The sequence below is a fragment of the Mya arenaria genome, chromosome 7, assembly GCF_026914265.1.
Source record: "Mya arenaria isolate MELC-2E11 chromosome 7, ASM2691426v1".
NCBI classification, from domain to species: domain Eukaryota; kingdom Metazoa; phylum Mollusca; class Bivalvia; order Myida; family Myidae; genus Mya; species Mya arenaria.
In genome coordinates, this window is record NC_069128.1 from 15,435,386 (window position 1) to 15,507,474 (window position 72,089).

The window sequence follows — 72,089 nt, forward strand, 5'->3', positions numbered from 1 at the left end:
TTGTGTCAGGTTAGAGTTTTAGGGCAAGTTGGGATTCTTATTAATAACTTCTATACCCTTCATTCAATTGACTAAATACTTAACACAATTATTGACGACCATCTTACAATAAGGTCAATAACAAACGATGGCCCTTTATTGACTTTAAGCATGCGTGCGTGCTTGTGTTTCTCTTATTCAGTGTTGTTTGGGCCCTTGCTTATACACCCGTAAAGAGGGTTTATATTTGTAATCTGGACCACTGGGCTTGCCAAGGTAGTTTTCATTGTATTACCACCTTTACTGAGTTGTCTGTTTTATTAAAGAAAAAGTTGGAGGAGGAGACGTAGTAACCCACAAACCAAATTCACTTGCGCACAGGCTGGGAGTCAAACCCAGGATGCCTTGCTGTTATTAAAAGGAACAAAAAACAAAGCAGAAGTAAATGGCTAGGGCTATGTTCTTTTTATTATTATTCTTTTAAATCATTTTTTATTCAAACATAACATTTTTTTTACAAAATTTGTAGACATACTTGTGAAATGTTTTCATGGTTATATGTTCAGTAATAATTACTGCCATTGCTCTGCTAGACAGAAAGTTTAAATACATTAAAGCTGTGCCCTTTTTAGTCTCAAGTATTGAGATTGTACATATACTTCGGCCCAGATTTTATAGTCTAAGAATACATAACAAGAAAACACATGCAAATAAGTAAACTGCACCTAAATCTGACTTAAGTTCACGATTTAAATTGTTACAGTAGGAGCGTATTTTAGGATTTGAGTTAGGATTATCAGGGAACCAATATGAGTTAGGATAGGCAGGGGACCAATATGAGTTAGACTAGACAGGGAACCAATATGAGTTAGGGTTATCAGGGAACCAATATGAGTTAGGATAGGCAGGGGACCAATATGAGTAAGGATAGGCAGGGGACCAATATGAGTTAGGATAATCAGGGAACCAATATGAGTTAGGATAGGCAGAGGACCAATATGAGTTAGGATTATCAGGGAACCAATATGAGACGGATTATCAGGGAACCAATATGAGTTAGGATAGGCAGGGGACCAATATGAGTTAGGATAGGCAGGGGACCAATATGAGTTAGGATAATCAGGGAATCAATATGAGACGGATTATCAGGGAACCAATATGAGTTAGGATAGGCAGGGGACCAATATTATTTAGGATTATCAGGGAACCAATATGAGTTAGGATAGGCAGGGGACCAATATGAGTTAGGATAGGCAGGGGACCAATATGAGTAAGGATAATCAGGGAACCAATATGAGACAGATTATCAGGGAACCAATATGAGTTAGGATATGCAGGGGACCAATATGAGTTAGGATTATCAGGGAACCAATATGAGACGGATTATCAGGGAACCAATATGAGTTAGGATATGCAGGGGACCAATATGAGTTAGGATTATCAGGGAACCAATATGAGTTAGGATAGGCAGGGGACCAATATGAGTTAGGATTATCAGGGAACCAATATCAGTTAGGATTATCAGGGAACCAATATGAGTTAGGATAAGCAGGGGACCAATATGAGTTAGGATAATCAGGGAACCAATATGAGTTAGGATAGGCAGGGGACCAATATGAGTTAGGGTTATCAGGGAACCAATATGAGTTAGGATAGGCAGGGGACCAATATGAGTTAGGATTATCAGGGATCCAATATGAGTCAGGATTATCAGGGAACCAATATGAGTTAGTGTTATCAGGGAACCAATATGAGTCAGGATTATCAGGGAACCAATATGAGTTAGCATAGGCAGGGAACCAATATGAGTAAGGAAAATCAGGGAACCAATATGAGTTAGGATATGCAGGGGACCAATATGAGTTAGGGTTATCAGGGAACCAATATGAGTTAGGATAGGAAGGGGACCAATATGAGTTAGGGTTATCAGGGAACCAATATGAGTTAGGATAGGAAGGGAACCAATATGAGTTAGGGTTATCAGGGAACCAATATGAGTTAGGATAGGCAGAGGACCAATATGAGTTAGGGTAATCAGGAACCCAATATGAGTTAGGATAGGCAGGGGACCAATATAGTAAGGATAGGCAGGGGACCAATATGAGTAAGGATAGGCAGGGGACCAATATGAGTTAGGGTAATCAGGAACCCAATATGAGTTAGGATAGGCAGGGGACCAATATGAGTAAGGATAGGAAGGGGACCAATATGAGCTAGGGTAATCAGGAACCCAATATGAGTTAGGATAATCAGGGAACCAATATGAGTTAGGATAGGCAGAGGACCAATATGAGTTAGGATTATCAGGGAACCGATATGAGTTAGGATAGGCAGGGGACCAATATGAGTTAGGGTTATCAGGAACCCAATATGAGTTAGGATTATCAGGAACCCAATATGAGTTAGGATAGGAAGGGGACCAATATGAGTTAGGGTTATCAGGAACCCAATATGAGTTAGGATAATCAGGGAACCAATATGAGTTAGGATAGGCAGGGGACCAATATGAGTAAGGATAGGCAGAGGACCAATATGAGTTAGGGTAATCAGGAACCCAATATGAGTTAGGATAGGCAGGGGACCAATATGAGTAAGGATAGGCAGGGGACTAATATGAGTTAGGATAGGCAGGGGACCAATATGAGTTAGGGTTATCAGGGAACCAATATGAGTTAGGATAGGCAGGGTACCAATATGAGTTAGGATAGGCAGGGGACCAATATGAGTAAGGATAGGCAGAGGACCAATATGAGTTAGGATTATCAGGGAACCAATATGAGTTAGGATAGGCAGGGAACCAATATGAGTTAGGATAGGCAGGGGACCAATATGAGTTAGGATTATCAGGGAACCGATATGAGTTAGGATAGGCAAGGGACCAATATGAGTAAGGATTATCAGGGAACCAATATGAGTTAGGATAGGCAGAGGACCAATATGAGTTCGGATTATCAGGGAACCAATATGTGTTAGGATAGGCAGGGGACCAATATGAGTTAGGATAGGCAGGGGACCAATATGAGTAAGGATAGGCAGGGGACCAATATGAGTTAGGATAGGCAGGGGACCAATATGAGTAAGGATAGGCAGGGAAACATTTTGAGTAAGGATAGACAGGGAACCAAAATATACTTAGGGGCCATGTTATCAACACATTTATCGATGTTATTGTACAAATTCTCTTTTCGAAGTAATATTTCTGAGTAGTCATAATATCTATTTTCATTTCGCCAGTTAAACTTTCAACTTTTTTTGTGCAACTCGCTAGATATATAATTAAATTGTTTGATTTGTGATATTCTATTGTAGATTATGGCCTCTCTATACATAACATGTACATTAAGTTACTCTATGGCCTCTGTATACATAATATGTTAATGTAGTTACTCTACGGACCCTCTAAACATAACATGTTCATGTAGTTACTCTATGGCCCCTCTAAACATAACATGTTCATGTAGTTACTCTATGGCCTCTGTATACATAACAGGTTAATGTAGTTACTCTATGGTCCCTCTATACATAACATGTTCAGGTAGTTACTCTATGGTCCCTCCATACATAACAGGTTAATGTAGTTACTCTATGGTCCCTCTATATATAACATGTTAATGTAGTTACTCTGTGATCCCTCTATACATAACATGTTAATGTAGTTACTCTATGGTCCCTCTAAACATAACATGTTCATGTAGTTAATCTATGGTCCCTCTATTATAATAAATACAAATTGCAGATACTATGAAGGAATCCGAAATCCAAGCATCCAAAGCAGTATCCACATCAAAAGCAAAGGATGATGAGCATGAATTAAGAAAAGTGACTTTTAAGCAAAGGTAATAAGCACATCTATGGATTTTGTTTTTTTAATATCATTTGATAAGATTTATGCTTGCAAGTACCCTAAATAATGTTACCAGACTGTCAAACTTAATCAAATATTGCATGCGCACGATTCATTTGTAAATATGATTTTGTACTTGTTGGTTCTTGGGAATGGTGTGAAAAAAACAACAACAACAAAAAACGCATAATACTTCAATGATAATAGAAATAATTAAATGTGTAAAACATGTTTGCTGTAGATGACAGGGATGTTTCACATGCTAAATTAGACGAACCAAAGTCAGACAAAACTTCTGAAAAGCATCGGGACATTCCAAAAATCAAACACCTTAATCATAAAGATGAAACGGAGAAACACCAACTAGATTCAAACTAAAAATACCAACTGAAATAACCATACAGAATGAGGATATGATACCAACTTCACAAGTAAAAGGAGAAAGCAATGAAGAGAAAAAAGGAAGAATAATCTGATAAAGTTAGTAGTAGAAAATAGTATAATATTCAAATGAGGATCCTGAACACAAGTCGCAATAAGAAGAAGCAATTAAAACAATGGAAGAGGTAAATTTTTATTACATGGGTGAACACTTTATTTCGCAAGATTCCGTACATAATTATAGTACAAGACTTAGTCAAAAGGGTGGGTATTGTCTACCTGAAGTTAAAAGTCATGGTTCTAAGTCCTTTGCTCTCTCTGGAATTAAACTATGGAATGATTTACCTGTAGAGTTAACGGAGATCAACAGGTTACAAAGTTTTAAGGTGACCATCAAAAGTCATCTGATGAACAGTATTTAAAATTGTTTTTACCTATTTCAGGTCAGGATTTGAAATTGTTTGCTAATATCTTTTTACAATTTTAGTAATGTGTTTTAAATCCTAGCTGCAAACAGGAGTGTCGCTAATCAAGATTTGACTGTGATATACATTTTATGACTCAATAGTACTTTTAAACATGATTATATTTAGGTCCGCCTCTCTATGTCATGCCGCCAATACAAAGGACCACAATGGAAATAAGGGCTTGCCCTTTTTTGTGTTATCCTTGGTGTTGGTGTGTATGTCATAGTTTTCTCGTATGTGATATAGTATTTAATAATGCTCATTATTTTATCCTATGTTATGTTGTTAACTATGTATATGCTTCCTATGCCGAAATAAATCTATCTAAATGAGCAGATGAGTCCCTCCAAACTAAAGAAGAAGTTAACAGTATTATCAAGATGACAGTACCATAGACATCAGATCTAAACTTAAAGCTAAACCACCTACAACTGAAGAAAAGAAAGATGAAGTCAAGAAGATGTTACTTCACTCTGACAACAAGGCCATAAGCCAAGCTCTAAAGTAGTCATACAAGAACTCCAGCAAGTAAAACTATGCCATTCAAGCTACAGATACAAAACACCCATTCCAAAAAGTGCAGTCAGGTTGTTTTGGAATTACTTAAAGAAAGGATGCAATATCAAGCATTTATAATTAGCGACCCTCCATATGAATGCCACATTTCAGAAAGCTCTTCCAAAAAATGAGTTGTTCTGGTTTACACTCCTAAATGTTCTTCACCAAATTTAGAAAGCTCTCTAATTATAACAACAGTTTCCAACAAAGAATCATTATCCTACAGAATAGTACAACTTCAGTTGATGAACGCCATGTAGCAAATTAAAGAACAAAAAAGGAAAAACAAAGGGAAAAGGACAGCCTAAGAAAATAATAGTCAAGCCAAATGGAAATTCAGATGGGAACAAACCAGAAGTGCCCTCTCTCGGTACAAGGGGCTCATCCTTGAGAATAAAAAGGGACGATAGGCAGATAAGCAGACAAAGAATCCGACAGATTCCAAAAAGTCAGCCAGGTATGTGCTATTCAGTCATTGTGCTCATTGATCAGGCATATACATAACAGCAGCCAATTGATTAAAAATGGTTAATTCTTTGGTTTGGTTAAACTTAGCCAAATTGTATATTGATTGGTCAGTATTTATTTAAAAGTATATTTAAATGATTTCAATGGTTAATAGTTATAACTATTAACCAATGAAATGTGGCAATCTAGCAAAAAGATAACCTCTGGACAACAAATATTAAAGTTTAACACAATTGGCTGCTGATATTTGGACCTTTCTGGGGAATACATTCGTGGAAATGCACAAATGACTTGAAAAAAAAATAAAGGAAAAAATGCAGCCACCCAGTTACATTGTGTATGTGTTGCTTGGGGAAGAAGTGTTAAGTTCTTGACCTGGTGCATCACCCTTGCATCAAAAAACTCTATAGATATGATTAAAAGCTTCTTTTTAAAATTGTACTCTTTTCTTAAATTCAACTTACTGGTAGAAAGTGTTATGCTTAATGTATGCAATATATAAAACCCCTAAAGTTTTCATATTTAATTGAATTAAAATATGAAAACTTTAGATATTTTTTAAATAAAGACACTGTTTAATTTTATTTTTAAGAAATATCACAATTCTGAACTGTACACTTAAGCTAAAACTTATGTTAGAGATATGTGCAACATATTGAGATTACTCTAAGCTGGTTCTGTTCAGGTGGAATACTGGAAACAAACATTTCTTTTTGTTACGCCTGATATTACTTTTTGTTACGCCTGATATTATACATGAATTTCAGATATTAAAAAATATTTTTGACAGTGTTCTCTATTGTTATTACATAGTATATTTTGTATTTTATATGTATTTTAATGTGTTTGTATTTAAATTTTTGAAATGTATTTTTCAACACTTTTAGTGAAGTTTTCATACATCTATTTATGTACCCTAGAATTCTTATTTAACAATCAACTATATTTTTAGTTAGTAAAAGTTTGTCTTCAGATTCTGCATAATAAATGACTTCCACACTGTAGTTAAACTTTCATAGGCTATTGTAATTATTATTTAACAATACTCTAAATGTTGATGAATAAACAGTATTCAGTTTAATCCATTTCAAACTACAGGGGCAGGCCTAGTAGACAATCCTTTATTCATTACCGTGTTTAGCTGCACAAGACTACAGTGGACACTAGAGGGACAAGCTCAGTAGCCAATCGTTTTAAGCAAACCATTTTTAGACGCACAAGGCTACAGTGGACACTACAGGGAAGGGACAAGCCCAGTAGCCAATACTTCATCCAATACCATGTTAAGATGCACAAGGCAAAAGTGTAAACTACAGGGACAACCCCAGTAGCAAATATTTGAATACCATGTTAAGATGCATGAGGTTACAGTGAAAACTACTGGGACAAGCCCAAATAGCCAATCCTATATATAATACAATGTTAAGATGCACGAGGTTACAGTGAAAACTACAGGGACAAGCCCAATAGCCAATACTTCATCCAATACCATGTTAAGATGCACAAAGTTACAGTGGAAACCACAGGGGCAAGCCCAATTGCCAAAACTTTATTGAATTCCATGTTAAGATGCATAAGGTTACAGTGAAAACTACTGGGACAAGCCCTAATAGCCAATTCTATATATAATACAATAATAAGATGCACGAGGTTACAGTGAAAACTACAGGGACAAGCCCAATAGCCAATACTTCATCCAATACCATGTTAAGATGCACGAGGTTACAGTGGAAACCACAGGTGCAAGCCCAATTGCCAAAACTTTATTGAATTCCATGTTAAGATGCACGAGGATACAGTGGAAACTACAGGGGCAAGCCCAAATTGCCAAAAAAATATTGAATACCATGTTAAAATGCATGAGATTACAGTGGAAACTACAGGGACAAGCCCAATAGCCAATACTTCATCCAATACCATGTTAAGATGCACGAGATTACAGGGGACACTACAGGGGAAAGCCCAATAGCTAAACCTTTATTGAATATCATGTTACAATGCACGAAGATACAGTGGAAACTACAGGGTCTAGCCCAATAGCCAAACCTTTATTGAATACCACGTTAGGATGCACGAGGTTACAGGGGAAAGCCCAATAGCTAAACCTTTATTGAATATCATGTTACAGTGCACGAGGATACAGTGGACACTACAGGGGAAAGCCCAAAACTGGATTGAATACCATGTTAAGATGCACGAGGTTACAGTGGAAACTATAGGGGCGAGCCTAAATAGCCAAAACCTAATTGAATACCATGTTAAGATGCATGAGGTTACAGGGGACACTACAAGGACAAGCCCAATAGATAAACCTTTACTGAATACCATGTAAGGATGCACGAGGTTACAGTGGAAACTACAGGGGCAAGCCAAAAAGCCTAAACTTTACTGAATACCATGTTAAGATGCACGAGGTTACAGGGGACACTACAGGGGCAAGCCCAAAACTTGATTGAATACCATGTTAAGATGCACGAGGTTACAGAAGACACTACAGGGGTAAGCCCAAAACTTGATTGAATACCATGTTAACATGCACGAGGTTACAGGGGACACTTCAGGGGCGAGCCCAGTAGCCAAACCTTTATCCAATACTATGTTTAGATGCACGCGGCTACAATGGAAACTACAGAGGCAAGCCCATTAGCTAAAACTTTATCCAATACATTGTCAAGATGTACACGACAACAGGGGACACTACAGGGACAAGCCCAGTTGCCAAAACTCTACCGAATATAATGTTTTGATGCACAAGGTTACAATGTAAACTACAGGGACAAGCCCAAAAGCAAAAACCTTATCGAATACCATGCTGAGAGGTACAACCCTACAATGGAAACTTAAACTCCTTAGAACGTTTTGAGATGCTCATCCAATATAACAGTCGTGAGGGTCAAACTTAGTTTTACTTACTTAACAATCGGTTTAAAAAGCATCCTGAGACATGAGTTAGCTATAAATTGTTTGGTTATATTCTGCTTTTTAGCTTATTGGCGTCAATATCATTAAAGGCTATTTACGTTTTTAATAGTTTGCCAAATATCTATTTTCTAACTGACATGCATCTATGCCATGACATACATGTTATGTATATATGGCATGTTATCATGTTACCCAAAATATGTGTCCTCATGTATATTGGGATGAAAAGTTAATGATATTGTTGAATTTAAACATGAAGTAGGATATTTTGTCATTTTTGGTATTGAAATAAGACTATATATTTCAAAACATGAATTCAGTTCAGGTGTTGTTCTCCCTAATTGTTTCTGAACTTTACGGGCGTGGGTTCCCACCACACCCTCTTTAAAGTATTGTAAGTTCTTGAATACAGATATCTACCTATTTAATGTAAAATTACAGATAGGTAGAGTGACAAGGTCAATATTGCAAATCACACTAATACACATTGAGCCGAAAGTCATAAATAAACAAGCAATCAAGAGTAAAGGTCAAAATCACATAACCAAGCAAATGAATGTTTATTCAATCTGACGACCACTAAACTTTTGTTAAAAAACGAAACAACTAGAACCTGAGCCTGCAACCGTTGGAAACACGTAATTTTCAGAAATCAAGTGCATTACAGAGCATTCATTGATTAAACTGATGATCGTGGTATTTAAATGATAATACTCAATCGCAACAACATCAACAATCAGCACCATCTGATGTTGCTGGTAATTAAAACTGATTAAAGTTTTAAAATATACGGCATTTCGTCACACTCGAGCGGAATTATATCATTATAGCTTCAGAGATGTTATAAATTACACACTTAACGAAGGGACATAACTCTTGACACTTGTTTACAGTTCCTCATTGTGTTTATTCGTACTGATTGAGTGCCGAATATATCTATGACTCAATCATGATAATTGGATTTGATAAATTGCTTAATAGAATTAAGGTGACTCAACATTTAGATTTAGGGCCATTCAACAGAAAGAATGGGGCGAGATTATAAGTATCTTCCATGGCCGAAAGTGTAAGATAGGTTCATTCCGACCCGAGTGTAGGTTGTTTTGCGGAAACGAGGTTTACCGAGTTTCCGCAAAACACACTGCGCGAGGGTCGGGATGAACTTATCTTACACGAGCGGCTATGGTAGATGCTTTTTCTCCCACCTCAGTTTAACAAAATAAAGTAAAAATGTATTTTTTACTGGAACTCATTTGTGATTAGTGAAAATAATTGCGTATGGATATGCGGTAGCACGTGGTTGTCATGGATATGCGCACAGCGATCCAGTTAATGTTAATAGTCAAATCGGTCTTTTTAAATAGTTCTAAGCATTATTTCTTGAATAGTGCGTGAAAACTGTTTTATGGTGACATTTGAAGCGAGAAATAATTAATTATTGTTCTAAATATTACCATAAGACAAGATTTCCTTGCTGCTACTGACGACAGTCTTCAACAAGGGAGGTAATTACAATGAGGTGACCATTAAAAGGAGTTCCATACGGGCATTTTATCTTCGCCCGTGGGCAAGATAAGAATATCTAGCATGGTTAAATTATTGGATCTACTTATCTGAGGTGGGAGAAATATTCAGCTCCTTTTAGTCATCGCTCTTTCGTTTCAACATTATTTTATCAAGGGTAGGATTATTTTTTAGAATCGACCAATATTTGTTTTTGTTCAAGGAATTGATTAAATTCGCTCTCATGCACTTTTGCTCATTTATTGCGTATTTGTAATGAAAAAGCACCAACATGATTGCAATTTCATATAGTTGTAAAAGTGGACTGTCCACATATATAATTTATTTCAATATCCAAAACAAATTAAATCGTAGAAACATTTAACAAAATCATGGAGAATGAATACAGTGTAGCTGAAACATTAGAATGAGGCAGTATATCTAAAGAATGTTCAATGATTAATCCTGGACAGAATCAGGAATTTTTGGTTGGTTTGGCATCCACCTACACCAGACACCCGTTGCATGATACAGCGATACAGTTGAGGGGTGTGAGGAGCCAAGTAGTTATACGAGGGCAATTCAAAAACACTTGGACGTTCTTTATACCTTTTCAAGATGTTGACGTCTTCTCATACTTTTTGTTGAGGCTATTAAACTAAGGTATTCTTTAAAAGAAAATTAACCATAAATATCAAAGCTTAATCTTGGTAGATTTGCACGTTTGAAAACGTCATTTGACGTCACCGGGTTAAGTAGTCTTGCTGTACTTCACCTGTTTAAAAAAAAAAGAGATATTAAGCAAAGATTAACATACCTTAATGAACATTTACGCTTTGAGAGTACAAGAATCTTCCATGGCCGAGAGTGTAAAGTAGGTTCATTCCGACCCGAGCGTAGGGTGTTTTGCGGAAACTCTGTAAACCGACATAACATTTTTTACATTTGACAGATTAATGCGCTTTCGGGTGTAGACAGAGACATTAAGCATAAATTGTATTAGTTTGTCCCATGCATTTTGTTGGATGCATTTGGTTTAGTCATGTTTGAGGTTTAGAGTAGATTGTACTAAAGTGCCTTTATGCTTTATCCGTGGCAGTGCATTGTTTATGACACCGACGTTCCAGATAAGGTTTCGTAGGCAATTGAGTATTACTCCATACTTTTGTAATTATTTGGGTATTCCACATATGTAATGACTATTTCGAGTGACTTATACTTCGTTTTGATTTAAGTCAGTATCAGCAAAAAAAGTATTTGCGAAGGAATTCATGAGCATGCATATCCTATCTTTAGATGTTTATGTTGATTTGTTTTACAAGCACATGCCTAAACTCAAAAAACGAAGCAGGCCGAAAGACTTTCAACGCTTTAAGCGCTTTGATTCTTTTATTAATCAGTAAAGTTCTTGGTTGAACAGAATTAACCAACGCTCGAACAAAGAGAATCAGATCAATAGAATGTATCATCTTTTGCAGAAGTTTCATGGTCGAAAGCACTGCATTTGGTTTGTATTCCCTGCAGAAGATCTGGTCATGTGCACTATGCAGTAGCCTTGTGTTTTGTGCATTTGCAGATAACTACATCATGCACAATTACAGAGCTGTGACCGGGGAGCAAAATAGTCTATTCGATGATTTTGCTCGATGACCAGAATTTTGAATTTATTTATTTCAAGGGTTTTGGGCAATCATGCCAGTTCTGTTTAAATACATGTTTGGAGAAGTGTTCATTTATATTCTTCATGCATTTGGTTAGCATTCTGTTTTTTTTTAAATTTAAATCAAACGAATATTATTTTTTAAATAAAATGACTTTGCAATCTAATTTAAAACAAAAAATAACATTATTTAATTTAATTAATTATTGTTCTTTTTAAAGATCTTTCCTAGCGATTTTTTTTCTCGGAAACTTGAACATTGGCATCAATATTTTGTGCAGACTTTACTTTATTTACGTAAAAAGAGTTGCACTGCATGATTTGCATCTTGAATACATCTGACAAACACTTAAAGCATTTACGAAGTAATCTGCATTCAATTGTTACCATTCATAATATAAGAGCACAAAATAACCTATTCTTAAAACAAGTAATTCACTTACTATGATATTCGTGAGTAGATGCTTCAATTCAAGTACGTGTGTGGAGGAAATACTTAATTTTATGTTATCATACATACTATCTTAATCTTAATCATTAAATATATGCTCGTGACAATAATGGAAATACACGCATTAGGATGTTTGTTTTTATTTCTATTTGACTCAAATTTACATTTATTACAAGGTAAGGATTCAGTTTCATATAAAGTCACAATGCAATAATAAGCCGTTTGAATGTTAATTCGATCTCATTTTATAAAAGAAATCTGCACCCTAGTTTTGGAACACTGACAGACTAAAAGTGTTTCATGTTCATATGGTCGTAATATTCTCTCCTCGTGTTTGTACATTACATAACTTTTTATTAGTTTATAAAAGGTGCAGAAAATGAGAAACCATCACATGAATTGATGAGTTCATTTGTTTGTCGTAATGACGCTGCAACATTTCGTTGCCTTATTTTTTTGTTGTTGATCTCTGTCTTTCAGTCGTTTTGGATATATTAAAAATTATATTACTTATGACCCTGTTTGTTGCAGTGTCTGCTAACTGTGCTTCAAAAAACGCCACCCTCTCAGATTTCCTCCAGAGAAAGTATTCCATGTCTACTCGTGATGAATGTGGCATGGAATATAACTGGTACAGAGCGGGTATGTAGTACAGACATTTTATTAAACATATATTTGACCTTACATTTGAGAAAAGTAGATTTCATGAGTGTGCATTGAATTGTTTATTCATATATTCTCCTGAACAAGAAAAAACCTGTAAACGTTTAATATGTTGCCGTGGAAATATTTGTTTAGAGCGCCTTGAAAATAATCGTGTATTAAATTAAACATTGGTTTTACTCTTCTTTTTTTAAATAACTCTTTACTGTACCAACTGGACGAACACCTGCAGTACTTAAGGTGTTGATTTAATTGGTGTGTGGATTGTTCGGTCCCGAAGCAGTTCAGGCATTTTGACAATATTGAATTTAGTTCAATCTGTTCAGCTTTCTGTTATTATTTTCATTAATTTTACCCGAAGAACTCTTAGCTCATAAATGCTACATCAATAGAACCAAGAGTTTGCTTAGAACGCAGTTTTAAGCTAAATAATAACGAAGATGGCAAAACAACTTCTTTTCGGAAACAGATACAGAAAAAGATAGTCGTAAATAATTAAAAAATAATCATAAATATGTAGTATCATTGTTTTCTCATCATTGTGTTTAAATTAATTACTGGATAAACTTTTTTTAAATAAATGGGAAAATAACGAAATATGATAATAATGTTTTTTTCAGACTCAGAAATGTGATCCTGGCGATTAAATTTTGTTTGTAAGGCTGCAATTGGCACAATTACTGATATTGAAAATTTAAATGGTTCACTACGCTTAACGACAACGCGAAACGCGACTTTTATGTTGCTGCTGGTGTAGTTGTAGTTGTAGATGTTGTTTTTGTTGCTGCTGCGAAACCTTGTCTTCCTATATAAGTCCCTAAGTTAATATTTGGCTTAATTTTTTGTGTTTATAACGATCTAATGACAACCTGTTATATGCAGCAACACGAGATTATAGTGATTAAGGCACTACATATTGTGTGTTCATGCCCCACTTAAATTACATATAATTAAATCAAGGTGCAAACGCAGTTTTATGCATTTAAGAGTACCGGTTACCATTACTAATATTTCATTGAAATATGCCATGAACGTGTTTGTATTCCAGAACAAATAACGAGCATAAATATATGTAAGGAGTGATCATACATGCACCTCAGTAGACTCAATTCCTTACAGTACAAAACCACCAATCAGCGTAGGCGTTACTCGAGCAGTAAGAACCAAAACATTTGATAGAGTTTACAGATTTTCGTAGCTAGGCCTTTTCTGTGAGGCTGCCGAGCTCAATGGGTTTTGTGCTGAAAGGTGTCCGTGACCTTATTTTCAGCAGTCAACACAATTCACTGCGTTCGCAGCTTATTGTTTTACGAGCCCGAACTTCTATCCATCTATCATCGTCTCTGCAAACCCAGACCGATGCCGATGTTTGCGTGTCTCAGAACCTCTACGACTTGTACAAGTTGTCTCCCAGTTATGTTCAAAGCGTCTCTGAGCCCCGATGTCGGGAATACTAGCTATTTGTGCGATGACCAAACGAAACGCAATGCTTCGTAGATCATGCACTGCTCTCTGTCGCTTGATGTTAACTCCACACAAAAAGCAATGCTCAGTGGGTTACAATAAAAAGTTTGATGCAAAGCATCAAGTCTGCGCAATAAAATTAGAATAAATACATGCATGTAGATAATCATTTTTTTTATTTATTTCAATGATAACATGTAATTTTGTTCGAATGAAATAATGGTTGATAATATTGTTACAATTGCCAAGGGAGATTACTGCGTAGGAGGTTGAGACTCTTATAGTACCGTGTAACCTTCATCTATCAAGGGAAAGTTCATTCATCAAAATTTCAAAAAAATAAAAATAATAATAATCAGGGCCGTTATAGTTTTAGACTTCATTATATTTATTTTTTAAAACACACAGTACCCAAATGCAACGTGAAAAAATATCGAAAGCATTATTCTGCAATTTATGAACTGGTCCCTAAGTTCGAGCAATATCTTGGAGGATAATAACAAATATTCTGGGCGCCGCCTTAAATAACAGCCCGTGTAACAGTAATACCATAGCAATAGCTAGTAATGTCTTTTCGTTCGTGTTTAACTAGAAACTATTCTTGTTTGGAAAATTTAGAAAGCTGAAAAGCTCTTCTCCAACAGAATACTTGGTATACGGCTCGTGAAATACCATTGTTCTGTTTATTAATTTACATATAAATATACAGTATATTTGCATCCATTGTGACTGCTAAATTAAATCTTACAAATAAACACGAGAAATCATACTTGCATTCGATACTTAACGAGTATCAGTACAGCGTTAATTCCTCATACATTTTTTTTTTAAATTTAATTTAATTTAAATACTGTTCGTGTAGAGAAAGTGCTTCAAGTCATTCCACAGGTCTTGAATGATATAACAGTCCCAGAACATGTGGTTTATTGTTTCCTCATAACTGGAACACAGATTGCATCATCTAGAATTGGATTATTTGCATGTTAATAGTAAGTAATGCATTATATTTATCAATGTAGGTGAGCTTCCGACGGAGAAAAATGTCGAAGTACCTTTGGAAATATGTAGGAATGGCGATGATTGTGACCGACATGTGAGAGCAAGGGCAATGCTCTGTGACGATGGTTCTTATATATTTTTCCTTCCGAATGTGTTGGGGTGTCCAGATGCATACTGCACTGGTAAGAGAATTTAACGCTTATACATTATGATTGTGTTAACATAAATAATCGAAAATAACTTGAAAGAAAAATACAAATTTCATCAGCGATCGCTAATTATAATACCTTATTATTATGTTGTGCATTATTTTGGAATTATATCGTTTACTTTAGTAGTAGTTACTTTCACTTCTTTTCGCAAAATATGCAGGTCTGCAATTTTTAAGTATTTAATTTTAGTAAATTTTGAGGTTTTATGTTTCAAATCTCAAAACGGTTAGACTTTTAAAGTTTTACACCATATTTTAACACGAAGCCAAAACATGAATCGTGCATATTTTAAACTATTTTTAACAACAAACATTCTTGCGACTATGCCGCTTTTGTAATGACTGCATTATGAGCAGGTTGAAAATGCCCGATTACTCATCTCAGTTCGAGACCAAATAGTTCTCAAAGCCGATGAAGCCTGCGTTCATAAATTATGGTTGTCCTTGTTTAAATTTCAACACCATTGTTTACCACCAATAACTGTTGACTGTTTTTATTTTCTTCCAATTTCAATGTACAATGTATGAACAAATATAAATGAAAATATAAATCCACGCCTTTATCAAAAGCCGAGTTATTGCTTTAGGAAAAGTGAATTGTGAATTCTCCCGAAAAAGAGTTTCGCAATTATTCATTATCGAAATATGCATTGTCCAATGATAATTTGTGTAATGATGTTCTAATTTTAAACATCTCGAAATATTAAACACATTTTGTTGCTAAGAGTTGGCGTTTGCCACTAAACCGGGTTTATGTTTAAACTTTTTTTACTGAGCATGTTTCTGTAGCTTTTTGCAAATATAATGAAATGTACATGCCCGATATTGAACTTTCAAAGATGTTTAGATCTTGTTGCGAACGAATACTTCTTCGAAATATGTTATGAAGAGAATCAGGGTACCAGTATACTGTGACGTCATAGTTATTTGTCTGCTATTTGCGGTCAGATCATGTTATATTTTCAATCACCAGTCAAAATAAGAGAGCGGCCATCTTGGATATACGAAAAAAACTAATCAGGCATTTGACATAGACATAGTTTTACGGACAACAAGCCTAGCAGAAAAATAGCATTTATAAACAAAAGAAATCGAATGATGCAACATACCGGCGGTCCATCAAGTTGCAAAGTCGAGTGAGTTATCAACATAACGCCAAAAAGTTTTATTTATACAACAACTGTACAAGTTCAAAAATCAAGTAATTGTGTAGTTGTTAAGCAATAGCAGTTACTGAATAAGGCCTAAAACAGGTTTGTTTAGGGTAACATTCCCAAATCTACAAGGTAGGGTAGGTAGGGATTTTTTTTTAAAACGAGGTATGTCATGAAGTTTTTTTGTGCAAATAAGACTTTCTTGCAAAATCACTTCCATATATTGCTGTTATTTAGATATGGAGCTTTATTCTGTCAAAATTAATATTGATGTCAGACAGTAAGATTTTTTTTAAATAATTTCATGTTTATTGGGGAATACAAACTTGAAATAACCTTTAAATACCGACATATTAAACCAATGCAGTATAATACAAATATTTTTGTTTCTGAACTGACAACGAAATTGAAACACAAATACATAGTATTGATATATAGTGAATCTCTCAGTTTGGAGAGGATTATATTTATAGAAAATATATGTAGCCAAGCAGGGCTACGAACTCACGACCTCCTGTATAGAAGGTCTTTACAGAAGGTCTCAAGTTTGAATCCTAGCTAGGGTATACATTTTTTAACAGAATTGTGTTTAATGCATATATTTTGTTAACAAAACATTGCCTATTTAACTTAAAAAACTGACCTATTTATTAACCTAAAAATGTAGATATTAAGAAATCTTTCAAGACAGAGCTTCCCGTCTGTTGCTTTTACAACAATTATGGCTTTGAGAGCTCAATGCTAATCAGCATCGCATTTGATTTTTTATCTTTGAAAAGGTTTGGCTTTGGTTTAACATGCGAACATATCTTAACTGTGGTGCATGCTCGCATTTTGTTCTAAAGATATTGATGATATACATTGTGAATTTAAAAGATTTGGTACTGTAGTGGCCTAAATTATTACATTTTGATTTGTTGTTAATATATTAAAAACATGACCTTGCAAAAAAGTCTGAGTTCGAAAGCGCTTTGTCGATTTTGTAGCGGTATATCCAGAATCAATCAAATACGGCGTTACAAACGAAGTGGGGGAATAAAAGAATTCGCGGACGAATAAAAAATGGGGAAAAATCGATAAAGCCGGCAGCTTTTTCTAGGTAGGGTCGGGTTACAAACAAACATTTTTTAAGCCTTAGGCCATTCATGGAATTATTTCCATCATCATATGGATCATTGTGTGGGAACGGGCACCGGATATAGCTCAAAGAGTGATAAGTAAACAGACAATTATGCAGTTGTTTTTCTTTACCAGAGGTAAGATTTTGCTGTGTTAACGCATATATACCGTATCCACAAATGAAGCAAGTGTTTGAACTTAAAGCTGAATGCTTTATTTGGCCAATGGTATACTTTAAAATGCTTACGATTGATCAGACCTCGAAAAATGTTTCTTCAAATATGAGATGATAACCTCAGAACTTACAGAAATTCGGCAAGTGTTGTTATTTTTAGGAAATATATCGAATAAATAACAAAATCTGAATCGAAGGATTTCACAAGCATAAGCTCAACTATTTTATTGTAAAAAATTGCAATGTAGCTTTAGACTGTTAGAGACATGCCCTTAGAAATGTTCACAGTACTGTACTGGGGATAGCCGTATTATGTACTGGGGATAGTTTCAAAGTTGAGAAATGTGTCCTGGTAATAACATGTAAAATAGGACGAAAACTGATAGTAACAATGTCAATATACAATATACATGCATGTTTATTTCAAACTTTAAATTATCTGCAAAAAGTGAGAGTACAATTTTATAAGAAATTATTGAGCAAACTTTAGTTAACAATGAGTTTGATCCATGCTTTCCTAAAGGAACGTATATATGCAAGCTGCTTAAATATCAGGGTTGGTCACAAGACATACTTTCTCACTGAAGTGAACGAGCAAAGACCATTATTTTGTTCTAAGTAATAGCAACATTGACCTAAGCTTACAAAACAGCTTCACGTGTTCCAAATTTGATCACAATATCGCATTCCCTACAGATGACTTTCTGTTTGCAAAAACGTACCTACTTGATTTACAAAGCAATACTATATATATATATATAGTATTATGTGCAAATAAAACTTTTTGGCGTTATGTTGATAAATTCTTCGGCCATAAGTTTTGTGTTCCTCAATAAATCAGATTACCGGCGTATTTCAAATATTTAGATATTTGCGACTCGAACGTTGATCATTGTGAAAACACATCATGGTTAACTTATCTGTATGAATGAAACAGTTTTAAGTGCATACAGATACAAAAAAACAGCAACATTTTGTTTGCTCTCATCCCTCGATATCGACAAAATCAAACAATTTTCCTCGAGCTCGCGTATAGGTAAATGGCCGTAATCATTCTCACAGTCTCGTTATTCTCAGTACATCGTTACTATCCTCAGTCCACTTAATAGCTATCCCCTGTGCAGTTTTTTTCATTTTCTTTATCTGTCCCCAGTACATCGCCAGGTCATCAAAAGGTATGAATATCTCCGTAACAACAAAACATATCGTATTGATATCTTACACATTACTAGATAATGTAATTATAATGAAATCTCTCGATTCAGTTTTTATTTTCAATTTGTTGATTTATGTTTGAAATCGTACAGCATACATGAACATTTGTGAGCGATCATTCAACTTTCGGCGAGAATTGGGATATTATACAAAAGAGGAGACACATTTCCATCAAAGTCGTATATTGCACAGGATCAAGTTATTCAAAACTCTTAATTTTTGATAAATATATCACCATAAAATACTAAAAATGATAGAAATCTTTCCATGTGTCAAATTCAAACGCTTATCGATTTATCACTTTTTGCGCTATATTCGGTGTCCGTTCCCCCACAGTGATAAACACTTAAAAGTGATGCTGGTGAATGGGCGCCTTTTCATATTCATTTGATTTAGTATCATTTACATGGTAAGTAAATATGTACTTACTGCAGTATATGATTTCATAGTTTTATTCTCAGATGCACACTGCATACATATAAATATTAATAACACATACATACTTCCTGAGTCAAAGTCATACATACAACCAAAGTCATGATTGCGAATCACTGGCTTCGGCTCTTTTAGAAGCTATATTGAAAAAAGAGCCAATGGCATTTCCGAGCTAGGGACAAATTCGAAAAATTATGTTGCCATTTGAACCATGGGTTTCGAGTGGGGTTTTTCCCAAAATTATATCATTTTCATCGAATCAATGCCGCATTCAGCACTCTCACTGCATTGATTTAAATCGGATCCGTACGTTTACGCACCTTTTGATTAGCCCTCATTTACATTCCGAATTTGTACAGAGCTATTCCTATCTTGATATAAAGGTTCGATCACCACTTATCATTGTTGTAACCATTTAATTTTAGAAAGCCGAGACAAACAACTGAAAGGTAAGTTGATTTTTTTTGGCATTGTTATTATATCATTACTTTTATATTTCTTAAAAACATTAAAGCTATTTATTTCATAATTGCATGTACTATTTAATACTATTTCCTTTCAAATGAACACTTTATAGTAATGGCAAACATACATCGAGTTAATAAGATTATACACTAGCGCTAACACAGTCGCGGATGTTTTGTTGTGTGATATGTTGTAAAGGACATCGTTCAATAAATAGTGTGCAGTAGAAGTGGAGAGCGTTGTAATTTATTCGCACGGTAGTTATAAACCGAATCGCCCATTCGTATTGTTACCGTTGTGTTATGGGAGTTAATGCATAACGAAAACAAAGAACACTCTCCAAAACGTGGTACAAGTTGCTTTTATAGATAAACATAATATATTTTCGAAACTTTTCGGTAAATCAAGCATTTGAACGTTTTTAATTATTTTAAACGCATTCATGTGCAATCTCGGTGTTTTTATGCTTTTTGTGCAAATTTGTATCAGTTGAAGTTTTTTTCTTTGCCAGGGCAAAAGAACAACGACGATGAACCATTGATAGAGGACCATTCAACCATGAAAAGTATACTTATTGTTAATGAATATTTCTGACATCCTTGACTCAATGACAAAGGACTTTTTAAATGTATGCCGATTTTTTTTTCATATGCGAAAAACGACGATGACTTTCTGTATTCCGTTTTACCCAACACACCTCATCAATTTCTTTTAAATTAATCAACACAGGATGAAATTTGTAACATCGCAACAAAATGTTCATATTTCATGAACACAAAATTCAATCCATACCTAATGCTTATAACGTTGCTGTGCATTTGCATTTAGACTTTTTACTTGTTTTATTTTTTTCTGTTGCCTTTTGTTGTCATCAAAATGAATTACTAGTATTCTTACATTTATTACTCAGTTAACGACGGACCACCAACCATCACTGAAACTGAAATTGTCCTGGAAACAGCTACTGTTTTCCGTGACGGACGAAATGTGCTGGAATTTTATTGCGATTTCTCTATTGCTCCGACCACGTCGTTATTTTACACGGCTTCCTATGCATTAGTTACGGGAACAAGCATTACAAATGAATTGTACGTTTCCGAACCTGCCCAGTACCAGGACAAGACATACTTTAGACAGAGGATTAATATGACCGAGACAGATCTACAAAAGAAAATAGAGCAACCTTTAGGGATCCACGTGAGTACTGTTTATGTTTTAGCTACATGTGTGATATTGTGTAGCCAAATGCGTCTTTTGCCTCTCACTCAAGAGGTCGTGGATTCGAGTCACACCAACTTTCTTAATGCCTTTCAACTGGTTTCTTCCCAAGACGCGGTCATAAACGTTTATCAACTAGCTGTCTCAGTTGCTACAGACGAAATAGGACAAAAACTGAACTTGATAAAAAGAGTCATAGAAAGTATTACAGTAATTAAATACATTTTTAAAAACTTCGTTGATTGTTTTTTTTCTCATTTTCTGTGTCGATATTTATGCGAAAAGCTACAGAAACAAGCTCAGTAGCAAAATGTTTAAACATAAATCCGGTTTAATGGCGCTGCACCAAACCTAGGAAAACACAATAAAGTTCTACTAGTGTTCAAAAAGACATTTGCAAATATATCAAAATAAATTTAATCAACATTTCATATGTTCTTCTATCAAGATTAAGATGCTCAAAATAATTATATTTTTTGTTTTCACAGATGATATGTTTTATCCAAGCAAGTTACACAGTTGGGTCAGCAAAGAGCAAACCGGTGTTCAGCAAAGCGAAGTTTATTGGAATAGAGGTAGTTGTCCTTCTCATTATTGTCATTAAAAATAACATTCTGAAACTGAGACATTAAAGAGTGTGCAGTAAGAAAATTATTTTACACTACGTATTAATTAATATGTCCAAAGGAAAAATATGATTTAATTATTTTAAAAAAAAAAAACAATTATGCATGAAATCCTACAATCCGATAAGACAGAATAACATCAATCTAACCAAGAAGCTTCCATGTATTTTCTTAGTGACATACGCGATTTACGTTTTTTGTGTATCCTGCTCTGTGTTCAGTTTTTAATGTTAGCAATCGCTCACACAAGCTTACGTTTGCGATTTGGTTCCCCGTTTGCAGTGTACGCGGTACGAGATAAAGGGATTCATATCAATACAGTTTGCTACAGTTCGGCGAAAAATTGCCGAAAAAAATCCGTGTAGAAAAGGAAGAAAACCTTATCGGGAAATCCCAACAGTTGCTAATGAGTCTAGAATACTATTTACATTCAGATAGTATAGGCCATAGACATTGCACTAACCGAATCCACTTGGTGGTTTTGGGCAAAAAAAGCCATGATCATTGAATGCTTCTAAATTTTGTAGTGCTAAGTCAATTGGCAGTAGAAACACACATACTCATTAACTTTAATTCATAAACAACAAGATATCGCCTATATGAGATATAGTTTAAAAACAATAATTTGAAACATATAGAACATGCAAATAGATCCTGTGATCAAATAGGAAACCGTATGGTATGAATTTATAAGTTGACAACATGTCTTTGTATATTCACTACTTGTCATATTACCATCCACTTAAGTATGGTAAAGTCATTTGATAACTCTATGTAGTCTAATATGAAATAAAATATGACGAAAAAAGAAAAAAAGTGGGTATTTTTTTAATTAAATAAGCAAATTAAAACCCCCCAGAGTATTTGGATGATTTTAGGGAGCTTATTGTTTAGATTACATTAAAAAGAGATGAAAAAAACACACTAAGAACTTGTCCTTTCATTTCCTAAGAGTAGTTTCTGTGAAAAAGAATTTCATATACAGAGATTTATCCTTCGGATAAAGAACATTATAACATGTATTATACATCTTCTGTTTCAGTGTTTAAACAAACAAAATCTGAAGCTTGAAAGGAACGGTTCTCTGCTTTTACAGTTTCGACCTACAGTACCATTCGGATGTAAAAACGGTGGTTCAGCGTGCGAATTAAATATTGAGCTGTACACTGAAACTTTAACAGAATGCCGAATACCAGAGCCTGTTCTAAAGATGAACACTTTAACACGCGGGAAGACATCTTGTGGACTAGTCATTTCAAACGATGTAACGAAAACGTATAATATCACAATATATAGTTTACCGGGTGAACACCGATTTAAGACACGCGGCATGAACGTGAAATATACACTTTTCCTGCGAACAATAGACAATTATGTGAATCATCCTCTTTTTGGAGGATATCAACTAGATCCAATTTCGGTTAGTTAAGGTTTGTCACATTATAAGGTATTTAAGAACGGTTAAATTAAAAAATAAAATAAAGCTGGATCCTGTATTTATAAGACATCTCATTTCCGAACTTTTCCTCATTAGTCATATAATATAATAACATAGTTATATCTGAAATCACTTAATTTTCATTAACTTTATTAATAAATTATCTGAAAATACTTTATTCCATATACATACTTTTATGTTAACAAACTGTTCTTTACATTTGACTGAACATAATCGGAAATCGACTTAATAAGATAATGATTGGAGTTTGCAATTTGATAAGCCAATTTCATATTTCGTTTAGGTCAGTATCAATGATGACAAACCGCAGGATTTGCTGAACTCTCAATGTTACTCTGTAACAGGTTCAAGAGTATTTCTATTTGATAGAGGGTAAGTGAAGATTCCGCCTGATATTTTATTTTATTTAATTGAGTGTTTCAGAAGTTCTGAGTATGTTAATTGATAATACATGTTAGTCTGCTTACAATTGGAACAATTAAAATACACGCAAGGGGCGTTTATCTTTGAAAACAAATTTGGAAACTAAATCGACATTTCGGTGTATTTAAACAGATTTGACAATTCATATATCAACCATCCTTTACTCACCCGTTTAAGGGATGAGCATTGACTCGGACTTCGGACTCCACGCACTTTGACCAGCCCGATTGCATTCATACCTCGATAATAGCACCAACTCCGCAATTCATTCCTTAAATATCATTGAATAACCCGACGTGTATCAATATACGGTAAAATGTCCGTATAAAAGAAATGTTGGCAAAATAAGGCCATATATATTTAAAATTATTCACTATTCTTCTATAATACTTTCCAGCGCATACAGTCTACTAGAGAAAGGTACCTTCATCATGTATAAAAGCAACAGTTTAAAACAAGAGGTAAAGCAAGTTATTGCATCTCCTATTTAAAATAATGATCCCTTTACTCTCTACATCATTTTTTTTTTAGAATTATAATACATTTTAACATTCTCCTATTGAAATCAAGAAATGGTATGAATATTGTGTTAATAAAAGTTAAGTGTTACAAAAAAGGTGACAAGTATTTTGGAGTCGACGTCGTCAGCAATGATATTTGATCTTACTGTTTATAGGGTGAAAGGGGCACAGTATAGGTTGATTTAATTTTTTAGCATTATTATGTTTAACTCATTTGACTTGGTTTAAACAGTATTTATTTTTTATAACAAATAAACATTTACAAATACACATATAATATAGAGAATTGAGGAGAAAGCCATAGGCCATATTTCTATTTTCTGTAAACAATACTATAAAGAAATGAATTAATTCCAGCAAAACACGTATCTCTATATACTGTGTAAATTGGTATATCGATAGTTAGAGAAAATGAAATAATGAATTATCAAATATGTTTAAAATATGAGAAACTATATATGTCAGTATAAAGCTGGTTGGAGATATAATAAGTAAAATTTAAGAAGCTAATCCATTGACAAAAGATAGTTGCGGATACAGAAGGTAACTAGTGCAATTGAAGTCAGATTATCATGTTACAAGTATTTCGAGTTGAAGTAATATGATGGGGCTCTGTTTGTTATTTTAGTCAAATATTGAGACAAAAGGGAAATTCATTTCGCAGTAGTAATTAAATAACATATGGGGTGAAACGATCAGTTGTTTTAATAAAACTATGCACTTCGTTGTAAATAGACACGTTTGACTGCTTATCAAGAATTGAGTCACCGTACATGAGACGGTCAGTAGAAATAGGAATAAAAGCTTGAAGGTTCTCGACCATTTCAGATCTTTGTTCAGCGTAGTACAATACATAAGGAAATGTGCAGTTGACTCATTTTCGCCACATGAACAAAGTGGGTCATCGATATTTTTTTTGAGAAGAGATGCTCTTTCAAGTTGCTACAATGAGTCCTTAACCTGGCATGCTAAATATTGAAAAAGCGATCACCACTGTAGATATGGGATGGAATTGAAGTTTTACCAAAGAGAACACTGACTTTTGATAAGAATACTCATACGCTTTCTGAGTCGCGAATCTCAGGAGGGAGGTCGTTCCAGGACGCAATAGTAGAGGGTAGAAAAGACTTTGAATAAAACTGTGTACAGCATCGTGGAACACGGATAACCAGGGGGTTTCTTGTGTGATATCGTGCCGCTTCTACTTCTGGTATTAAAGATGCTATGTATGCAGGGGTTAAGTTTTGTTTCATTTAGTAGAAAAGAGTTAATTTATGCATGAGTCTTCGTGAGCTAAGCGTAGGAAATCCTGTTTCTGCGTAGAGTTTTGTTAGAGAAACCAGACGTGTGTTACCCGAGATAATTCGCAGTGCCTCTATTTGGATTTGTTCCAAATCGTGTTCTTCAGCTTGTGTTAGGTAATCCCAGACGGCATTAGCGTATTCGAGAATTGGACGAACAAAGGTCGTGTACATTATTTCAAGAGAGCGTCTATGAAGTGTGAATTTTTGTCAACGAAGTACATTGATACGTGACCATGCCTTCTCTTTGACCTTATCGAGGTGTGCATGCCAACGACCATTGCTAGATAAAACGTCTCCAAGATGTGTATGTGTGTCAACTTCAGAGATAGTTGTATCAAACATTGTCAAGGGTGGATGTTGTGCTTTAGTATGCTTTCGAGAAATGGCAAGCGATTCTGTTTTGCTTGGATTGAATGAAACCAACCACTGATCAGCCCATTCTGAAATTTTAGAAAGGTCGCTGTTCAACTGAGTCGCAGCAGAAACAGAGTCGTCGACTAGAACGTATAGACTGGTGTCGTCTGCAAAGAGACAGATGTTAGATTGTATATCTTCAACGATGTCATTTATGAATATTACAGAAAGAAGCGGACCAAGGATTGAACCTTGGGGAACACCGGCTTGAATTGGAAGAGTGTCTGAATAGTGTCCATTCAGGACTACGCATTACTGTCGACCATGTAAATAATCAGATAACCAATCGAGAAGAGATCCTGATATACCTTTTTGTGATAATTTGTGTAGAAGACCTTTGTGCCAGACTCTATCAAATGCCTTTGAAATATCGCAAAACACAGCACGAATGTCTTTACCTTCATCCATAGCTTGACAGAAAGTATGATATATGTACAAAAGCTGATTAACGGTTGAATCATTCGGAACAAAACCAGATAGAGCAATTGAGCAAGAAATACAATTATTGGCAACGAAAAAGTTGAACATGTGCTTGTGAATGACCTTCTCAAGTACTTTACTTATACAACTTAACAATGAGATAGGGCGATAGTTCCCACCTAACTGTGGGTCATTTTTCTTGTGAACATCACATACATGAGCTAATTTCCACTTTTTAGGAACTTTGCAAACTCGAAGGGAGTAATTGAAAAGGGTGCATTGACGCTTTGCTAGTTCAATTGCCAATTCTTTCAAGATACGATTATTCAATTGATCCGGACCTGATGCCTTCCAAGTTGATAGAGATTTAAGTATAGAAAAAAACCTCTAATTCAGTTATCAAAATAGAGCTTAAGTTGTATTGGTAATTATAGAGACGATATTCTGGTAGAACTTTGTTAGAGTCATCAAGTTTTGTTTGCGACTGGAAAAAAGTATTAAGAATATTGGCCTTGTCAGAATGCTCAGTATAAAATTGATCGTTGTGTTAAGAATAGGAATGTTCTGGTTGGATGCGGAAGACCTCGTAAATTGCTTAATAAATTTCCAGAAAATTGATGATGACAAGTTATCAATTCGAAGCCGCTCTGCTAGTTTCTCAATGGGATTAGATCGCGCTTTTCTAATAAGTGAAATTGTTTCGTTACGTATTTGTAGCTAGCCCAGACTCAATGTAGATTTGTCCGTTTCGCTTTGTCAAAAGCTCTTTTCCTTTTGAGTATGTTGAGCCTAATAGAGTTGTGCATCCATTCAGGATCAGATTTCCGAACTGTTATTATTTTATTAGGTATAGTAACGTTACATAGTACTAGAAGGCTAGTTGTGAAATTGTCAATATAGGTATCAAAACAAGAGTCCCAGTTGAATTCAGAAACATTTCCTCTGTTAACAGATCGAAGTTGCCTTGACCATATTGCCATATTCTCCTTTTAAAAGTCGAATGGCTAGGTTTAGAGAATTTGAAACAACAGTATATACGACAATGATAGTGCATATTTTGATCTAAAAAGGGTTCACCAACCCCAGATATAGTAACGAGTAATGGATTAGAGACAAGGAAAATATCAATTAGAGAACCAGAATGTTCAGTGCAGTAAGTGAAATCCGATATCATTTGAGTCATCCCGTGTGTTATGTGCTATGCTTTATACTTTCAAGCTAGAGGGATGTTTCTTCATATCAAAGTTGAAGTCCCATGTGATAATTACATCTTGTATGTTGAGATTGAATGCAAGATCAATTGAGTTTTCGATGGAAGATAGGACAAGAGGGGATGAATTAGGGGGACGGTAAAATGTACCAACAGTTTACGGTTCTTAAAGCGAATTTCAAGCCAAAGACATTTGATGCCGTTCAATTCTAAGTCAGGCCTTCTAATTGCAGGTATATTGTCACGTACACATACTAAGATGCCAACGTGCCTGTCCCCCTGTCTATCTCTTCTAAACGAATTGTACAAGTCAAATTGTAGGAGTTTAGGGTCGTCAGTCTCATCTAGCCATGTTTCCGTTAAGCGCAAAATATCAAATACAGAGAGCTCAGCATAAAGAACATCTCGCTTATGGATAATACTTTGGACGTTATAGTGAACTATTGATAGGTTCGATCTAAAGCTGTTCATCATATTCTCGGAGTTCGAGGATTTGACAGATGAGGCTATTGGACCCGGATTTGGATGTATGTCTCCACAAGCAAGGAGGATAATTGACAACCAAACAACAATATCAAAGCTGTTTAAGCAACGTAAGCATTTTACCGACAGCTGTCGTGGTCCGAAAAGGCCTAATCTTACCCGATAAACACAAATATCAACTACCATTAGGTTATGCCATAATCATCGTTAACCGCGGGTAAGCTGACTCTGTCGAAACTGGGGCGACCAAATAAAGACGAAGGGTAAAGAAAAGAGAGCGAATAAAGAGCAGAAAGTGCAAGAAGAAAAGAAAGGACTGGTGAAAATAGCATGAATAGGGCGGGCGGGTCATTTGATTTGATCAAAACAAAAAGAAAACATATGATTTGTGTACAGTAACAATTATAAACAATATTTGAAGCCTTTCTTACTGTGAAATTCGTTACCACCTATCTACTGATAAGAAACCCAAATCATTTATATCGGCCAATATTTGTTTTTAATTGCGCAAAAGAGTAATTAATTTAGTGAGATAAATAAATAGTCAATTTAATTCAGACTATTATTTATATGGACGTATCTAAAACTTGTTTTCTACGCACTGTAAAATAAGAAATTGTTTCAAGTACATCTAGAAGAATCAACCGCCTTTTAAATATGAGGTAGAATTAACAATGAATGGGTCAAACAGTCTATTTATGTTCGTGAAGTCTTAGCTGTTTAAACGATTCGTACACACATGTCTCAAATTAAGACTATTAGAAACAAACGTTGTAGTTTATTCAATATTGTTAATTTCAAAAATCATATTTACATGTGTTAATCTTTATTTTGTTAAACAATAAAACAAAGACATATTGTTCAAGAATCTGTTATATGACTGTTTCAGGTTCAGGTGAAGACAACAGCGTGCATGAAAAGCGTTACTGCTTACTGTAACTGTGGTGTGGCAGTTCGAGCAGGAAGAGACCTGTATGTTTTTGATTTATGCAACCAAAACACGAACATAATCAAGACTGGTTCATTTAGAGTATGCGACCACGGATATATGGTCAGAGAGTTTTCTACTAGAACTAATTCCCAAACGGTAATTTCAACTCGTAGATGTATTCAATAGACAGTTTAGATTGAACTTAAATTTAAGATTACGTGTTTTGATTGGCCTGTATATGTAGCTTACCAATGAGCTTAGTGGAATAACTTGTGCATCTCTAACGATAAGATCAATATTGAATACTGGCCCAGGACGCTTAATATTCGTATGCAACGCGTTAATTATATTATTTAAAGACTATGACCATCGTTTTTTAATTTGTCGTATTTGAAAGCAAACATATGACATAAAATGTCGAAAGATGTTAGAGTCAGACGTAAATGTTTCAGGCACACTATACTGCATTATTTTTGATACAACAATTGCAACGAAATCAATAATCATAATTTGATTCTCATGGCTCATAAAGACGCTTAAAACGTAAAGGTTATGTGCAGGTAATGCAGAAATAAAACAAGTTGGTTAATGTCAGATGAAATGTATATACAACTTATTTCCTTCTGATTGAAGACTAATACATTTTCGAACTCAGTTGGTCCTCCCATCTGGGACAAAAGTGGAAATACAACTGCGATATAGCAAATACCTTGACATCAAAATAATTCCCTCTGCTGAAGACTACCGTAACACAGACGGACTTTGCGGATCTTTTGATGGTGATTCTACAAATGACGACAGCCAATCACTTATCCAAGGGTGGAGGTAAGGCTGTTATAATAATAATAATAATAATAATAATAATAATAATAATAATAATAATAATAATAATATATTTCAAATAGGTGTTGTGTTTGTACGTTAGATATACACCAAGAGGGAACGGGCGGAATCGTTAATAAAAAATGTTTGCAGCTTACCAAGAGTCGGATGATCTGTTTTGGACACCATTTCATAGTTTAAAGGGACTCTACTCCATATGATAAAATAGCGGAAAAAAAAGAAAATTGTCGAAAACTGACATAATCGATGTGTACAATGCATTGAAACTTAGTAACTGAAGTACTACATAGTCTACAATTAATTTATTTTTCGCAGTGTTTTCGTATTTTTCCATTAAAAAATATTACTGGATATGTCTGCCTGGTAGAATTCATTCCTTATGCGTGATTGGCTAGTCGATGTTATTACATGATATAACAGAATTATTTGTTTAGTTTAATTATATCACCTGGTAAGGGTTAGCCTTCGTAGTTCAGTGGATACGACGCTGTACTACAATTTTGGCGACACCAGTTGGAACCCGGTCTTCGCCAAAAATATCTTTTTTTTTTAATTTTGGTAAACTTTTACAATAATGATATCAACAAGCAAAACACTTTATTAAATAATTGTCCTGAGATTTGTTACAGATTTTTTAAAAAAAATTTGGTGCCAATCTGTTGTACAGTCCCTTTATGTCTTGATTATGCTCGTTTGGTGTCTTTTGTCGTTAGCACTGTTGAGAACATCGTTCAGACCTAATCTTTATGAAAAAGGCCTCCAGGTTTGTCCCAAGACATTACAGACATGTTTAAATTTTGTTTACATAAGACAAAATAACCAGGTAACAAGTTAGAATCAAAGAAACACATTGTTTACACTATTGGTGCAGTATTTTAGCTAAGTTCAGCAAATAATGTTTTAGTTTCTTAAATGAGAATGATATTGGACACTTACTTACTTGGGTCAAACAATAGTCCACAAAACTATGACATGTAGACATTATCTTGATGAAACGTGCGCCGCGTGTTTGTCTTTTTTACTTCATAAACATAAACCTTTTAACTCCTCCATTCATAGCCTAACAGCTAGTTTTTATACATAGAAACTATATCAACTTTGATAAAGTCAAGAGACCATCTCTAGCGGAATTAAATGTACACAGAGACAAAACTTAACAAGAAACCAATTTCGAGTTTTGGGAATATTTATATGCGTAAATGGCATTACGCACATTTGTACAAATACGTATGTAAACATTCTTAATTGCTCCTGAGTTGTGGAAACTTTTTCAAACACCAACGCTGTTATAATGCTAAGCTTATTTTTTTCGACTTGAGCCTACACGAGTTTGGTCAGCAAAGTGGCTCCATGAAAACTTGATTAAAATAAAACTGCGTAATTTGACATCAGTACTTTATTTACTACATCACCAAGATGATCTTTATCGCACTATACATGCACACGTCATCACATACTCTTAAACGTTATATTTGTTTGCAATTTGTCATGTTCTGTGAATATTCAATCATTTCAAAATTGTTTTTTTTCTGTCCATCGATTGCCCCATATAAAACATTTTGAACTCTTAAGACAAAGATAAATACAAGAAAGCACCGCGAGCGTGTTCAAAAAATCCAATTTTAAAAAAGGGACATCATCATAAAAACTCGAGTTTTGGGAACAAGTATATGCTTAAATTTCTTTATTAAGATATGCCCTAATATGTATTGCTAACGTCCTTCCAACTAGTTTCCAATTTGCAACATATTTTACAAACACTAACGCAAAGTGATTGCTAAGATACTAATTAGACCATTTTGGTCAGCAATTTTGCCTCCATGGAATCTTGAAGAAAACCATCACTGCGAAAATTGTAATAAAAATATGTCACTTAGGCCACTCCTTTTTTATTTTTTGGTTTACAAGATTTTTTGGAAAAAATGTCCACTGGGTGGTCGAAAAAAAAAAAAAAAAAAAAAAAGGAAAAAAGTCACAAAACATACTCTTAAAGGGTGAAAATCAGAAAACAACATAAAAACAGTGAAAATTTCTTTTATATCATTTACTTGTCATTTTAAATTTTTAAACTGCTATTAATGCATGCTTTAATACACTCAAAGTTTCAAAGTTCTTATTAAACACACAGTTTAAATCTTACATACTGTGCATATAAAACATCAATGATATTGACTATAAAACATGTTTACATGTATAAACTACACTTTTAATCAAAGATACATTGAATATCACTCAGCAAGACATCTGTTTAGCTTTAAGGGTATGCTAAAGCAAAAGTGAATGCAGAACACTTAAAAACTTACCAATATTAAATTTAAAAAAAAGAGGAGGCGAATTTTACGCATTAAAATACACAAAAATTGCACTGTATTAAAACAATACATTACATTTTCTAAACATTATTTAAGTTATTTTAATATTGGAAAATGTCAATAAAGTGAAATAATTACCAATTTTGTAAATAAGGAAGTAACATTTATGAAGACATTTGAGCTTTAATATTGTGAAAACAATTCCTGAAAAACTAAAAGCCTAACAAGACCTAGATTTGAGTTTTAATAACTCTTACCATGCGGGGTGTTAGTTGTGTGTAACCCGATTCATGATAAGTCTGGATATTTTTGGACCGGGATACTTACCATGGGCTGTTCACCAAATCCATTTCAAATTCAAATCTTGCAGCAAATTACCACATCAGTACATAAAAATCACATAGCAAAATAATAAATCTAGCATGTGGCTTAACTTTATGTACCAATGATAGCAAACTGACAGAGAAATCCATAATTATGTATCGGATATTTTCATCTTCTCCCAACTCCGCCATTTTGTGTATATATGCGTTCACAGGGCATCTATACTTAATGCTTGTTTATTTTTTTTTTCATTTTAAAGAGTATTCCTTGGTGACTACAACAAATCTCATTTATAGTAAAATATCAAGTTCATTACAAATTGAAATGGACTTATTCAAAATAGTTTTCCGTGTTGTTTTATCTAAATGTTTTGCACACAACTCCCGGCATGAGTAAATGTCATTGACACATGTGTTCAACTCTTTGTTTGTTTTTTAACCCAAACATGAATAAACATGTAATCTAGAATAAACACAAGCTTTACATTGACCCAATGACAAGTATTTCAAAACCATTATGTGATTTAAAATCCATAAACACCACCGACCGAACTTGTGAAACTAGGTCACCGGTGTCAACTTAGAAATTTTACTTTCAATTTCACCACTCACGTTTTGTGCACTGTTATTTGATATATAACCATAAAATATTATAAAATGTTTTTCTCACACATAATTTACAGATATTTGTGTCTACTTATTCGATGGCAGCCGCTGACACTTTTATTTTTTTTTATCTATAAACAACAATATTTTCATGACCTAAATTAGCGGGAAAAAACAACAATCATGTGACAGTTATTGTTTGTGTCGGCTGTTAAATTTGCAAATGTTTATTGCTATTGTTATTTTAACAACTCCTTCATATTTTAATTAATTATTTTATACAAAGAATGACTGCTATCGTCAATTCCGCCATTGCCAACGGCGCTGCCATAACAGTTGACTTGCTCATATGCTATCACTATAAATTGGCGAATATGGCTACGGAACAACAAACCAGTCGAGATCCACTGCATTCGTACTCTTATCGATTCGTTTTTCTTTCGTTTCGCACCAAAACCAATACGGTCGGGAAAATAATTTTGAAAATAAAAGTGAAATTCATTTTTTATTTTTTTTGTACTTTTCGGAAAATTAGACCCGCCGGTTTTGTAAACCAATTTATATAAAAGTAGTGGCCTTAGGTAATGTTAATCTGCTATGCAAGCTGACTTCGGCGAATACCCCGAAACGCAATATCTGTATTCAACTTGTCATGTTCTGAAAATGGTCCAGCATTTCAAATTTTGTTTCATCTCAAATTAGAGTATGTTGCAATACCTTTCCGTGAAATCTCAATGTTTACAATGTGTTTCAATAATGCGTCCAAGCCAAAGATTGTGTTTAAATATTATTGAAATTAAACATTCTCAATCAAAATTGGTCAGTTTTCACATAGTTAAACTATACCGTCGTAGTGCCTATTTCAGGCTACTCAAATAGAATGCTGGTATGTAAAAAAGGCCTTCCATTTGAATTATTTATGAATTATTTTGTATAATAAATGCTCCAATATCCATGAGAAAGAAAAAGTAGAAACAATTGTGAAAATAAAAAAATGATATGCGATCGAACTCAGTTTGCACGTGAAGTTAATGAAAATTGTTAGTATGTTTGATGTTTTTCAAGTGCTCAATGGTCGAATTTGTCCATCCGTACTGAAAACATTTGTTTTGTATCTCCGGAAGTAAATTAATCAGTTTGGTATTTTTTAAAAACATCTTGAACAGCCTGTGCCTTTGCGCATATGTGATTTTGGATATCGTTGCACACAAGAAAAATGCATGTGAGTTTGGTTTGTGGTCACCAAGGTGGATTTTTCTTCCGTTTCCCCCACAACACAAGACTCTCTTATATTGTTTTTATAACTTGCTTCACAATTGTTGTAATTTAAATAAGTTTACACTTAAATATAGAGCAATGGTCCTCGACTTAGTCTAACAGCATCTAGAGCATGACTTTGGAGTCGCGCGAACCTCCAAAGGTAGATGAATCAGAAACACATCACTTAATAAGAATGATAACCAGCATGCGAGCTTGTGCACCTGCATTTTAATTTTGGAACATTTGTCCTGTCGTGTGTCACCCATATAAGTATAAGTATATGAGCAAGAGTCCTGAAACTTGAGGGAAATGTTAACCAGCACGTTATGGCTTCATCTAATGATTTTACTTCAGAATAAAATTTCTTGCTGTCGTAAGGGTTGAGAGGACATACGATTTAGAACAACAGATGTTGTTCAAAAGTTAATAAATCAACTGTCTGTTCTATTCACAGTGTTGAAAGGAATCCAAAGCACATGAGCTTATTCGATTCGAATAACGATGAAAGGCTAACTGAATGGAGCAAAGACATGTTTTTATGCAAATGTCCTTATGAAAAACTACAATTTAAGACGACAGTCGAATGCTTCCCTGAACAACAGAAAACATGTTATTTCGATTATAATACAAGAGGCACCGTCAGACGATGTTCGTCTACCAAGTCAAGAACAAAGCGCGATGGTACGATACATTTTAAAATGGTGCACGATTTCTACCGAAGTCCTAAAACAGCGTTCGTATCTAAACTTGAAAGAAAAACTGCAACTCCCGATGTTTTGTCAAAGGTAAATGTTCAATATATATATATGTTAGATGTGTTATGACCACTTACGTTCTACATTGAACATCCTCCACATTTAAGGGTATTCTACTTACTGTTTAGATGAAATAATATGAATATGGAAAATGCTGTTTAATACTCCTGCACAGAATAAGCACCTTTACCGGTAGGCTGATGCAGGTCTGTGTCTTTTTGTTTGTTCATAAGCTGAGTTTTCATTGTTGATTTTGAGTTTTGATTTTTCTTTCGGACAAATTTGAGGTTGAGGGCTCATAAGTCCTTATTAATTATACTGACAATGTAAAGTCAATGTCCTCAATATTTATATTGATCACAGACTCTGAATATGTATGTGTCATGTGTATTTGTTGTCTTGTGGTGTTGAATGTCTCTTGTTCAATGTTTGTATAATCTTAATCATTGCCATTGTAGGAGGATATTCATAGTCTAATGGGAAGGCCCATGTAATTGATTGAAGGATCAAAGTACACAAATTTCAAATTTAAACACATACACGCGCAAGCAAGCAAGTTTTAGCATAACACATCGGTGTTTTCATACATATGTATGTGTTTTAAGAGTTTAGCAGAGTGGATCTTATTTTGGTTCAAAACGCATAAGCATTTTACTCAAGATGAGGAGTGAATTGAGATGCGCAAATTGGAAAAAGAGATTGTTTACCAAAATAACATATTCATAGGCAGAATTTTTATCAACACATTCCTTCTAATCAAACATTTGGCGAAAAATCTCGATACAATGTTTAAAAAACACGACTGATACGTTTTTTTAGCGTTCAGTTATTTTATCTAATTTGTGGCTCGTAAATCAAGTATCAAAATTGAATGTAAAATCCTTTGAATATGCAAGAATTGCAAGAATAATTTTTTTTAAAAGGTTAAACAAATGTGAACATTTTGTTTCCTCTCAACGACAGATATTTATTATATAAACGGGATAATGTGGTAGGTATTAGATTGAAAAGGTAATAGGGACTATTTTTTACCAGTTCATTCATTGAATTTCTTTTCAAAAAGCGTTGTTGATTGAAAAGCCAGGAACATTTTAAAACTATAAAACATATCTTGTCGGAAGATTTTTCCGAAAAATACAAGCAGAATTTCAACAAATCTCTGATAAAATATACCTTCCTAAAAATTACGTGTGCCTTATGTGATCGTTGAACCACTTTTAAGTTACAGAGCGGACAGGGAATTAGTAGCATATCCCAGTTCTAACTCAATTCATCTGAAACTGAAACCAGGTTGATAATTTTGCAGTTCGACTTGTCATAACTTACAGGATTTCTAGGCACCCTGAAAGCAGAAAGTAGGAAGCAGTTTTATAATATTTTTTATCTTTTGGACATCAACCAAGACAAGAAATTAGATAGGCACAATTAACAAATCATGACAGTAAACAGTTTGTGCAATTTGGATTGAGAAAGTACGTGAGAATTTGACCATGATAATATTAAGATTGTCTGCTCAGTGATTGACAATTTATTTTTTTGTTAAGACTCCTGAGGTGAAATGTATTGATCATCAGCTTCCCACGAAACAACTGACAAGTTGAGTTTTTGAATAGTAGATTATTCGTTCTTGTGACATTGTTCTGATTTTTGTCCTTGTGTCCCGGGTCTTTTGCATAGATTGCTTATCTTTCACTAATGTCAACTTCTCAGTGTAACATTATGTATAAAACTATTATAAAGGGTGGTTTGAATACAACAAGACAGTACGATTAGTTAAGTTTTCATTCAAAATACTGTTCATGTTAAACAACTGCCATGGTGATTTGTTTTCATGCTGTACCTGTATAATGATAATATCCTAAAACAATCTGCACACATTAGAGTAAAATGTGTTTTGCATCAAATATGTGAAGTTAATAATATATACAACTTTGCGGTCGCCTTTATATTGCGTTTTTACATCAAATCGCCTTTCGCCGTTTCGTAATATTTTGAAATGGAAAAATAATATTTCTAATGTTTCTGGTTTCAGAGATCAGCGGAAATACTATACACCAAAGAAACAGCGTATACGGATTGCATGAAAGTGTTAAATACAACCGCGTTTCAGATGTGCAGTGATATTCCAGGGTTGAACTTTACCAGTTTTATCAAGCACTGCGCCCTTGATGCTGTAGTAAGTATAATTGATCAAATAACACAGACATCAATTGCGTTATTCATTGTCAGATGAAACCACCATCTTCAGAATACTTTTAGTGTTAGCTACATTTTTTGTACTTGTTTCTGGAACAGGACTACTTCCAGAAATACATTTGAAATATAGATATGTAGTGATGTGAATAAGGATACTTTGCAAGAACTATAATTGATGAGCACTGTCATTTTCCTTTGTTCGTTTATTAGCAAGATATGTCAAGAGCATTTCTCAAAAGTTATTCTAAAGAATCACTGATACTTTTAACAAATATAGATATCGATGTGACAATAAGCTTAGTGCAAAAGCTATAACGTTTAGTTATTTATACATGTACTATAAATTTCTTCCAAAAATGTTTTAAGCAAAAGTGGAAAACAACTGGAAGCCATTGAATGTAAATTTTAACACGGAAACATTGTTAGAAAGCATTGTGAATTTGAGCGCCTGGCAAGACAAGTGGTTCTGGGACTCTATATTGCTATAAGTTATAACCGATTGTTTATGTTTAATATCAAATTCGCTCGAGGACATAGCTTATTGAAAGGAAGATAATGAATTAATGTACGACAACATGATTGTGTGCAGTGCAAAAAGTATAATCCTTGGTTACATTGTTGTAGAAATGAACTATGGTTTTCATTAAAAGGTTTGCCCAATGCTTAAAAATGTGAACATAACACTTTGGATATTTATATTAGCAATGTCAATGTATGCATAGCACAGTGTTAACTCTTGATTACTTTCTTGCCAAGAAATATAAGGATTGATTCGTGTAAAATTGCAAAATCGCGACAGAGTGCGCATACTGCATGAACGCAAGAAAATGATAATCACTCCTTATATTAACATCATCGAGATTATATTTTAATGTGTGTTTTACATATGCATGACCCTGGTGAGAAAGCATGAAAGAAACAAGTAAGCCGGCATCATACAGTATATGTGCGTTGCAATATTTAGAAATGAAGAAACTCCGCATACAGAGGTCCCGAAAGGTCGACCGGTCCATCCGAAATGAACGCAAATTGTATCGTACACAAAATCTGGTGAGAATGTATTGCTTAAAAGTGTATGCCCAAAAGCCTAGCACAGAAACCACTGAAGGAGATGGATGGAAATTCGAACCTTCATAGATGTTTATGGTAAGGTTTGCGCTGCGCATGAAAAAAACAACTTTTTTAGTTATTTTCCCTCGTAATTTTCAGCTTTGCCATAGGGATAGGGGACGTTATAGAGAATATAGCAACGGAAGAACTGGCAATTTGTTACTGTTTAATAAGCCACTTTAGTTCGTAAAATTATTCAGTTTTCAATACATAATCCGTTTTCACCTTTAGTCTAGCATTTGCTACAAATTAAAAGTGTTGAACTGTATAAACAGGATCAAATTTTGATAAAAACAGCATTATAATTATTTTTATCGACCGAATTAAGAAAAACAAATACAATAAAACAACATTTCAGCCCAACATTCAACACGATCGGAACGAAAAAAGGAAAAAGTCATTTCAACTTGGCATGCTAATCCTTTTCACTCTTCTCTTAATTTGAAATATTGAACAATCAATATACTTAATTTGGATTTTTTTCAGGATTCGAATAGCATGGACTGGACCCAAAGTCACTTAGAGGGAATAAAATCGAAATGTGTTTATGAAATCAAAGCTGAACAGCCGCTACCACCAGAAGCATATGAAGGACTGACAATTGAAATAAACGGAACTACGACAGCTTTTGAAAACATTACGGAAAACAATATTACATTACCAGAAACCGAAACAGTTCCTGAATTCAGTGAAGAAAACCTAAAGGCCATTGAAAATATTGTCTGTTTGAATGAATGTAGTAATCAAGGAAACTGTGTAAATGGTAGGTTGAAACAAAATTATTCTGTAATATTTTATATTTACATGTACATGCGTTAACGGGACCAGAGGTGCACCCGACTCTCCTTTAAATTGTTAAATTAAGCTTTTCTTGTCAATGTGATAGAAACAATATGTACCATTCTACACTAATAGTATCCATTTTATTCTTATAGGATGTCCCACAATTCACACATACCAGGTTTTTCGTTGCGCTCCAAATCGCGGACATTTAAATTATAGGGTATTTTCAAAAGGTAATATACATAATGTTAATCACTTGTCATACGGATATTCAATGTTGACCTTGTTTCAGGCACGTGTGAATGTAATGAGCCTTTTATTGGAAGTGATTGCTCAATAGACTCATCACTCTCTCCGGAGATGTTGGGAATACCAGATGAAGGCATGTGTGACTACCAGCAAAGACCATGCAACATTATCTACATCTATGCTGACAACATTGCAGACACAGGCTTTATGTGTCGTCTGACTCCTTTTGAGGTAACACTCTTTATTTAAAGTAGCATGTTTCCTAAAATACAACATTTTAATGAAAGCAAACTATAAATGGTATTAATGTATTTTTCTTGTAAAGTTCTGCAAAATAATAAATAAGCAATATATGTTGGCTCAATGTCAATACCGTCGATTACGCAAGTAAAACGAATATATTACTATTTGTTTGGATGTATTTGTTATATCTATATGTCGCCTCATTATGGTGTACATATTACATATATTTATTGACACTCACTTTTTACCAGGGTTTTAACCAATATGGTTAGTTGTTGTTTTTTCGTAATTTTATTCTTAATATAGTGACAAATATAGATTATAACGTCAAAACAAACGCCATAAGAAATGTTCATAGCCAGTTTGAAATGCAATGTAATTCTTTAAAACATTAGATGAAATATAATAAAGTCAATTCAGCCTACTTGAACAAATAATTGGATACAGATAACATATCTTTACTTATTTCCTAGTTTCGTGCCTTACACAATTCAAAAGTCGTTTGGCACTGATAAAAACTCATTTTTGTAAAATGTAATCAACTCCTTATTACCACAACATGTGTCGCAAAGGATGCATGTGTTGCTCCTGAAAAATACGTTCGTCAAAACTAAATAAAGCGTGAGCTTTGAAACATTTTAATTTTTGGCTTTCCCGTAGTCGTTTGCACTGTGTAAGGCCCTGAATATATAAAATACAGACAAATCCCTCGCTTTACTCTTTATTGAATAGTTAACCAAAGAACATGTACATAGTATTTCATTAAATAACGGTACTTTAAACCTTTGAAACGCGCACTTGATTAACTGTTTGAGATTTAAGTTTTCAGAACCTGTTATTCCAAAGGTTTGGGGTTGTGAAATTTTGTTTTCCATTTAAATGCAATTGTAGTCGTCTAATTCACATTAAAATTGATTATTAATTGAAAATTCTCAATTTGTCTTGTAAAAATGTTTAGATATCCTAAAGTTATGGCATTTAACAAATAGTTCCTTCGTTTTTCATCATTTTAAAATATCATTAAAATGTTAATTCTCAAGGAATGTTTAAAAACTAAAATATAGCATGCGCGGTCAAATATCGGCTAGAACTTAAAGTTGTACATTGATCAGAAATCTCTAATGACTCATATCGGAGGTAGTCAAAACATATTCATACACAAAGAACTAACGCTTTCAAACTTTAAAATGTTCCTATTCAGGTAACGTCCAGTGAGGTCACATATCAGCACGAAAAAACAATTGAGACGCCCGGGATAATCAATGGTTTTTCCGAAGTAGCTTGCGACATAGCGGACCATCGAGCAAAACGCTCAGCGACAATGGATTTTCCAAACGAAATTATTGCTATTGGGTTTCGTGTTGGCTTAAGCAATAACAACAATACGTACAGTGAAGAGGATTCTGTTGTTCACTTTGATTCAGATTGTGTTCAATGTGAAAAACATGCCGGAAACGTCGCGTGCGAGGAGCTGGTAACGAACTTACGTTTAAGTTCATATTGCTGTTCTCATTATTATATATTTAAGTATAGTATCGAAATTCATTCCATGGTTTTCTTTCTGTGAAAGAGAGTGGCATTTGCTACAAAAAATACGGAGAAATCAAACAAATTGTGATACAACGTTTTGATTGGTGGTGGAATTATTTTCTATAAAGACGAAGTAACCATAGACAAGGATGATCTTAGTTTGAAATATTTCAGACAATATCTTAAAACCTAGCCAAATTGACATACTATCTTATCAGTTGTACTGCAGCGTTATAGGAATAAAGTGTGCGGAGCTGGGCGTAATGTGTTGCTACGGAAACAAAGTGGTTACAAGTCAATGACCATCTTATTCATGAAATATCAAAATGTGCTCATGCATACGATTTATCTACAATGTATTCATTATTGCATTTTGTTTTGCAGCCTGGATTTTGTGTTAGTAACGGACGATGTTACGAAGTCAATGAGACACACCAGTGTTTAAAATGCTCAAGAAATTCAGATGAAACGCACTTCTGGAAGCCAGGTAATCTGTCAGATTAAGTGAATACTATAATACTTACGTATGCATGAACCGGGTTTTTTTCAAATAAAAATGATAGTATGCAATCAGTTTAAAGCACACCCCTTTTCAGAACTCAGGTTGGTGATAAAATACTAATACGACTTATTTTCAAATGTTTCACTCTAATTCAGTCTGCGAAAACAACACTGCCACTCTCAAACCGGATATAGAGACGGTACCGACTTCTGGTGACGACACATGGGTGATACTAGCTATTGTTAGTTCCGTCATTGGCGTGCTGATTCTGGTTGTCGGGGCAGTCGTAGTAAAAAGGTTAATATAAAGAAACTGTTTTCTGTGCTACCCATAACACCTTGCTCTTGCAATATATATATACAGTTAGTTTACTTTGGAAAATGAAATATATTTCTTGGGTTGACGGGTTGTGAAACCCGTTTGGGTTGGTACATTACGTTGTTCTACTTAAACATTTCCCAACCGATGCCTGCAGTATTTTCGGATCATGCAATGGCCGGTCCGTCGAATTTCCGGTCGATTGACATAGTTCAGTGACCCGAAGTCATGACACTGTTTTGGTTGGTTGATTTAAGAAGAGTGAATATATATTTGCTTTAGGGTAAAAGAAATCGAAAGGGCAAGGTCACTGCCTCTGCATATTCATTTAAATCCATTAGAATATAAGTTATTATAGTGTTTGTACTACTGAGCGAACATATGCTTTTTAATATTTAGTATTGTGCTATTTAGCGTAGGTTGCATTATAAATGTAGATTAGGTAAGGTATTACATTTTATTAGCTTATTGCTTATTTTTAAACGTTTTGTTAATACTTAATTTTTATTTGCGCAGGTGTAAGAGACGGCAGGAAAGCGTAGACATCCAGAGTAAGAATGCCAAAGATGGAGTCAATATTCCCCTGTGCGAATTAAAGTAAACCAGTCTAACTTTTTTTCAGAGATTCGAGATGACTTTCAAAAAAGTGAAAATACTTATAAACACGATTGACCTGTAATCCGTTAAACGAAATAAACATATTTGCTGTTTATAAACTATAAGTATTTTTTTATTTGTAATTGTTAAAGTATCATGCGATGTATTATGTACGTCATGTATAAGTTTGGTATAAGCATCAAATCGTAAACTATATCTGATTTTGTGTTTTACATTTATGTAAACCAGGTGTTGTAACAGTTACGTTATTCAACAAGTAAATGTTTGAGCATATAAGGAAAATTGTTGTGTCAATCATAAACGAATTGTCAACAGTTCTGTCCATTAAAATATGATTGTGTGTTTCACATAAAAAACAATTGTGATTGTTTTCGTCACTAAAATGTTAAAAATAAGGTTCTAAAGTGTGCTGAACCTCATCCCTATACATATGGCTCAATCTCTGTTGTGTTCGATGTTTTTGTTTATGTCTACGAATAATCTCATATATAAATTACTGTTCTTGAACGATTCGTATTAATTTTCTGCCTGATCGAGTAAAAGACTGATAAAAGGAAATATTGTGTTCAAAAGTATGTTAACCTAACCTGTCATAAACTAACATAAACATTTGTATGTCAGTAACTTTCTCTTCGGTCTATATTATTTCGACATTTGTTGATATGCTACATAAACCCCAGGAAAGAATATGTTTACCGCAGTGCAGTGGGAGTGGTCCCAGAGTGCAGATCAATAGTACCAAGGATCGAATCCTGCTGCAGGCGCACATATTTCTATTTTTTCTTATTGTCGAATTTCCATTTTAATCATCATACCAATAAAGTTTATATTGTTTTTTTGATTCATCACCTTGAATGAGTTTTCCGATTTCGTATTTATTATTATAGGATAACATAAAAAAACTGCTGCGAAAATGCCTTAAAGGTCAAATTTAGAAAAAAAACTTGGTTCTTGTGAAACACAGAACATATGTTTTAGTACGGCTCAGTCAAATATGTAAACTGTTTTGTACAAAGCTATAGCAAAAATATAGTGTGTAAATTTTGCTTAAGAAAAATACAAATAATGTAATTTATTGTTTCTTTTTGATTATATGTATATATATATATATATATACACATTTTTTTATCAACGTTTACACTTGAGCTTTACGAAATATTATTTGCCTACTTTATATTTAATCACCGTAAACTTCAGATGTCTTGTACTAGTTTTATTTTGTATAGGAATTAATTTACCATGGATTTTATGTAATGTTTAATATACGTGTTTATATTTATATATTTTTATACAGCTTTACTTTCATTTAGCATTAAATAAAACATATTGTTCAATCTGATATAATGTTTAAATCAAATTTAAACTCATAAATGGCCTCCGTTCTTTAAAAATGGCTGACCTTCCAACGTGTTTCACTCGCAATTTTCAAATTATGTAATTATGCTATTTTTAAATTCAATTCAGTTGCTGTCAATACTGTATTTATATTATGTTTGTATCGTGATGCTAAAATTAATTGCAATGCACATGTAATATGAACGATTGTTTTTTATGTATGTTTATATGCTAATTCATAATTTGTATTTATGTATACGTATCAAAAATATATTAAATCTTTGGAATATTCGTCTCATATTTATTCATACCTCCAATATTTGAAACAAAGCGAATTTCCTTAAAGCATTACCGTAAACACAATCCAGCAATTGCATATGTGGTACTTGTCACTTGCTGTCTTTCGATGTGCCTGTAAACATACACAACAATATTACGTGATGTTAATTTCACCTCAAGAGTAATTCCAGTATCACGCACTCTTAGAAATCCGGCGAGATAATACCTATCAATTAAACATACAAGACCATGGATGAATGCATATCAGCATGAGGTCCATTTAAATTAACATTGCATTAATGTAATTGGGTTACGTCCAGGTGGTTTATCATTGTCTGTAGCGTTGCAGAACGGATCTTCAAACCTAAGCTTCTTTGCTGACTACGTAGCAAAGCAATCGGAGTGAAACCTCTTCCGTTCTATTGCAAATTCCAGTATGAATAGATGTACTTGTGTTTTGTCTCATTCAAAAAGATCACATCGCATTAATGGATGGTAGGCTTGTCACGACATTTATGATTGCGTTTTCGATATTTGTAATATCAATATTAATAAGGTGAACAATTCGGTATCAAGTAATGTAACTTCATTTAACTACCAATTAATTTGAACATTGTGACTTTGAAGAAAAAGTAATCTTAAGTGGTTGCTAAAGGAATTCTAAACATAGTTAAGAATAATATTGAATTCGAAATAGCACAGACCACTGTAAACGACACAACACGGCAAATATTGTTTACGTCATTTGAACAAAACATAACGCGTTAATTGATCACTTTACACTGCAGACTGGTTTAAATGTTTGCATGGATAAATCGATAAATTTGTAGTTCATAGCTGAAAACTATTTATTTATATGTTTCATAATATAACAGTATAGCAAATTCCATGTTCATGTTCATCACAACGTGTAACCTTCTTTTAGCAGCAAAAATATCGTTCTTTCAAAACCAGATTTATGCATTATTACAGTTATATTTGCATGTTTCTCGTTCTACACAACATACAACAAATTATTGTAGACTTTTTCTATTGTATATTAACTAATCCCACAAGCTTTTAAGGGCACACTTACTTCCCAAAATGTTAGTCTTTGATAAAACAGTTGCCTTGTTGAAACACTTGTCCTTTTCATTGGTTGTTGTAAAAGCCTCATTTGTGATCTAAAAACTACCTTAGACAGCTGAGCTGAAATCAAAACGTATTCTAAAAACGATTTAGATAACGTACCATATATATATCAAAGCACGAGGCGCTGAAAGACTATCTGCGGGCAATTATGTGAGAGTTGCAAATTTAATTTGAACTATGGCAATGGGTGAAGGGCACATAGATAAAAGTGAAAAATGTGCCGAGGGCCAAGAACGCTTGTGCCCACACTGGGCGAAAAAACAAACATAATATAATTATCTATATCTATTTTATGGCGTCTTGTGTCATTTTGTTTGTGTTAATGTCACTTCAATCGTCGTAATCCCCCTTCCCCATGTATTTAATATTATAATGCACTCCCCTTTCAATCGTTTCTAAAGATTTTTCGTTGCTTTTATTAGATATCACAGGTTAGGAAAATACAATACATCATATATTTCATTTCCTTTTATGAACGTACACGTTATGTTTAAGGAAAACCATTTTTACAAACAACTTAAGCAATAATTCCATTCAAATTGCACAGCGTATCACATCAGTCGACGTATCATCTGATGTATTTAAAGTTACAATGCATACCCCTTTCAATCGCTTCTAAAGGTTTTGGATGCTTGATTAGATATCATACGTAATGCAAGTTTTATGAACATACACGTTTTAATTGTTTAAGGAAAATTATTTTATTTTTACGAGGAACTTTAGAAATAATTCCTATCAAAATGCAGAGCTTATCATATGGTCGTTTTCACGCGGTGAGGACAAACATGTGGTCAGTTAACGAAGGAACTATTTTTAGAAATTCCGTCAGTTAATGTAGTTGAAACTATTTTTAGATTATCAGAAATTGTCTGTTCTAAGAATGGGAATATGATTGTGGTTTTTCAAGTTTTATTGATAGATAAATGTTATTTATGTGTTTTGTAAGTATCTGTATAGTAATAATAATTGTGCTGTTATGAATGCTTCGCACTCTTTAGATGTTTTACAGGTTAAATCCGAACTACTTTTCTTCATCAAACGTATGCATAACTCACTGTCGTATCAGGGCATGTGTGTTAGAATAATTTGAAAGCCTTACGTCCAAAACTATGCCAAGAATACACCGGAACCAAGCTATTACCCGAAAAAATGAAAACATCTTAATAGTAAAAGTATACGCCTAAAAATCATAGAATGAATAGTATTTTGTAATTATATAGCAGGCAAATCATTGTGTTTAAAGCATTAGTAACGCGAAACCGGAGATACAACTATTTTGACTTTCAGACAATCTTTTTTGTTTCTTATCTGATAAAAGTAATATCAAAAACACACCATTACAGGTAAGCCGTGCTTCAGGGTCACACCAGGTTATAATAACAAACCCTGCAGGCGATGGGACACTTGCGGTCGGTAATAATTTCTAGAACATCTTGGCCTAACTCTGATTGAATATCAGTACGTTACCTTCCTACCAGAGCCTCCATTATTTTGACCCATTAATCTGATAAATATATCGATCTAAAAATAGTTATGTCCTGTTAAAAATAAAACGCCGGGATACAGAAATACGGCGCGGAAATAGCCGTACTATCAATAACTCATGCATACCCGGACCGCAATACAACTTATCTATTTTTATTATTTCGTCGTCATTCTGCTAAAAATAGAGTGCATTGAGACAAAAAAAATTGGGTTAAAACGACATGAATATAAGTAGTTCTTTGGAGTTTGTGGTCTTAAGACTGCCTGCGCGCATGCGCAGATAGTCTAATAATGAATTGTCAGAAACAGTATTTCAAGAAGAGATTTCTATTATTTACATTCTGTTATACATAAATTGCCATCAAATGGATAATTTTTAGAGTTTTTTAATCGATCGACTGGACATTTTCTAGGGCGTTATAAAACATACAATGCTCCCGATGGACAAGGAAGCAAAAATTTACACGGTGAACAAAGCACAAGGACACAGAACTCGAGATTGGTTATTTACGTATAAATAAATATTATCGGAAAGAGTTATCAGATGCATTACATGCATCAAAATTTTGATTAAAATTAGCAGTCACTCGAGTCAAAACGCAAATATGTGCATAAAAGGGAGTGTACACCAGATTGACACCAAAAAATGTATTTTCCTGTAACGAATCTCAGGATAGTTATTTAATAGAATGTGTGACGCTTTGATATCATAATTGTAAAATAAAGTACCAAAATGTAAAAAAACAATTGTGTCGGAGACCGGGTTCGAACCCGTGTCGTCAAAATTGCAAACCAGCGTCGTATCCACTGAGCTACGACTGCTTACTCTTATCGGGTGACATAATTAAGCTATAAACCTAACTCGGTAATATCACGTGATAACACAGACTAGCCAATCAAGCAAATGAATTCTACTAGGTAGACATACCCAGCAATCTTTTTTTAATGGAAAAATACGAAATAACTGCTAAACTTAAATAAATTGTAAACTATGTGGTACTTCAGTTAGTAAGTTTCAATGCATTGTACACATTAATACTTAGTTTATGACAGTTTTCGACAATTTTCTTTTTTTCTTGCAAATTGATCATCTGGTGCACAGTTGCTTTAAAAAGCGGTTTGTAAATAGTCACTCTGAGATAACACCAACTATGTTTTCTACAGTGTTGTTAATTTGAGTGTTTTACTGACCATAAGGATCATTGCATAGTACGTAAAAGAGAATTAAATTACATTTGTAATTTGAAATTGAAACAAAAGTCTTAGCTGTTGTTATAGGGCATTACGAGTACTGAACTTAACATTGTTGTGAATGAAAGTCCTCACTCGCACCGAGGTTGCTGTTTGCAAACCTAGTAAGTTGCGCTTTCCAAATTAATTAATAGTCAATAATATGACTGCTGCATTGCACGTGTTTCCTTAAGATAAGTAAATAATACACTTGACTTTATTCCAATAAAATCAGTTGTTTTCTGCTAAACGGAGCAGTCGGTGAAAGTGTGTGATACAAGAAGTTATAACTGCAGATTAGATATTATGTTTTGCAAAAAAAAAAGACTTCTAAGTCAAGTTTTCAAGTTTGAATGCACTATTTCTTTCAAAAATGTGGTAGTAACAGAGTCAATCCCAGAACCACGCGGGAGATAAACGGGCCATGTCTGGCAGCGGTAACGAAACATTGTTAAATCCCTTGATCAAAATAGAATTAAGTTAAGCTGCGCGGCATTACAATCTCAAATACATACAAAAAATCCTCTTATCATACACATTTTACAAGGATCCGATATCGCGTTATTATACACGTAATATTACACTGATGTGGTTTATCACTACATGTATAAATTAAGTAAGGAAGAAATATAAAATTTATCATTCGACACAAGTTTTTGCAATTCCTACAGGCTTGATAAAGAATGTAAGGTTTAGGTCGTAATTTTCCAGGCTAAACCACGTTGTTGGTGTAAACTGCGTTTAAATAAAAATATAAGAACATTTACCATATATATTCTGACCATAAATGAACAGGTGTCTCTTTGCACATTTTACAGAGGACGTTTGGTTTGAATCCGTTATCCTAAAAAACACTTAATTCAAGGACACATTGCATATGATCTGTCACATGATTAAGGACATTGGCATCCACCTTGGTAATCCACCGCCATTCGACTATGAGAAGCTCATCCACCTTCAGTCTGCAAATAACATGGTCATCCATCTGAAACCTGCTTTGCCATGCAGTATGCCATGAGATAGCCAGACACCTGCTGCCTGCCACGAGATGGTCATTCATCCATGTATATATTATAAAAAAACTGGGTATGTTTATCAAGGATTGTTATGTTCCAACTTGAAACGGTCAGTAAAATGTAAATTTACTGGGGAGTTAAACCAGTTTACGTGCATAAACCTCACTCTTATTCCAACAATTCTGAATAAAGTAAAAACGGTAAATCTTATTAAAATATGCATTAACTTGAGTAAATTTAATAATAAACAGATAATAATGAACTTAAAGGTTAACCCCAAGTACTTCATTGATTAGGGATCCCAACTCTATCTGCAGACGAAGGAATACAATTCAGATAACATAAGGCAAAAACTTTTCAAAGATACGATGCAGTTATTGTTTGAAACTATGAGCATCACACACAGTCTGCCTTAGAAAATAAAAGGTAAAAGACTGTGTGATCATAAAGTTTCATAATAAAAAGCATCATTGTACCAAAACTGGGAACAAATAAAACAAACAATATTAAAAATAAAATCGACATGTATTAGCTTAACCTTTCTTCCAAATGATTACCTTTATATGTAAAATATTTGAAGAAAATGACGTCACATGCCGGAACATTCCGAGTCAGCCAAAGACGGTTTAAAGATAACTTGAATCTGCAAAATTTTCATAAAACCAAAGGACTGAAAGTTGAGTTATGTAAGGACGCTATATTCAACCATATATTTTGTTTAAGGAATTCATCTTCAAAAACAAGAAGGCAAGTACTCTTCAAAGTATTGCCGTTAAAGCCACTGTGTAAATAAAATAAAAGGAATGCATTGAGTCTATCTGCCAAACTAACTGCTGGAAACATTTTAGTTTTACAAATTTTAAACTTTAAAACATCACCATAAAAATCAATATGAGCAATACTATCAGCAATCAGCGATTTAAGACTAATATTGTTCTTTGATATAATATCATAATGACCATTAACAAATTTTGAGAAAGTTTTCCTTTATTTATGATATCCGAAACCCTGTTTTAGAAGTTTTTCCGTCATAGGTTTACTGCGAGAGCAGACAATTTGGACATCTGTACATATTCTTGCGAATCTTATCAACTGTGCAATAAAAACACCATACAATGGTTAATCAGGAGCATCTCCATCTAAAGAAGGGTAATTAATTATTTTAAAATTTAAATCATCACGTTTATTATAAAGATTGATATTCAATATATCTTCCCTTACTTCGAGTTGCAGATCTAAATAGGATGCTTTTAAATTGGATGTATTAGATTTATCAAGTTGCAGTTGTGAGGCGTATATCGATTCAATATTATCTGTAAATACCGGATTATCCAAACATAGAATATCGTCAATATATCTAAAAGTGCTATTGAATTTATCATCTAGGGCGAGAGACTTAGATATTTTCAACATGTATTCACTTTCATGGCAGTATAAAAAGTGGTCTGCAAGTAAAGGTACATAGTTGGCACCCATTGGAATGCCTATTGTTTGCGTATATAAACATTTACCGAATATTAGGGAATAATTATTCAGTAAAAAATTTAATACTTCAATGACATCTGTGCATGTCCAATAGATAAATTTATATTAGCGATCATTGTTAATAAAAATAAGTTTTTTTTATCATTAACTGCCATATAAGTAGTTTTCTCCCTAGCAAAAGTTTTTTCTATAAGAGGATTCAACTTGTTTATAACTAAATATTACCCTAATATCTCAAGGTATTGTTTTGCTTTAAATTTGCGATAATGTTGTTTACTGAAATTGAGTGATATGTATTTGCCTTAGTTACAAAATGTTCAGATTGTAAAGCATTGTCAGTGGTTGTTAAGTCAGTCTATCTGAATGTGTTCCTCAAAATCATTCAAAAGGGTTGTGCATTGATTTGTCATGCCAACTTGTTCCGTCTAATAAATGCCTTTGAAAATAGTTCAAAGAGGCGTTTCTCTATGTAATTTTCAATTGATCCTCCCTAACGCTAAAACCTATTTCTAGATTTGTTGCATATTATTATTTAAATGATCTGGACACCAAAAGTATGTTTAAAATATTGTTCTGCTTCGTTTTGGTAGATTTAAAAAAAAACGCATTTGGACAGGTGCATGCACTGTAAATTTGATCTACATGTGAAAATTCAATTGTGCATTGTCTGCTTTTCAAATGAAGGAACGTTGTCAATATCATTGAAATCAAAACAGTAGGGATGTTTCTCAGATGAATACACAGTTTTCTCGTCTCTTCTTTCAACTGCAGCATGAATCATAAATTATGTCTGCTATAAGTTGCTGCCAGTTTAATCACAGTTATTATCGTGGTGGTTCTTTTATAAGACAAATCCGCCATGTTCCATTGTTTAAGTATATGGCTCAATTAGTGTACATTTCTTTTCAAAATAGTAGAACACTTCTTAAGTCGAACCAAAATGTGTTTCTTTCCTAACTTAGCTGTATCCCATTTAATCATTTATATCTGTCTGTATTCCTTTTATCATTCCGCCCACTATTGTTCATGTGATAGAAACGTGAAGAGACATAAAAATCTAAAACTATCTTAAATGATTTTGATGTAGTTGTGGTATACCTGTAACTGTAACCATCCGGCGCACACCAGCATATTCATAAGTTATATGATACTATTTATGTTACGATACGCTTGGGTGATGCCGCGGATGTACCGTAACAGGTATGTTATATATCTGTTTATTTTCTTTTAACATTACAGTCTTATTTATTTTGTTACTACATAGCACAGTTACATGCTTATTGGTATTTCAATTTGAGTTTACATGAAACCTGTTAATGAACTAGAACATATCTTCAAATTTAGAAAGCCTTCATATTAGGCTTTGTGAACGTTTTCTTTATGTTATCAATCAAAACAGTTATCGTAACGTTGTTAAAGAAATCGCCATATAACAAAAGAGACTTAAAAGGACCCAAACACGCTATTCCAAAACATTAACATATGTTAGTACTATATCGTCAGTAAACATCATACTAAAAAGCATCAATGCGTATTTGTTTACGTGTGGTTAAGAGATGAGCAACTTCTACGGGAAAATATTTAAAAATCACTTAAATAAAATGTAATTAAACGCAAAGATTCCACAGGACTTTGTGTAGTGTATTTGAGTGTATGGAGCATTTTAAAACAAAACCTTATTCATGCTCAGGGGCGTAGCTGGGCCTATTTAGAAGTATCTAAAGTTTTTTTAAACTATAGATCCGATATGGTGCGTTTGGCGTAGTATATCTTGAGCCTTTTTAGTCTTTAAAATAGTTTCATAATGCACATGACTAAAAATTATTTTTTTCTTACGTATGATGTACAAAAACAGAACTGAATACAAAAGTTGATACTTACTTGTCAAAAAATCTTCAAAATAGAAAATATGTATGCAATGGTTAAATCAGCGTGTCTAGTTGGGGTTTTTTACGATGATATATGGAGTGTCTTTAAATGAAATCCAAGTTCATGCATTTGACTGAAGCAAATGTGTTTATGATTGTATTTATGTTTATCTCAACATCGCGATGAGTATAGATGACGTTAAGTGTGGATAGCCTCTCGCCGGTCATTGTAGAATGAAGGTATGTCTTGATACGCCTCATGGAACTGAAGGAGCGCTCACATGAGGCGGATGTGGCAGGCATGGTCAGCAGTATCTGCAGTATAATGTATATGCAGGGATAAGCTGCCTCCGATGTCTTGTTGAGTGTCGCCAGCTGTGTCGAAGGCTTTGTATCTTTCAGCTGTCATCGCAGATTCCACCTGCTTACTTCCTCGCTGAACTCTTGCCAAGTCTTGGGCATGTCTGTTTCATATGCATCGTAGATCCTGTCCACATTGTCCGGCTATAGACTTTCAAATTTGGTCGGAATTAACCACTGAGCCTGGAATCGCTCTTCATTCTTTAGGATACAAGTATCCATTTCTTGAAGCAGGTGGTCAACAAAAACGTAGAAGAGGGAAACCGTCTAATACCGACCGGGGTCCTGTACATCATAGTTCACCCTGTTTTTGTCTCTGGCTGCTTTTCTTGGCACTGATGGGTCAATCTATGTAAAACAAAAATAAAACATTCAATCGATATCGTTAATTGCCGAATCGATTTAACTGTTATAGGTAAAAGAATGCAAAATACCTAATAGAAGTTTACCGCGTATATCTGAATACGGATCTCGATGCATTTCGAACTGTTAAAAAAATGTTTTTTTATCATTTATTTGTGTTCCGTTGAATTGTTAATTATTGCGTTAAGACGCTTTGCTATGTGCACCAGTGGATCAACCAGCGCACACCTATCCTGGGCAGACTATCAGGCGGTTAACCAGTACTAGGTGCCTTCACCTTTGCAAGGAACTGACAACTTCTGTACATGCCAGGGGCAGTGGTACAGTGCGAATGGTCGTAGAAAGGATTTCATATCAAATCACTACAGAAGTGACCTGGTCCGCCTGGGAATCTAACCCGGGTTGTCCGATTCACAGTCCAACGCTCTACCGATTGAGCTAACCGGGCGGAAGTCACAGCTTCCTGATAAAGGGCATCCCATACCAGGGGGTCAACCCTCTCAGTTCGATATATCTGCATGACCACCTGCGTTTGCTCGATTGCCTCCAACAGATCCATGTCCACCTAGATGTATATGAGATATGTATATATTATGTTTATGCATAAATTCACTGTTTCATCGTGTATAAAAAAATAAAAGAAAGCAGACAGATACTTTTTAACTGATGATTTACTTTTAATTATAAAATATCATGCATAAGTCTCTAGATGCAACACGTTTTGTTCTGAGAATAATTTTCAAATTTATGAAGTTATTATCTATGTTTTTGCTGTGTTTTTTATCCATTTTTTTCATTATTAACTGAAGTCGCATGTAGTAGTAAGCACAAACTATTACCGCTAAGTTCTGCTGTAATACCTACTAGATTGCTGAAAATGTGCTCTGTTGTCACAAGTGTAACAATAAACTGGAACTACAGTATAGCGTGGAGGTGATCGCTGGCTTTGACGTCACCATTTTCCTGATGAGTTTCGAACGCATTGTCGACAACGCGGTAGGCATTCTTGAATGTACGAAGCGCATCTGCCCTGCTCATCCAACTTGTTTCACTCAAGGTCTTAAACTTTTGTCAGCTTTCCATCGCTTGTGTTGTAACAACGTCAGTTCTTTTGCAAATGCTGTGAGGCGTTTTGCAGAGTAGTCAAACGGAAATGCGATATCCTGCACTGTAGACATCGTGGTCCTGATGCATGGAAGTTTGGAGCTGTGGACAAATGACAGGTATAGGCAATGCGACTTACAATGGGTTTAGTTAGCGAGTGGTAATCTTTCACGGATGAGCGCCTGAACACCTTAGTACTTGTCCGCCATGTTTCCTGCGCCATCATAGCACTGGCCCCGAATCTTCAAAATATCTACGCCGGTGCCTTGCAGATATTCGAGTATGCTTTGTGCAAAATATACTCCCTTTATTGACTTGCAAGTGACAAACTCTAAAGACTGTTCACGAACGACATGCTTCTCTTCTACCTTTGAAACAAAACGAACGCAAATAGATTTTTTGCCTTTCTGTCACCCACACGTACCTCGATGGAAATTTAAAAACACTGACTAACTCCCACATCTGTGATAAAAGCTGAGTTTGAAGTCATCATTCCACGATCCATCGGAATCTCCAGGGTCGGGGTAAGGGGGAAACATGTTGAATGACATTCAAAATATACTCCCGCTTCGCAACTTATAATTGTAAAGCCGAGTTAAACAGATGCTCATTGAAAGTATACTATTGGAGCTACGCCGATGGATCTTTTCACAAATAGCGATATAAACACTGGTCTGGATATAACTGAACATAAGTAAGCGTAAGTTTATCACCTTATATTTTGTTTTTATTTGCAGCATAATCCGGGATTGTAATGCACTTGTCAATTGTAACCACTACCCCGCCCACCCCTCGCCCTTGTTCCAGGGGTAAACCAGGGACAGCAGAGGCAATGGGCTGTGTTTTTACCTTACAGGTGGCCCCGCAGTGCCTAGTGAATGTGGTTTTGTCTTCATATTGAAAATAGTCGGGAATGGGCCTCACATAGGTATTCGGGGTTGCCGGGTTTTGAGAGACCGGAAGTCGAAGTCCCCGCTATTTCGGACTTAGTCGGGGGAGGGGGAGGGGGGCATATACAATTGGCTGGTGCATAAAAACATCTAAATAACCAAAAAATGTAATCTAAAAAATATCCTTCTTTTTGTTTTAATAAGCACATGTCATTGCATTTCCTGTGATAATAAAAACAAAATTTAGTCTATGTTAAATGGAGTCTGATGTTTGGTGATGCCTGTGTAAGTGATCATTTTTTACAAATACAAAATCAATCCTAAGTTATGTCTAAATACAATTGCATATGATGTTAAACTGATTCAGGTAGATTTATATAAGTCGTTTCAAACTTTTTACTAAAAGCAGTGTTATTTATTATTATGAATGATCCTCATATTAAAGTACGTTTTAATTATATAAGAAATTAGATTTATCCATATAATGTTTGTACTAAACACGGATGAATAAATAGTGTGTATTCCGACATTTTCCCAATGTCCATTAGAGGTTCAGTTCAAGATGGCATTAAAATGGGTTTAAAGGCAATTGTTTTGAACAATCCTTCTTATTTATATTTTTTTTTGGCAAATATCCGAGGAACTAAACATTAATTTGGTGTGGCCTTATAGAATTTTAAATTAATGTAATGTTTGCTTAAAAGAGCAAACAAAATGTGTGAATAGATGCACAATACAGACCAAAGACTAATACGAGTCAGCAGTTCCATTAGAAAATAATATTATTATCAAAGCCGCACCAGAAATGACCTACAAACAACATGAAAGGACTTCATTTAGGAATGGAACAAACAGTATCAATGGGCTTATAAGACCCAAACTTACTCACTTTATACTTCAGTTTGGATACAATTTTCCATTATATGATCTTGAAGTACTAAAAAATTACAGCATGCCGGCATGTTGGCATACACAAAGTACAGCTCAGCCGGGTGGGCAGCTCGGCGGGCGGGCTGTCTGGCTGGTTCTTTACAGTTCCTCCCGGGTCTGTTTAAAATAATAAGAAAGGAAAATAAATAAATCAACAACACCCAAACATACAATCATTGACACCCTTATAGCCTACACAACATACTCAATTAACACATATCTGGCAAACCAGTTTAAATTGATGGGTTCAACTTTTAAGTGTTCCACCACAACCAAAAGCTGCTCATGACAGATGCGATGAAGCCAACACTTGGAGATGAACCCAATATCGCATTTCAGTTAGAAAACTACTGATGTAACCTAAGTCTGACATTTTTCTCGGGCTTTATTTTATAAAAACACGTCTTTATTTCATACTGTAAACATATTTGAGAACGAAACCGTACGAAACTGGGGACGAACACAAACTTTGTGAAAAACATGTTTTTTTTAACAAATATTTAAAGAGCAGACATAAAATGTTTTCATTCTTAATGTTTACACCTATTTACACAAGGTGTACTTGCATTTTGAAGCTGTCAGCAACTGCTTCATGCATTAATCATCAAACATCTGACTAAGTGAAAACTGTATGGTAGTTTCACTTCGCGGCAGCCATTTTCGATTTTTGTTTACATTATGGCGAAGTCTATAAATTGTTCATAGTCCAGTTGTTTTCGATCAAAAGTGATAAAACATATGAGAGACCCCTCCCATACTTAAATACAAACAAAATAATCCTTTGTACTTGCCTTAAAACATGAAAAAACCGTCAAATTTTCACTTTCGTTTTTCTTTTAGAAAAACCACGTTTTCAGTGAACTCTGACTTGATCCCAGAATATTTCATCATCTACTGTTATTAACTATAAATAGCCACATGGTTCTCCGCAAATGTTGATATATGTGTTTTAAAGGGTGTATAAAACCGGTCCCAGCATTGAGTCGCCTTCCGTGAAAATTAATATTCATGAGATTCATAAGGGGAGATTACTACAATCGACTTTGCATCGCTACTGAGTACATTCATGGTATGTAACTACGTAGTAGGTCACCTAAGGTCACGAAGCTGTGTGAGCCACGAACGGCACGAATGCATAAATTAACGAAAAGCATTATATACGTCATCATAATTAGCTAGATAAACTACACAAATTCACATCGTAATCTAAACAAATTAAATAATAGAATAAACACGCATGTTCATTATTCATGCTTCTCAATTAATGTAGGTCACGCACATAAACAACGCAGATAAAACACAGATATTTGCACAAAGAACAATATGTATACAGTGCAAATAATGAATCAATTTCAATAACTGTCATGTCACGCACACGTAGAGCCGTTCATGTGTAACAATCTGATTATAAAATACTTACAATACACATTTAATCCAGCTGAAGTCCATTGAGACACTCTTACAAAATGGCTACGATCGAAAAGTGAAATGGTCATGCTTAATATAGGCGGAGTAATCTGTATAATATACTTTATCGATATACGGTTTCCAAAAAGCATTCACTTCGTTTGTTTGTTTATTGATCAGTGAAATAGTGTTTACATATCATTACATTTTTAAGGAAATATTAGAATTGTTTGGAATCGATTAATCAATTATGGTAACTACTTCTTATACCGACTCACACCTGTAACAATACATTTAGTTTTTCGCCGTTTTCGAGTGGTTGCGTATAAATATGTTGTCTTCATTTTGTGATTTGTTTCAGCTGCATTTTCAGGGATATGCAAAATGTACGAGTTCAAGTGTACATTACTATACATCAATTCAGATTTGTTGAAGTTTAAAGATGTCATGTGTATTCAAGCATTCAATGAGCGCATTATTTCGACCGAATCACCGTGTAATCATTTGTAGTAACGATTTGATGTGCCTAATATGAACGTGGCCCTGAAGGGCCCCCGTTCAAAACCTGATCAGGAGTCTATAAAAAGAAATGTCATAATCTGGAATAACGAGTCCATTAAACTTAATAACAAAAGCCTATTTTATGAAGCTTGGTATGAAAAAGGGAGTAAATTTATATGGCAACTATTTGATCTTCGGTCAAAAACATGGTTTGATTTTGAAACATTTCAATCAATATATCAAGTAAATCAACACGACTTTCTAAACTTTTTGTCCCTAATACATAGCATTCCAAATGAAATAAAGATATACTTATCTACAGACAATTATCAAATCCCTACCAATGACTCAAAATCAGTATTGTACAAATTAAAGTGTTGTAAAATACCTAATAAGTTTCTATATGCAAAGACTATCCCAGATGTTCCAATGACACAAACATAAGAAGTTTTCAATGACCCCTATCGACTTTGGGGGTCATCAGGCCAAGGTAAATGTCACAGAAACCTTTAACGCAAAAAAGTTAACAAATCTTCTCCCACTGATATCTCAACAATGCCTGAACCTATGATCATTAAACTTGACATGGATGTTAAGCCTGACCAGTAGATCAACCTTATTGATTTTAGGATTCATAGAGCCAAAGGTCAAGGTCACAGTGATCTTGAATGGTAAAAGGTTGTCTGAGTGATAACTCAACTATGCCTGAACCCATGGCCTTCAAACTTGACTTGGAGTTGCATCTGACTTGTAGATGACCCCTTATGATTTAAGGGGTCATTGGGTCAAAGGTCAAGGTCACAGTGACCTTGAACGAAAAAATCTTGTCTGTGTGATAACTTGACAATGCCTACACCCATGGCCATCGAACTTGACATTTAGGTTTCTGGTGACCAGCTGATGACTCTGGATTTTGAGTTCATAGAGTCAAAGGTCTTGGTCATAACACACTCTATCCTCACACTTTAATGGTCATAATCTTAAACTGCCTTAACGGCAACAAATCAGCTGTCATTTCGGTCCATGCATATTTCATTCAATTGTCCATATAATCCTGACAACATGTCGCTCAAGGGGGGCATAATGTTTGACAAACATCTCTTGTTAACATATTTTTTCTATACTCATTAACCCCTTTCAAAACATATCAAAGTTATATGTGGTGTCACTAGACATCCATATTTCACGTTCATATAATTTAGGAAATAATACATTTACATGAAATAAGATAAAAGCATCAGTTATTGAAATTGCACTTTTGTATGTCTTAAGAATAAATCCCTTTTCCACCCTTGTTAGTTTGATATGCTGAGTTTAAGGTAAGCCATCCATCATTCTGATGGAAAGATGTGTTGCGTTTTACATACAATTATATTTTAAAAGTTTCCAAACATTTTACCTAATGACTTAGTTTTTTACCCAAGATGACTCATATTTACAATAGCCTAAGATACATTGCAGACAAATTTTAAAAACAAGTTTTACGAAGACTTCATCGAAATATTATTCTGGAAAGATATAATGAACAGTATATGCGTATTTGGGCTGGTTAAATTATGTGTGGAATTCTTCAGACATCACACACTTTTAATTGCGTTCATACCCCACTAAAGGCATCAATTAACAAATTCATTCCTTAAATGGTATTCATATTTTTGCAATGATGTACATTTTGTACTTAGTCTAAATTCCAAGCTGAAATGTTGATTAAATTATATATAATATCAATAGGCAAAATAAAGCTAATAAACATAATTTATTAGTTAATAACAAAATTTATAGCAACAATAAGTCATAATGTTACAAAAGTTTATCCTGCTAAAACCAATAAAAGCTGCAAAGAGCTACTAAAACCTACCAAAACTTACTTAGATTAAAGGGATAATTAAAAGCACTATGAATATTAATTATATATAAGAATAAATGTAAAATTCAGAAAGTCAGTTGTTTTTAAATTGTTGCATGTAATTAATTTTGCGTATGAATAAAAAATGTCTTTGTTCAAAGTTATATTATTTCAATTCTTATTTAACACTACCAATAGTGACTTTAAAATTAGATTAAATTCCAAATTTATTTTAATTAGTCTTTAAACTAACTTTTTAAAACTTCTTAAAATATTTAAAATGCACTTAAAAAATCTTAGTAGCTCTTATGAAGTAGTTCTTAGTGGTAGCTATTAGTTGCTCTGCCCTTAGTTGTTCTTATTCATAGCTCTTACAAGCTCATAGAAGCTCTTTCTAATTATTTTAGCACTTAGTAGGTCAGATCTCAGTAGCTCTCAGTAGTTCTTAGTAGCTTTGCCTAGTATCTTTTCATAGCTGTTAGTAGCTCTTAGCAGTTCTTAGTAGGTTTCTCCTAGTATATCTTAGTCTAAGTGGTTCTTAGTAGCTCTGTGTAGTTCCTAGAATTTCTTAGTAGTCACACTTATTAGCTCTTAGTAGTTCCTAGTATCTCTTAGTAGTTTTACTTAGTAGTTCCTAGTATCTCTTAGTAGTTCCTAGTATCTCTTAGTAGTTCCTAGTATCTCTTAGTAGTTCCTAGTATCTCTTAGTAGTTCCTAGTATATCTTAGTAGTTCCTAGTATCTCTTAGTAGTTCCTAGTATCTCTTAGTAGTTTTACTTAATAGTTCCTAGTATCTCTTAGTAGTTCCTAGTATCTCTTAGTAGTTCCTAGTATCTCTTAGTAGTTCCTAGTATCTCTTAGTAGTTCCTAGTATCTCTTAGTAGTTTTACTTAATAGTTCCTAGTATCTCTTAGTAGTTCCTAGTATCTCTTAGTAGTTCCTAGTATCTCTTAGTAGTTCCTAGTATCTCTTAGTAGTTCCTAGTATCTCTAAGTAGTTCCTAGTATCTCTTAGTTGTTTTACTTAATAGTTCCTAGTATCTCTTAGTAGTTCCTAGTATCTCTTAGTAGTTCCTAGTATCTCTTAGTTGTTTTACTTAATAGTTCCTAGTATCTCTTAGTAGTTCCTAGTATCTCTTAGTAGTTCCTAGTATCGCTTAGTAGTTCCTAGTAACTCTTAGTAGTTCCTAGTATCTCTTAGTAGTTCCTAGTATCTCTTAGTAGTTCCTAGTATCTCTTAGTAGTTCCTAGTATCTCTTAGTAGTTCCTAGTATCTCTTAGTAGTTCCTTGTATCTCTTAGTAGTTCCTAGTAACTCTAAGTAGTTCCTTCAGTAGCTCTAAATAGCTATTTGTAGCTCCTAGTAACTCTTGGTAGCCCTGAATAGCTCTTGGTAGCTCCTAGTAGCTCTTTGTGGTTCCTTTTAGTAAGTAGTTCTGCTTAGTAGCTCTTAGAAGCTATTAGTAGCTCTTGGTTGCTCCTAGTAGCTCTTGGTATTGCTTAATATATATAAGTAGCTCTTAGTAGCTCTTTGTAGCTCTAAGTATATCTAAATAGCTCTTATTAGATCTTAATGGCTTTAAGCAGGAACATTTACAGCTAAAATGTACAAATTTACCAAGCCGTTTTCTGAAGCAAAGTTTTCACTCAGGTGTCACACAAATCACATGATGGTGATGATCAATCAATTAGTCTTAATTTCAAGCCAATAAGTTGATTAACTTATATCAATAGGCAAAATAAAGCTATGAAATGAAGTTTATTAGTAAAAAAAATATATATATAGACACATAGGCAGAATGTTACAAGAGTTTATCCTGCTAAAACCAATTAAAAGCTGCAAAGAGCTACTAAAAGCTACCAAGACTTACCTTAGAGATATGTAAAGCACTATGAAGCATGTAGTAGTTCCTAGTACCTTTAAGTAGTTCCATTTGGTATCTCTTAGTAGTTCGTAGTTGTTCTAAATAGTTCCTTCAGTAGCTCTAAAAAGCTATTTGTAGCTCCTAGTAGCTCTTGGAAGTTCTTAAAAGCTCTTGGTAGCTCCAAGTAAGTCTGAGTAGCTCTTAGTAGTTCCTAGTAGTTTTATAAAGTTCTGCTACAAGGAGCTGTTGTTGTTGTTGTTGTTGTTTTTTGAGGTTGTGATGCTGCTGCTTATGCTGCTGCTGCTGCTACTACTGCTGCTGCCAATGATGATGATGATGATGATGATGATGATGGTGGTGGTGGTGGTGGTGGTGGTGATGGTGTCCATAAAGTATAGTTTGAGGGTGAGAGTGGTATATATGTCTGCCCCTCACCCTAGGGGTTGTTCGGTTGATCCCCATGTGGCCTATCAGGTAAGTTGTCCATGAAATGTAGTTTGAGAATGAGAATGGTCAGTGGTATGTATGTCCGCCCCTCACCCAAGAGGTTGTTGGTTTGCTCCCCATGTGGCCTATCACGTTAGTTGTCCATGAAATATAGTTTTAGGGTGAGAATGGTCTGTGGTATGTATGTCCGCCGCTCACCCAAGAGGTTGTTTGTTTGATCCCCATCAGGTATTAGTAACCCATGAAGTATAGTTTGAGGATGAGAGTATTGAGGGTATTTATGTCGACCCCTCACCCAAGTGGTTATGGGTTTGAACCTTTCTCATGGCCTTTCAAAATGGACCAGTTCTGGTTTCTGCCAAGGACACCTTATTCGGGGTTGTATAAGGTATATAAGCTTTCATTACAATTAGTATAACCTCAATTTAGTTTGTTTTAGAAATAGAATAAATAATGTCATATATACATGTGTATGAAGTTGCTTAATTTTTTAAATAATAGCTGTTACCATTGTTTTAGTGATTGGAGTCACTACATTACAGTGCCATTTAGAAGCATTTGTCATAAGAAATCATCTCTCATTTCAATTCATATAATTTTGAAACTTGAAAATCAAAACAGAATTTTTTTTCAATTTCCTAGTAAAGTATATGTAAATTCTTGTCCATGACTTACAGGAAGAGGTTGAGTCAATGCAGCGGAAATTTATGCACCACATTGTGTCTGGTATGGACCAGACTGCACTGCGTTGGCTTGTGAGTGGAATTTGTCAAGGCAGCAGGTATATTATGTAGATATACAATTGGTGTTTATATTAAATTGACATAAAATCTGACAAGATCTGTGACTGCTATGGACCAGACTGAACTGCTTAGGCTCACAGTTGTAAAACTTGCAGAGCTATTTACAAAATTAATATTCAGCATTTATGTTTTTTCTTATAGTGAATTATAAGTTTATCTGAATCTGTAACTTTTTTAAGAAGACAATTTTTTTAAAAGAAGACAATTTGTTTGCAATGTTGGTACAATAATACCCAAATATTTGCTGGTAAAAGGCATAGACATTTTAAAATGCTTTGGCTCAATCCCTGTTCGTTGGTTTTGTCAGCAAAACTGGCAGATAATGCTCATAGTTGTCCATTTATCAATTCTGTTTTCAGATAAAATCACCAGGGCAGACAATTGTCGTAAAAATTATGTGGGGACATCACCGACAGTGCAATCTATGAACTGTATGTAACTCTGTTTTTCTATCCCCAGCTATATGATAACAGATTTAATGTTATTCTTCGCAGCTAAATGACTACATTTTTAATGTTATTCCATAATTCTGTCCTCAGCTAAGTGACCACCAGTGTAATGTATCTGTCCTCAGCTATATTATAACAGCTGTAATGTTACTCTATCTGTTTGTCTTATCTAACTGACCAAAGGTGTATTGTTTTTCCATAATTCTGTTCTCATCTAAACAGCCACAGGTGTATTCCATACTTCTGTCCCCATCTAAATGGCCACAGGTGTATTGTTATTCCATACTTCTGTCCTCATCTAAATGACCACAGGTGTATTGATATTCCATTCTTCTGTCCTCATCTAAATGGCCACAGGTGTAATGTTATTCCATACTTCTGTCCTCAGCTAAATGGCCACAGGTGTAATGTTATTCCATACTTCTGTCCTCAGCTAAATGACCTCAGGTGTATTGTTATTCCATACTTCTGTCCTCATGTAAATGACCACAGGTGTATTGTTATTCCATACTTCTGTCCTCATTTAAATGGCCACAGGTGCAATGTTATTCCATACTTCTGTCCTCAGCTAAATGGCCACAGGTGAAATGTTATTCCATACTTCTGTCCTCATCTAAATGACCACAGGTGTATTGTTATTCAATACTTCTGTCCTCATCTAAATGACCACAGGTGTAATTTTATTCCATACTTCTGTCCTCAGCTAAATGACTTAATGTGTATTGTTATTCCATATTTCTGTTCTCATCTAAATGACTTAAGGCGTATGCTATTCCATACTTCTGTCCTCATCAAAATGAACACAGGTGTATTGTTATTTTCATACTCTTGTCCTCATCTAAATGGCCACAGATGTATTGTTATTCCATATTTCTGTCCTCAGCTTTATGATTTTAGGTGCAATGCTATTCCATAATTCTGTCCTAAGGTTACTGACCATGGGTGTAATTCCATTTTCAGATTGATAAGAGAGTATTTGAGGATAGACACATGGAGGAGCGGTTCAAGGAAAGCTTCTGTTTCCGGGTCCTGTACCAGCATGAACAGGTTAGCTTTCTTATAGTTTTATCATGAACAGAATAGCATCCTTGCTTGAATACCGGATCTCTATTTGAGGCTGCAAGGCCATGTTTCCATGAGATACCTAACCTGCTGCAGGGGAGTGCTAGGGTACACCTGTAAAGGCAGAATCTATGCAATGAATGTCCTTAAGATGTGTTTTTTTAATCACATTTTACGCCAAAACCAAAGTTACCCATAAAGTAAAGCTCTGAAGCCTTATGATTTTTATTGAAAAGCATCCTAGGCTCCAATTTCGCAAAACATGCCTATAAACAAGATTAAGCTAAGCTCATTTTTTTATTCTGATATAACTTATATGTTATATTAACATTCTTGAGAGTTTTTGGAGTTTAAATTATTTTTCAATTATATCGTTAAATCATAATTAAAGGGACTATACACCAGATTGGCACCAAAAAATGTTTTTTTCTGTAACGAATCTCAGGACATTTGTTTGATAAAATGTTTTACTCTTTGATATCATAATTGTAAAATAGCATACCAAAATGTAAAAAAAAATGAGTCTGAGACACCGGTTCGAACCGGTGTCGCCAAAATTGCAGTCCAGTGTTGTATCCACTGTGCTACTATGGCCTACCCTGATCAGTCGGAATATTTAAGCTATATACCTAACATGGTCATTTCACGTGATAACATCGACTAGCCAATCATGCATAAGGAATGAATTCTACTAGGTAGAGGCTTACCTAGTAATCTTTTTTTAATCAAAAAATACGAAAAGACTGCAAAAAATAAAATAATCGTAAACTATGTGGTACTTCAGTTAGTAACGTTCAATGCATTGAACACAACGATACCAAGGTTATGTCAGTTTTTGACAATTTTCTTTTTTTTCCGCTGTTTCATCATACGGGTTACAATTTTACCCTTTAAGTAAGAAATTTGGCTTAGTGAAATAAGCCACTTAAGCTTGTTACGGTTTAGAACTTTTGAGAAACTTTTAAGGCCATGGATTTGTAACATGAAAGACCTTGAATGACATGAACATAAACATCTATTAGCCCTTGAGTTAATATGTTTGCTTTTGAATGACATAAACATATTCACCTTTGAAAGACATAAACATGTTTGCTTTTGAATGACATAAACATGTTTGCCTTTAAATGACAAAATATTGAACATGTTTGCCTCTAAAGCATGAACATGTTTGCCTTTGAATGACATGAACATGTTTGCCTTTAAATTTCATGATAATGTTTGCCTTTAAATGTCATGAACATGTTTGCCTCCAAATGGCTTGAACATGTTTGCCTTTGAATTACATGAACATGTTTGCCTTTGAATGACATGAACATGTTTGCCTTCAAATGAGCATGTTTGCCTTTAAATGTCATCAACATGTTTGCCTCTAAATGGCATGAACATGTTTACCTTTGAATTACATGAACATGTTTGTCCTTGCATGACATGAACATGTTTGCCTTTGAATTAAATAAACATGATTTTTCACCTTTGATTTATGTGAACATCAACTTGTAAGCTTTACATTATGTAAACATGCAGGACAACATACTAGCCTTTGAATTAAATGTACATTCTAGGCTCTAGCCATTGAATTACATTAGATGTTAGCCTTTTTATTACACAAACCTTTGAATTATGAAAACTTGTAAGCATCTGAATTATGTGGTATGGTTTATCGGACTCTGAATCAGAGGGTTCTGGGTTTAATTCTCACTCATAGCTTTGTTAATGATAGTACTGGTTATAACCCATGAATGGTAAATGGTTCTTTATCACATGTCTGTCGCTGAAAAGCTCTATAGTAGCTTACGTTACATGATCTTGATCGTCAATTATTAATGCGACGTTAAATAAACTTACCTTTTAATCTGACCTTTGAAGTATAGGACCAGTTACTGAAACGAGCCTTCCAAATGATGACTGAATAACTATTTTAAAAGTTTTATACAGACTGATATTCAAACCTTTTTTCATCAATGATTCTAGGGCTGGCATTTCTTCCAATAGAAGAACCCACAAGCTATTCCAATCTAGAGTGCAATATTGAAATAATCAATGCCGCCATAACTCTTTGCGTGTTATACAATATGAACATCAAGTTTTATCAATTCAAAGGACTAGTATGTAAATATTCATCTGTGAACAATTCTTTGATAAGTGATCAGGGCCCTTTTTCACTAAAGTCTTGGGCTCTGGGTTTCAGACTCAGACTCGAAACTGCATATTTCTATTTCAATGTTAATTTCAGATACACGAGCAATAATTCTAAAAATTATTGTATCTGTTTAAGTAAACTGTTCTACAATAAGGTATATTAAAGTCTTTTTGAAACATCTATGAATTTACTTTTCTGAGGTTTGTCTCAAACTCAGACTCAAGCATTAGTGAATATAAGGGGCTTTCATCCTACAATTTTAGGATATTTCATGGTTTACATCATCATTAAAAAAAAAAATAATAACAAATATTTTTTTTGATATTTTGTTGATTTTCTTTAGATTGCTTTCATAGTATATTTATAAAACTCAATATATTTCTTGCAAAATTGTAGAGTGCCCACTAGGGGATAGAATAAAAAAATGCTAACAAATATATCACTTTAAGCTTTAGCTATATGTTAGTAATTGTACTTTGAAAACTATTGAAATATTTATTCTTCAAGTTTGCGTCATAATTTTGAGATAAGTAAATAGAAGATAATTGTTTCAGTGTAAGATCGCAATATATTTCACAGAGTGAGCACCAAAAGAGTGGTATATTTTTACTTTTGGTGTTCCTGAGTTGAAAAAAATTGCATCTTATACTGAAAGAAACAATTTTTCTTCTTTATTATATGACTAAGCCTGGTATTATAGGTTTAAACTGTGGACTATTCGAAGAATAAGGCTTGACTGCTCGTCAAGAAGTACATGTAGGCGTAGGTGTTGGTGTCCAAGTTAAACTTTTAGGACAAGTTGGCATTTACACTTATACACCTCACACAGTTGTTCAATATCATTACAATATGAGATTACACAACTCCAAAATTATTTATTATGATCCTTAAATTATAAAATATAAATTATGGCCCTTGATTGATTTTTTTTAAACTTTTCTATTGCTTTTGACAGGCACATTCTTACATTTTATGAAAACCAAGTTATTAGAATGACGGGCGTCATTGTTTGGGAAGGCCGTAATCAGGGCAGCGTCAAACACCCCTACTATATCGCATAACTTTAGTTAGGTTTGACATTTAGTGATCAAACTTGGATCCTTAGAATCAAAGTCAAAGGCCCCTGTTACTTTAAATAGAAACATGGTTGGTACTAAAAACTTTAGTCAGGGTTGTCATATTGCGACCATACTTGGCATAATTAGGAAGAGTTTATTGAGACCTTTCATGGGATTGTGTTTGGGGCCCCGAAAGTTATAGTCCAGGTCAAAATCACTGTTGCTAAAAACAGACACTCTATTTAGAAACCAAGAGCATTATTGGTCAGTTCAATGACAGTGTATTTCATTTTTCAAGTTCAACTTTCAATTTCATTTGTGACACCCGCTAAATATGTAATAAAAGTGTTTGATCTAATATGATAAGTCTGTTGCTGAGATGGCCTCTATACATAACATGTTCATGTAGTTACTCTACTGTAGACAATGGTAATAAGCACATCTATGGAGTTTGTCTCTTTAAGTTTCATTTGCTTAGATATATACATACATGTACAAGGGCCCTAAATAATGTTACTGGACTGTCAAACTTAATCAAATATAATGCATTCCAGTCATTCATTTGTAAATATGATTTTGTTTTAGTTGGTTCTTGGCAATGGTGTGAAAAAAGCAATACTTCAATGTTGATATAAATAATTAAATATGTAAAACATGTTTGTTGCAGATGACAAGGATGTTTCACATGCTTAATTAGAGGAACCTAAGTCGGACAAATCTTCTGAAATGCATCGGGACATTCAAAAAATAAAACACCTTGATAATAAAGATGACACGGAGAAACATCAACTAGATTCAAAATTAATACCAACTGAAATAAAAGAAGATACTACAGCCATACAGAATGATGATAAGATACTAACTCTGCAAGCCAAATGGGAAGCATGAAAGAGAAAGAAAAATCTGGAAAAGATGAGATAGAAGTACCAAAATCAAATAAGGATACTGTACATAAGTCACAAAAGGAAAAAAGCAATTAAAACAATCGAAGAGGTCAATGAGCAGAAATATGAGTCCCTTAAAGCTAATGAAGAGGTTAACAGTATAGGCAAAGATGACAGTAACATAGACATCAGATCTAAACCTAAAGCTAAACCACCTACAACTGAAGAAAAGAAAGATGAAGTCAAGAAGATGTTACTTCACTCTGACAACAAGGCCATAAGCCAAGCTCTAAAGTAGTCATACAAGAACTCCAGCAAGTAAAACTATGCCATTCAAGCTACAGATACAAAACACCCATTCCAAAAAGCGCAGTCAGTATTATCAGGATATTGGCAACAGGGTAATGGTAAGGGTAAGAGTATGTACAACTTCATATGCGGCGCTTTAATAAACACTTCTGTAAAGTTTCATCAATCTGGCTCAGATACCTTTAGAGATATGTGCAACATAAGATTACTTTCACATGTTCTGTTCTGGCGGGAAACTGGAAACAAACATTTCTTTTTGTTACGTCCGATATTATACATGCATTTCAGTTATTAAAAAAATATGTTTGACAGTGCTCTTTATTGTATTTACATAGTATATTTTGTATTTGATATGTATTTTATGTTCATGTATTTGAATTTGTAAAGCGTATTTTTCAAGACTTAAGTGAAGCTCTCACACATTAATTTAAGTACTCTTATTTAATAATCAACTATTTTTTTAGTTAGTAAAAGTTTGTCTTCAGATTCTGCATAATAAATGTCTTCCTGACTGTGGTTAAACTTTCATAGGCTATTGTAATTATTATTTAAGAATACTATAAATGTTGATGAATATTCAGTTTAATCATTTCCAACAACTAACTTTTTTGAAAGCTGTACATGTATTTACTATATATTTTTTCTTGAAATTTTTCTATGTAAATCTTTTTGTTCAGTGATGAAGAAATTTGCTTGTGTAATGTATATAAATACTCTGATTTACATCTTGATCATATCTATACATGTTATTTTTATGCTCTTAATGTATAACATCTTTATGTATCATATGTTAACATGTTATTTTGTATGTTATTAATATACTATTCACTCATAATAAATACCTTCATGTAAATTTTGGATTGTTTCAAAGCGGTGCCTGTGTTTTTTAGAGTTTCTCTCAACTATTGCCTTTTAAAGTGACACTCTTATTCAATATCAATGCATTCACATGTATAACAAACATATATTTTTACTGATAAACCTTTAACTACCGGTACTTCCTTAATAATGCATTTATGGAAAAAATTAATTACTGATTACCAGATTGTAACCGTGTATTTAATAGCTGAAAATGCAAAAATGTTAAATGATTGCTGAATGCTAAAAGATTTACTGTGATCTACTATAATCTCAAATGGTTGAAATACCGTGTTTTATGCACATTTCTTTCAAATTAAAATAGGTATTCTTCATTAGAACCATTGTTTTCGACATTTATTTATCCTTTTTGGAATAATAAAACAATAGTATTAATTGTGGTTAACATCTTTAAGTCTATAAGTAGAAATATACATTGAGGCGTATAATGTATATCCTTGATTCTGATTATGATTACAAGAATTACAAGAATGGGCATTTAGAAACAATTTTGTAACATTTGTAACATTTTGGCATTCCTTTTTTGCAAGGTGAGTTGAGAACAGGATCTGACATTGACATTGACTCTTGTGGCCATTGATGTGGACTCTTTGGCGCCCAATTATATAAACTTTAATGACTATACAATGGATACTACAGGGACAAGCCCCGTAGCCAAAATTTTATCCAATAAATTTATTATTTAAATGCACGAGGCTACAAAGGAAACTACTGGAACAAGCCCAGTAGCCAATCCAGTTGAAACCACAGGGACAAGCCCAGTTGCCAATCCAGTTGAAACCACAGGGACAAGCCCAGTAGCTAAACCTTTATTGAATATCATGTTTAGATGCACAAGACTACAGTAGAAACCACAGGGACAAGCCCAGTAGCTAAACCTTTATTGAATATCATCTTTAGATGCACAAGACTACAGTTGAAACCACAGGGACAAGCCCAGTAGCTAAACCTTTATTGAATATCATGTTTAGATGCACAAGACTACAGTAGAAACCACAGGGACAAGCCCAGTAGCTAAACCTTTATTGAATATCATGTTTAGATGCACAAGACTACAGTAGAAACCACAGGGACAAGCCCAGTAGCTAAACCTTATTGAATATCATGTTTAGATGCACAAGACTACAGTAGAAACCACAGGGACAAGCCCAGTAGCTAAACCTTTATTGAATATCATCTTTAGATGCACAAGACTACAGTTGAAACCACAGGGACAAGCCCAGTAGCTAAACCTTTATTAAATATCATCTTTAGATGCACGAGGCTACAGTTGAAACCACAGGGACAAGCCCAGTAGCTAAACCTTTATTGAATACCATGTTTAGATTCACAAGACTACAGTTGAAACCACAGGGACAAGCCCAGTAGCTAAACCTTTATTGAATATCATGTTTAGATGCACGAGGCTACAGTAGAAACCACAGGGACAAGCCCAGTAGCTAAACCTTTATTGAATATCATGTTTAGATGCACAAGATTACAGTTGAAACCACAGGGACAAGCCCAGTAGCTAAACCTTTATTGAATATCATGTTTTGATGCACGAGATTACAGTTGAAACAACAGGGACAAGCCCAGTAGCTAAACCTTTATTGAATATCATGTTTTGATGCACGAGATTACAGTGGAAACCACAGGGACAAGCCCAGTAGCTAAACCTTTATTGAATATCATGTTTAGATGCACGAGATTACAGTTGAAACCACAGGGACAAGCCTAGTAGCTAAACCTTTATTGAATACCATGTTTAGATGCACAAGATTACAGTTGAAACCACAGGGACAAGCCCAGTAGCTTAACCTTTATTGAATACCATGTTTAGATGCACGAGGCTACAGTTGAAACAACAGGGATAAGCCCAGTAGCTAAACCTTTATTGAATATCATGTTTAGATTCGCGAGGCTACAGTTGAAACTACAGGGACAAGCCCAGTAGCTAAACCTTTATTGAATAGTATCATGTTTAAATGCACGCGGCTACAGTTGAAACTACAGGGACAAGCCCAGTAGCTAAACCTTTATTGAATAGTATCATGTTTAGATGCACGAGGCTACAGTTGAAACTACAGGGACAAGCCCAGTAGCTAAACCTTTACTGAATATCATGTTTAGATGCACGAGACTACAGTTGAAACCACAGGGACAAGCCCAGTAGCTAAACCTTTATTTAATATC

At 34.3% G+C, this 72,089-nt stretch overlaps 1 protein-coding gene across 1 annotated transcript; it reads left to right on the forward strand.

The window, feature by feature from the left end:
• The first annotated feature begins 12,321 nt into the window (after nucleotides 1-12,321).
• On the forward strand, nucleotides 12,322-44,403 carry LOC128240344 (uncharacterized). Its single transcript, XM_052956955.1, has 20 exons — nucleotides 12,322-12,409; nucleotides 12,765-12,875; nucleotides 15,380-15,541; nucleotides 20,094-20,117; nucleotides 20,645-20,698; nucleotides 21,044-21,330; nucleotides 21,840-21,926; nucleotides 23,020-23,397; nucleotides 23,720-23,808; nucleotides 24,257-24,320; nucleotides 29,101-29,298; nucleotides 29,798-29,967; nucleotides 34,941-35,271; nucleotides 37,274-37,417; nucleotides 39,034-39,310; nucleotides 39,623-39,810; nucleotides 41,024-41,296; nucleotides 41,737-41,839; nucleotides 42,010-42,151; nucleotides 42,689-44,403. Exons 1-20 carry the CDS (start codon nucleotides 12,328-12,330, stop codon nucleotides 42,771-42,773), a joined length of 3,249 nt encoding a protein of 1,082 aa, XP_052812915.1. The 5' UTR covers nucleotides 12,322-12,327; the 3' UTR covers nucleotides 42,774-44,403.
• Nucleotides 44,404-72,089: the final 27,686 nt, after the last annotated feature.

Coding starts and splice junctions, on each gene's coding strand:
- LOC128240344 (XM_052956955.1), top strand. CDS start 12,328: ATGCTCGTGACAATAATGGAAATACACGCATTAGGATGTTTGTTTTTA. Junction 12,410..12,764: donor AAATTTACATTTATTACAAG/GTAAGGATTCAG, acceptor TGTTTGTTGCAG/TGTCTGCTAACTGTGCTTCA. Junction 37,418..39,033: donor ACTGCGCCCTTGATGCTGTA/GTAAGTATAATT, acceptor GATTTTTTTCAG/GATTCGAATAGCATGGACTG.